This window comes from Alexandromys fortis, unplaced genomic scaffold, assembly GCF_014885135.2.
Source record: "Alexandromys fortis isolate MF-2015 unplaced genomic scaffold, M_Fortis_MF-2015_v1.1 scaffold_37, whole genome shotgun sequence".
NCBI lineage: Eukaryota > Metazoa > Chordata > Mammalia > Rodentia > Cricetidae > Alexandromys > Alexandromys fortis.
Genome location: NW_026067914.1, coordinates 12,700,614 through 12,772,702, shown reverse-complemented (window position 1 = coordinate 12,772,702; position 72,089 = coordinate 12,700,614).

Genomic DNA, 72,089 nt, shown 5'->3' with positions numbered 1-72,089 from the left:
ATTCTAAGCGCACTAAAGGATATTTGAAACTGTGGACTCTGTCAAATATTATTATTATTATAATTGCTCAAAAAGAAAGTAAATTTCATGTGGAGTTTCTTCAGTGCCCATTGTCTATTATTAGAATAGTTCTGCCAGGAGCAGAGATGTCTAATAGTCATAAAAGAGGCTGTTATTAAAACATCATAAATGTCATATTCTATAGATCTCTGAAGTTTTTGAAGATGACATATCTATCTAAAATATATCTGTTTTTACCTGTAAAACATATCTAAGTGACAAAAATTAGTTTATAATAGATGACTAATTAGTACCCTGCATTTCCTTATTTTCCTAAACAGTTGGTAACTTTCAAGGACTAAAAATTTGCATTATATTGTTAATTGTACTGCATAATAGAAATATATGTACAGTATTTTCTAACAAAATTAATCTCTAGTTTGTATCAATATATTGAATTTGAATACAATATACAAAAATCCAATCAAATGTAAAAAAATTAAAATTGGTAGTGGCTTTCTAAAAGTAGATTCAATCATCTACCTTCTTATCATATCATATTTATATCTTCCCTTTTTTCTTTTTTAAGTAGATTCAATAATATACCTTTTTATCCTACTAATAAGCATATTTCAGCTCACACATTTAACATGTTTGGAAGTATAAATGCATATAAAACACTTAAATTATCTTTTTGTTTTTGTTCTATCTGTCTCTTTCTTGTCTCATCTGATCAGTTCGGTTTTACTTGAGAAGCAGTTCATGGAATTCCTAGGAAATATTAGTCCCCAAGGACAAGTACATGTTCACACTTCTCTCTGACTCCTTAGAGATTTTTTATACTATGTATAATACACATTTTTCCACAAGTAGATCTGTGCATGCATATAATATATGCTAATACATATGTCATCATGTATAAAGTATATTACATGTATAATATATATAGTACATCAGATATTACATATATTATATAAAACATATTGTATAAATTTCTGTATTACATTTCATATAATCATATGCACATATACAATACATACACACAGATATAAACACATGTGTATATATGTATATATATGATTATGTGTATTGTATGCATGTGTGTATGTTTATATGGATATGCATATGTGACTAAATATAAACTGCTGAGTTCACATATAGAATCTTGTGTGTGTATATATATATATATATATATATATATCTTCAGGGGTGACCTCTTAGAATTGGATTACTAATTATGGGGCTCATGCATGTAAATGACTACTTAATTCTTTTTCACTCTACCTTAGCAGCCTGAAGCTACTTTTCTACAGATGAGGTTCCATGAGAGTTCTACTACTCTGCCTCATTTGATTTGTACTGATACCTATCTTACAATGATGCTAAGCAGTGTAGAATTAGATGATGCCCTTAAACAGTGACTCCTGTTGTTTACAACTGATAAATGATAAAAGGAAAGAGAATGAAGCAATGCCAATTAGTTGTATATGTATGGTTACATTGCAACAACTTACTCCAAAGTCTGCTCTTTAACTCTCTTGCCATTACAACTCCATCAGCTTGTTTCCCTACTAGTCCAGAACTGCTACATCAGTACAAAGATTAATATACTGTGCATCATAAGGAGGTTTCAGAGTATCTGTCTTAGTGTGAGAAGTGCATATAAGTACCATGCAGTGTATCATAAAGTAGCCCTCTTCTTTCCTTTGTAGGGAATGCATATTTCCTATGAGAAGAATGATTCCAGGTGACAACTATTTATTTCTAAACCGAAGTTTACTAAGTATAAAATATATTCTGGCACTTTGTTGTTAAAAGAATATCAGTCTACACTTATGCAACTGCATAAAATATACTCATGCCATACACCTACCCTCATGATTTAGTGATGGGTTTCTATGAGATCCTTCAGCTTCCTTTGAGGTGAATGGTATACAGTTAGGGAGGACAGATTCCTACCCCTAAATTTATTAGGTCATTATGCTGAGACACAGCAATGTAGTTCAAAGGACTTAAAGATGCAATCTCCGGTGCTGGCTCAATACCCATCAAGCTGGGGGACAATTTACCTGTAAAGGATGCGTTTGAGCTGTCCTGAAAACGTGGAGAAAAGCCACTACAGCAGTTGCATTTAAATCAGCTAGAACTATCTTTAGATTCAACAGCAGCAAGTCTTTCTTGTGTCACTTTGAGGCATGAAATTGTTTAAAATTGTGTGACAAGAATTAATATACCAACGGACATGTAGGGCAAAGTAGACAGATAAAACGGCCATTGTTCATTGATTCAGGATACGCTTGAGAAGCAAGATTAGTGAGGTCACAACAAATTCTGCACATGGACTTAAATATGGATATGAGAATCTTTGGATGACAATCTTAGATTGTAACAGTTCTCAATTTGTGTATTTAAAATGAATGCAAAATGGATAAATTAAAGAAAATCATATTTATTTCATTTTCTTGGCATATTTGTGCCTTCATATAACTGTTAAACCAACAGGTAAAATTTTAAGAGAAATATTTATTAGTGAACAGCTTTAGCAAAAATATTATTATATTTAAGTAATTTTTTGAGCCAAATCACTATATCATTAAAATATTGTCTAGATTATCATGTGAGGAAAATACTAATTTATTGCATTGCCTACTATGTATTTGTCAATTGTTCTGAAACACATGATGTAGAAACAATCATAATTACTGCTATAAAACCAATACCAACTTAAAAACTATATATTTCTGAAAACTCTGTGGTATGCTCAAAGCAGTTTATTGCTGAAAAATGTTGATTGAACAAAACAATCAATAAGTTCCTATCTGTGCAGTAAATCTTATTTAGAAAATGGTGAAAAATGACTTACATGCAACTGTGCAATATCAATCATATCGATGGAAATAAACTCTGTTCTTTTAGTTTAAGAAGCTATGTACTAATCTCCTCTATAAAATATAAGGAATATCAATTACATATTTTTTGTTAGCTAATTATATATGTTTTTAAAAAGGTTTATTTATTTTATTTTTGATGTATGAGTCTTTGCCTGCATATGTGTCTGGGTAACATGTATATGGCTGGTGCCCATGGCAGTGAGACAAATTATGGTTATGTGGTAGCATGTGGGAGAATATCTACTTCACTGTAGTGAATATTGTTTATATAAAACAATAGACTTGTTATGCAGTTATGTAGATGCATCGTCATGGGAATAATGGCATATATGAGCATACTGTTCTGAGAAAGGAGAAAAGTAGATTCTCAATGACTGGCAGATGACTTGGCATAATGAGTGTATAAAGTCACATGTTATGTGTCATTCAGTTTTATGTGTATTACAAAATGATTTTTCTATGAATTTTATCAGTTAATATATAGCTTCTAAACCCTTCCATTTCCTAATCAGATAACGTTAGTAAATAGCAGGTGTCCTTTCTACTTTTATTGATTTCTTAATTTGATGTGGAATAAAAGCATGAGAAATATTTCTGCTTATCTGGGAATAAAAATGTGTAAGTGATATTTTGTAATAATCTATCAATACATCAAATTATCTTCTATATTTTTTATAATGGGATAATTTGCAGCATAACTGGTTTATTGTTTAAACAGGCAGCTTGTCTGAATGCATTAAAAGAATTTAAAGAAGCAAAATTTCCATGAACAATACCCAGAAATAACAGAATGACAAATCTCGATGAAATACTGATTGAAACCCAGTCTTCTGAGCATCACAGATTCTGTTCTGCAAGCCTTTCCTTCAACTCTTTGTTAATCTTTATTAGGGCAGGATTAACAGGACAATACCTAGATGTGAGTTTTAAAAATAGTTTAGTTTGATTATTCTGTCCACTAATTTGCATAATTTATTTGACCTTAACTTTGAACTTCCTTTGAACCTATCTCATGAAAAATCACATTATCTATGTTAACTATAAGTTATCAAAAAATCTCCAACGACGCCGTTTACAAGTTTTCATTAATCTTGCCATAATAACTTTAATCACCTCAAGTATACTACATGTGAGTCATGGGCAAAGTATGGATTTCAGATACGCCCTCTATGACTGTAGCAACTATCTACTTCCTGTGCAGTCTGTATAATCTAGAGCTCCATCACATTTGTTTCTATCTGGAAATACACTAAACTGCATAAGCTCTGTAATATTTAAATTAAATACATAAGAAATTAGAAAAAATAACTTAGTTTCCTTTCTAGGTGAAAGAAAATATTAAGGCTGCAAACTGCTGTCTTTACCTCATTTTAGCTTACTGAAGACATGATGCTAATTATGTGTGTTCCTGCATTACAGCTGAACATATTTTATGCAGGGCTAACACTGAGAGGTAGAGTAGTAAAACATGGTCAGTACTTACCTGACCTCTAGTTTCTCTATTGGCAAACCTGTGTGTGTGTGTGTGTGTGTGGGTGTGTGTGTTTGTGTGTATGTGTGTGTGTGTATGTTTTAACTTTTATTGTTTTTTTTTAATTTCACATCATGTACATACACAGACACATTCAAATAATTGTTATTTTATCATGATGGCATCTTTTTCAGAAACTTCAATACTCATTTCAACCATATTTTCAAAATGTTGCCTCTAGAATTGCTTTTCCTGTAACAGTAGTTTATGCCCAATTTAAAAAAATCAGATTTTCTTTTGAGAATCACAAAGATAGTCACCAATAACTAGTTCTCAATTACATGATGTGGTGATTTGAATGTAATTGGCCCCATAAGCATGCATTGAATAATGCTGTAAGGAGGTGTGGCTTTGCTGGAGGAAGTGTGTCACTGTGGAGACAGGTTTTGAATCTCAGATATGATCAAGCCACATCCAGTGTCTCAGTTCACTCAATGTTGCCTGCATATCAAGGTGTAATACTCTCAACTCCTTCTCCAGCACCATGTCTGCCTGCATGCCACAATTCCACACTATGATGATAATGAAACTGAAAATTTGAACTGTAAACCATTCAATTAAATGCTTTACTTTATAAGTGTTGCCATGGTCACGGTATGTCTTAAACATTAGAACACCTAGCTCTTACTAAGACACATGATGAAAATAATTGTACATAATTTTAAAGAAAGAAATAAAATGTTACTTCTATTTCACTAGACCTTCCAATATTGCTCTTTATAGTTTCTCAGAACTTAACTCAGGCATATCTTTGCCCGTAATACCTGATTTAATGATACATTTCTATGAGGTCCCTCAGCTTCCTTTGAGGTAGGTAGTATAAAGATAGGGAAGATCTGGAGGTAGCTCTGGCTTCAACTTATTTTCTTTTGTTTCATGAGACCAGTTGCTGAACATTTTACACTACAAGTGAGAAGTGATCTCCATTGATTTAAATAGATGCTGTGAAAATTGAATATAGAAATATCAATACACGTAACGACATTAATTATATAAAATAAATATAATATAGTACGTAGAAATCATTAATAACAGTGAAAACCCAGTCAGACTGACCTAATGTGTCACATGAAGAAAATCACCAACATTTCAAGTAGAGTATGAATGCTTAGCAAATCCAAATGTGCCTCTGAGGTGTGAGAAATATTCATGCAGTTTAAAAAGCGATGTTTTGCCTTGATAAACTATTATTTAATAACATATTACCTGTCCTGTCCTCTGTAAAGTAGTTGAGAGCAAGTAGCCTTAGCATTTTGAGGGTGTGGCTTCTTCATCTACAAAGTACTATGAACTAAAGACTGATTTGCTGGATTGCTTTGAGGGAGACAGTGGTAATTCCAGGATGGGTTACAGACGAGTGTCTAGAGAATAGTAGATATGCTATGACTTCTGATAGAGATGGTGTTAACAAATGGCACCAAATAGCTGGCCTTTATTTTAAATAATATGTTATATAAATGTGAGTCTGTAAGAAGTTACTGAAGTTTCACCAGGGGATTGTTTTTTTCTTTATTTCACAATCTATAAAGAACACTTAAAATTCAGCAATATAAGAAGAAAAACTCAACTGTATGTGAAATCAAAGATTGCATTAGGAATTTGTCACAAAAATATATATGGTGAATAAAAGTATAAATTTCTCTCATATTATATTTTAATTTTCAAAACTAAGACTGAAGAAAAAATTGGAATAACAGGGACATTATCATTCACTACTGGTTGGAATGAACAAGGTACATCTCCTATAGAACACAATTTATCACTTTGCTAAGAATTTCAAAATTCCCTATCATGCTTTTCCAGAAATCATTGCCTTCATTTTTAACAAAATATTAAAAAACTTCATGCCCAAACAGAGAGATACATAGATATTTATAGAAGTAGTATACATAGTTTCCAAATTATGTAAAAGACCCATATGTCCTACAGTAGGGGAGAAGGTAAGTGGAGTAGAGTGTGGTATATTTAGGAAAAAGAACATTACTCAGATATAAAGCAGAAATGAACTATGAAGCATTGAATGGCATAAAGCAAACTTAAATTCATATTGCAAGGAGAAAGAAGCCAATTTGAAGAGATTATGCAATCGGATTCTATCTACGGAGTATCATGAGATTGGAAAAATTGTTGAGATATTTCAAAGGTCAGTGGAATACATGAATTAGAAGATGCATGAAATAATGTATGAATGTGAATACTCCTGTAATGCTGGATATCTTTTATTCAGGTTTCCATTGCCATAGAATGTCTAATGTAACTAATGGACTTCAAGAGGTCTATATCAATAACAGTGCATGAACTGTTACAATTATTCTACTTGCTGTAGAAATAGCAATCAGTTTAGAGTCCTTCTTTTACCTGAATTGGCCTTATAGTTAAGCTATGGTAGCAAACATGCACAAAGCAAACAACAACAACAAATAAACAAGAAAGCAATACCACTGCAGTAAGAAGTACTGACAATGGATGAAATAAAAATTTGAGAAAATAGTCAGAATTTATGGTGTACTAGCAAAGATGTGACAAATCTCTGCACAGTTGCTCCTTGTTCTTAGAAAGCTGAAGCCATTCTAACAAGAAAAACCTATATCAGTAATGAGAAAATATTAACAATATACACTCAATGAATTAAGTTTACATAAAGATAACTGAATGAAGTTTGCTTCAATGTCTAAAGCTACTAGACAGTAGACATCTCAATAAATGCAGCACACCATATCTAAACACATTTTTTTGTAAGAAAACATGGCTTACTACTGCAGAATATTTAACTGTGTGATGATGTTGGCTAGCCTAGAGTGAGTTATCACTGCAGGCTCCATTTAATTGATGTAGATATTTCCTTGTTTATTTTATGTGCCTTTGCTGTGACATGAGCCATATACCATAGCAAAGAAATTAAAGCAAATCAAACAAGAACTCTTAAAAATCTATTTATATAGACCTAATTATTGTGATCTAGCTATTACTCCTTAAGTATGTTTAATTATGCAATTGAAACATGTTATTAAATTAAAGCAAAAAAGTTTTTTCCCCAGGCTAGGATATATTTTATTCATTTTTATCTTAAATAAATCTCATATTGGTAATGTGTTGTATAGTCTACCACAGTTATGCTGAAAAAAAATCACATCACATAAGAGTCTCAATCTTCCCCATTGAAATCAGAGTTCCACCTTTCTTAATAATTATTTAATCTATATTTAAATTTATCTTGTATTTTCTTCTTGATGGAGAAGACAGAGAAATGAGGGAGTAGGAATAGAAACTAAAATGAATGTGTGTGAGTGTGCCTGAGAGAGTGAAAGAGAGAGAGAGAGAGAGAGAGAGAGAGAGAGAGAGAGAGAGAGAGAAAGAAAGAAAGAGAATCATGAGATATTAGATAAAGAGAGAGATATGCAAGTCTCAAAATAAGAACAAAAAGAAAAAATAAAGTTTATATTTGTTTGGAGAATCTCTAAAATTGGTTAAAAGCTTGCCCATTGATTAGCAGGTCAAACTAATTGGACATTAGTAATTGCCTTAAATAGTTGAATTAAGAAAAGAGAGAAACCGATGTTAGGAAAGCAGAACCTAAAGCATGAATAGAGATAAACATAATGAAGTAACAATTAAAATCCACAAGCCTGAAGGACAATTAAGTTAAAGACAGCTGTTAAAAATAAGAAAAGGTGTGTTTGGTAGTTTGAATAACAATGATCTTCGTAGTCACAATGTTAGAAAAAATTGGCCCCAAGTGTACTGTTCAGGAAGGTTCAGGAGGTATAGCCCTGTTGGAAGGAAGCATGTCACAGGGTGGGGATGTAAGACTTCAAAACCCCAAGGCAGTTCTGCTGTCTCTTTTTGCTTGCTGCCCTTGTATGAAAATGTGAAACTCTCAGCTACTGTTCTAGCAATGTGTCTGTTGGCTTCCTGCCATGATGAGCATGGTCAAAGCCTCTTAACCTACAACCAAGGCCCCAGTTAAATGCTTTCTTTTATAAGAGCTGCCTTGACCATGATGTCTCTTTGCTGTAATAGAAGAGTAACTGAGACAGAAGTTGATGCTGAGGATTAGAGTATTGCCATGATAGGCCTGACCATTTTGTTTGTTGGATAAATATGAAACTGTCTTCTATTTAGAAACAGAAAGTGTTTGAACACTTCAAGTGGGACTTAATGGACAATCCTAGTAGAAACATGGAAGATAGTAGGGCTGAGAGCAACTTGAACTATGAAAGCCCAGCTCAAGAAGTTTCAGGAAGGACAAAAATCAGCAAATGTCCTAGAGATTGTTCTTGTGCCATTTTGAAATAAAAGTGTGTGGGGGGTTGCTGCTTTTTTGCTCTTGTTCTGAGAACCAGGAAGTAGCTAAATTGAAGAGTTTTGGGGTTTATATCATTGACAGAAGAGATTTCAAGAAAGACTTGTATTTACCCAGATAATCCTAAAACCAGCAAAAGGAAAAGGCATGAAGGAATTCTCAGGTTTGAACAACAAGGAAAGTTTATACATTTGTAATTCAAAAAGGCATCTGGTTTCAGTCCTAGCAAACTGAAGAACTTGGTAACCTTAGTCACTTAATTCTGGCTCTATAGTCAAAAATGTATAGTAAAGTGATTTTGGAATCTTCCTTTTAAGAAAGCCAATGATGCCCTGTATGTTTTCCTTATTGGAAACCCCAAGAGGTAACTGTGTCAGCTGTGAAGTTGAAGACTGGATTGCATTGGAGACTCCAAGACATCGGAGACACCAGATCTGTAGGATAACGGCCGAGGAGAATTGTGGACTTTCTTAGGAACCAGTACAACAGACAGAAGTGTGTGGGAGTAAGCAAAGCTGAAAGGCAAGAACCATCTAATTATCACACGTCAACATCAGGCATAGATTTGCAAGGTTTGGAGTCTGCCTTCCTATTTTCAGTCTCATTTTGACCTGCATTTCCTCACTACACATTTCTTGCCCACAGGAAGAGGGAGCAGAGGATGTAATGAGGTGGTTTGAATGAGAATGGCCCTCAGAGACTTCTATGTTGCAATGTTTGGTCACATGTTTGTGGAACTTTCGGGGATGAATTACGAAGGTCCGTTTTTGGATGAGGTATGTCACTTTGATTTTTCAAAAGCCCTCTCTCCCACCCTCACATACTGCTTGTGATTTAGAATGTAAAACTCTCAGCTGTTGGTCCAACATAATTTCTGTATGTTTCCTGTTTTTATGGTCATGGTCTAACCTTCTCAACCTCGAAGTTAATGTCTTCTTTTATAAGAGTTGCCTTGTTCATGATGACTCTACACAGCAACAGAACAGACCATGACAGAGGACATGACACACATATGGGAAAACTTCTTTGTATGTATGAGCATAAAACAGCCTGGACTTTTGGCTTCTGATACTAAAGCTTAGATTTTTTTTTACAAAGAGCTGACATGGTAGGCTCATGGTTGCTTAAGAAAGGATGAACTCCTTAAAAAGTAACTTGAGGTTCCTAATGTGAAGACAGTATTTTTGTTATTTATTCTTTCCATAGGACGTATTTGACAATAAGCTCCTTACACTCTGAATTCAAATTAGTATATTTAAGGACAAATATTCCTTTCTATTTACATAGAGAAAAAGAACAGACATAAGGAAACATGTACAGAATCAGGATCATGTCTAAAAGTAACAAGTGCTTGTACCTGTGAAGCCATTTCTCTAGTTATAAATAAGACATCTTTATCAACTTCCCCACCAGAGCTTTGGGAACACACACATAAAAAAATCTGCAAAGATGGTGAGAACCAGAAGACAGGGAAGAAACTGTAAAATGTTGTCTTTCTAACACGACAAGGCCAATATATGCATAAACTCACAGTATCTGGGGTTATCTGCACAAAATCAAGGCAGCTAGAACTTCCAGCTTGGGGGCCAGAGGAGCACCTGGCTCCCTCCTGAGAATCTATCTGTAGCTGGTAACTACAGGAGGAGGAAGTGACATTCTTTGTTTCGAGGTTTGATCTTTTATAAATTTTCCACGTTCAGTACGTAGTACCATGCATGTAAGTATATGGGCAGCTAATGAATACTGATAGAACTTAGTGGGTAATGAGTTTTTTTAAATGTGGAACATATAAAATTTGGAAAGAAATATGTTTCAGGAAATCATTGAGGGTAGTTGGAAATCTTAAATATTGCCTAGATAATATCTTTCTTTCACTGTATATCCAAGAGAATTTTCAAAGAAAGAGCATGAATATTTATTATAGTCTTCTCTTACCAACAATTGACAGTTTCAAAGGTTTAAATAAAGACTTGAAACTGTGGACGGCATCAACCCCTACATATAATATGTATTTATTTATATTGGTCAAATGAAAAAGAGCACATGCATAAGACACAATAAGAAAATAACAAAGCAGGGCTGTGGTGGTGCATGCTTTTAATCCCAGCACTCAGGAGGCAGAGGCAGGCAGATCTCTGGAAGTTCAAGGCCAGCCTGGTCTACACAAGCTAGTTCCTGGACCGGCACCAAAGCTACAGAGAAACCCTGTCTCGAAACCCCCCCCCCCCAGAAACAGACAATAACAAAATTGCCAGTAATAGAAAGGATTTATAACAAAAAATATGAAACACAAAGAGCAAGAATAATGAAAGATATTTTTCATAGAGATAAGAATACCTTAGGAAGGGCCAGGCGGTGGTGGCGCATGCCTTTAATCCCAGCACTCGGGAGGCAGAGGCAGGAGGATCTCTGTGAGTTCGAGGCCAGCCTGGTCTACACAGAGAAACCCTGTCTCGAAAAATCAAAAAGAAAAAAAAAAGAGTACCTTAGGAATAAAGACACTGTTATGTTTATTTAGGATACTTATAAGGGCTTTTAAACACACACACACACACATATACATGTATATATATGCAGTCACGGTATCAAAACTGGAAAGGAATATGTTGATCTGCTGGTCTGCTTGGGAATATCAGAATTCCTTTCCTTATAAATGAGAGAAGAGATGGGCATAGCATAAATCTCTCCTCTGGATCATGAAAAGTTACTAGATAGAGTATCAAACAATTTATGGAGTAGTTACAGAAGCTAGATTCACTAATGAACAACTGGAAAAGGCAACTCACCAGGCTTGCTCACTTGGATTTCCTCGTGTCTTTGCATCACCCATATTCCTTACCACTCCTCCAGGACCTTATAAATTCCTAGACTCAGAAATACTGGAACGCCAGCTCTTTATTTGTTGTTCAAATAAAAACAAATAGCTTATTCTACTTCTGGTAGTGAAACTGGCAGATGAGTAAATTTACCATATAAAACAACATGAAGGTCAGAAAAACCACTGGCTAAATTGTATGGGGCTCTCAATAAAATGAAAATAAAACAAGAAAAGAAAATGTAAAGTACAAATCTATAACTTTATTCTATTTTAACTCCATGAAACTATCAGAAAATATCCAATAGTATCAAGCATGAAAGAGATGATGATGGCTTTATCATTTAAAAAGTAAAAATGTAAATGCCATAGGAATCAACATTCATAAAGTAGAAGCATTTGTTGATGCTTGTTTCCAATTTGCTTGAAATTCTATATAATAGGCAAAAAAGATAAATTTCAGTGTTTGGCTTCTCAGCATTTGCACAAATGTTAACAGTATAAACGTTAGGACAGCTGTGCCAGCAACCACAGAAAAGCATTTCAACAAAGAACAAGAGAACCTTTGTCACCAGTATTTTATTTTATGTTTCTGTTAAGTGTTTCTAATTAAGCATAAAGGACTTATTTTGCACAGCTCCAGGTTGGAAGCAAAGCAGTTTGCATAGTTTTGAATATGGCATTACGTGCAATGCAGTTCTCAAAGTTCTTTAAATTCTAATGAAATTTAAAAAAAAGAAAATATTTTATTTTCTCGAGTTATTTTTATAGTCATTTGCCTTAAAAAGAACCATGTGATATTTGACTCAGAGAACTGCTCATCTATAAATAGGCATTTTTTAATCTCCACAGCCAATGCCATTAAAAAGCTCCATCCATTATTATAATTTAAGAGAAAATACTACATTTATACTAATAAGATGCTGGCAAAGTCACTGAGATGATCTCATTTTGATGATCTGATTATAAAAACATTCTCTCAATTTATTATAAGGTTAACAAAAGTTTTAAAAACAATAACTTCATCAGAGATTACACGGCACATTTAAATTTTCTGAGGGTCTCATGAAAACCATCGATTCCACCAAGAATCTAGTAAAAATAATGACAAAGTTAAAAGAAAGAGACGAGTGGCCAAGATCACCTGAGGATGTTTATATTATATAAGTGTCTTGTGAAGTCTTTGATTGGAACGCCTTACATAAATTCCTGGAACTGCTAAGAGTCAGAAAATTACTTCCTTTAGTCTTACGCCAGCAAGGTGAATAGCATGCTTGCCAGAGCAGAATGCTATTTTGTGCATAACTAATGGTTTTCAACAAGGTGCACAGAAGGTGAGGCCACTTGATATTCAGCTGCTGCAAAGACATAAAAGGGGCTAACACTATATTTTGTCTTGCAGAACATCGCAAGACATGCTTCTTTTGCAGTTAGCAATGAAGATAACACCAGACTGATGTTATTCAGCTTTGATTCCTATGCAGTTTTGCTTGAAAGATGAAATCCTTGAGTTATATTTTGAATATTTCCTCAGAGTTTCAGTGTGACTTCAATAACTGCTCACATATTTATAACTGAGCCACGCTGTATAACAAAAGACATTCAGTGAAGAAAACAGTCTTTGATTACCCATATGTAGGCTGACAAAATTGCTGTTAATTCAATATACCATTTCCCCTTCATTAGTAAGATGATGATATTTCCCATATAATAAATAATACTGGTAATGCATTGTTCAAGAGACAACATAAGTGCATGTTACATATGTTATGTATATATACATATACATATATGTATATATGTATATATGTGTATACATATATATATATTTGTGCAAGTTATATCATAGTAATATATGCTTATATTCAAATATTTCTGATGTAAAAAGCTAGATTTCATAAAACTAATGACAATGAATGGAAGCATGAATATTTTACCCACCTCAGAGACTAGGTGCTATTTCCTAATTTTATGTTTTTGGTCAGATGAGAATTTCCCATTTTAAAAGTCGTTTCCAGAATACAAAAGCTATCAGATTCATTCAATCAAAATTTTGCTTTCAACTTGGAGCTAAGTTAGCCATCCAGGAAGACAAGGGTGAAAGGTTTTGTCAAAGGAAACTGAAGTCCACAGGGCCTTAATACAATCTGAATGTCTGGATGTCTAAATTGTACAGAGAACGCACAATTTCAAGTTAGCAGTGTTTCAAGTGTTTCCTAAGGACTGCATCTAGATGACGTCTTCAGAGGAAGAGCTGGGCCTTAGTTGTCGCGTCCACCCTCGTCCCGCAAGGAAAAACGCAACCACCGGAGCTCTTCTCACTGCAGTTTATTCCAGGACTTTATTCACTTTCTCTCTCTCTTCCTCTCTCTTCTCTCTCTTTTCTCTCTCTGACCTCTCTCTCCTCTTTGCCCTCTCTCCTCTTTGCAAACCTCTCTCAGCCCTTAAGTAGGCATGGGCTGCCAATCCCAGATTGCCAGGTGGGCACTGCCTATAGGCCCACGCATATGCAAGCAGCTGATGATCATTGCATTATCATAGCATAGGTCAGGCCTTAGCTATCTCAGGAGTTGATTATACATCTCCATCAGGTGTGATACCACGCAGCTCGCTACACTTAGTCAGCTTTTAACTTCAGAAAGCAAACATGAGAATCAAATATTTTTTTCCTTATTTTTTTTTTTATGGAGCATGGTTTCTTGCAGCCCAGATGAGACTTAAACTTGTTTTACTGCTGTGAATGACCTTGAATTTCTGATTCCTTGCCTTTGCTTCCCAAGATCCTGGATCGCAGATGCAAGCCACTGAGCCATACTTAATATCAAGCATTTATTAAATGTAGCCATATTTAAATAAATGAAAAATAATTAATTATTACTGGAGATAATAATGGTAAAGCAGAGTTCAGAAGACAGAATATATAGTACATAAACTCTTTATCGGTGTAACTCAACTGTGCATAAGAAACAAAACAATTAGGTGTGATAAATAATGTCTGTCTATTTAAGTAAATTTGACAAGATGTCAAATAAAATGTATCTCATGATTATGAAGTCTATTCAACTTGTATAAAACAAGACAGCATATAGGCTTGTCTGTAAAAATGACCAATGAAATATGTAAGTATTTGAAAAGAAAGGAAAATATTGCAATGGAACTAGTTTTTTTGTAACACTCCAAAAATTGGAAAATTGACTTTTTAGGTAAAAATAACAGTTAGATGAAAAGAATTCATAAGATACAGAAATCAAATATGAAAGTATTTCTACTTTCTCAGCTGAGAGGAGATGAGTAATTTCTGAGTCCTTTTTTTAACATAAGTAGTTAGTCAAGTAACTAGATGAAACTAAGATGCACAAACAAGAGCTTCACTGCATAAAAAGTAACAATTAGTTACTGTTCATATCTTTCCATGGACTGCACCCTATGAAATTTTCCTCTTCCTGATGACCAGTGCCTACTGTCTCCCACCTACAAATCCAGCCAAAGTGTTGTTAACCATGAAGTAAGAAACTCATAGATTGAACCATAGCTTCCAGGAACTACTCATTGCCCCAGAACCTATCAGCTCTCATCTGAGATTTTAACCCCTAAAACTTCGGAAGAAATTTTACTCAAATCATTCTATTCCTGCTTCCAAAACTGAAAATATTATATTTGAACTGAAGTTAGAATAAAAATGTAATAACTGTGTTAAAGATATTAAAGCCTGGCTGACAAACTAAAAAAATTCAAAGTATTATAGGACCCCAGCCATATTTTTTTATGTTATCATTAATCAATGCCAATTCAGTGTCAACATTTGTGTTTGACCTAAAATCCTTATTATGGCAATAAGATAAAATCAAATTTATTCTTCTGCTCTTCAACTGGACCTTGGGAGCTCAGTCCATTGCACTGATGAGGGTCTCTGTCTCTATCTCCATCAGTCGCCGGATAAAGATTATTTTCGAGATATTCATCAGTGTGACAGTGGGGCAAGGCCAGTTCAGGCACCCTCTGCTCTTCTGCCCAAGGACCTAGCTGGGGACATCCCCGTGGACACCTGGGATCCCCTCTAAAGCCAAGTCTCTTGCCAACCCTAAAATGGCTCCCTTAATGTAGATATCTTCTTCCCTGCTCCTATATCTGCCCTTCCTCCATCTTCACCCTCCCACTCCCCCAAGCTCTCTCCAGTCTTTCCTTTCTCTCTTCTCGCTCCCCCTCTCCCATTCCCCCAACCTCACCCCCACCTCTACCCCCAACCACATGCTCCCAACTTTTTCCCGGCAACCTTATTTGCTTCCAATTTCCAGGAGGATCTATATTTTTTTTTGGGGGGGGGTTCACCTTGTTATTTGGCTTCTCTAGGCTTGTGAACTATAGGCTTAATGTCCTTTGTTTATGGCTAGAGTCCACTAATGAGTGAGTACATACCATCCAGTTGAAGAGCAGAAGGAGGGAGAAGATAAGCAAGGAAATCTCGACTGCGAGGAATTGGGCCACCCACTGAGACAGTGTGCCTGTTCTAATGGGAGCTCACCAAATCCAGCTGGACCAGGACTGAATGAGCATGTGATCAAACCGGACTCTCTAAATGTGGCTAAAAATGGGGGCTAACTGAGAAGCCATTGATAAAGGCATTGGGACTTGTTTCTAATGCATGTATTGGCTTTTTGGGACCCTAGTCTGTTTCGATGCAAAGCTTTCTTAGATGTGGATGGAGGTGGGAGGGCCTTGAACTTATCACAGGGCAGAGTTTCCTGCCCTCTCTTAAGGAGGGAGGGGGAGTAAGGATGGGGAGTGGGGGAGTGGGAGGGGAATGGGAGGAGGGGAGGAAGTGTAAAATTTTGAATGGAAATAAATCAAATTTATCTATTTTACAACATAGAACCAAGTATAAGGATGCCATCAAATATCTGAGTCCTATACCAGAGGTGAAACATGCTACCTTGTTGTTCCACACATATATTTTCAAAATAGCTTAAAATATTATTCTTCTGAGTTGTGGACACAGCCATAGTATTCATTGACTTTGGAACATAAATACAAAAATGAATCAAATTTAAAGCATGCTTGTTGAGTTTGAAAACCTCATGGATGTCTTCCTATGTGCTGACACACAAATGCATGGTACTTCAGTGAGTCACAAATGAAAACAGAGAGATCAAGGTAGAGATTGAGACCAAGCTGGGGACTGTATAGTGTTTGTGTGTGTCTATAGACTCCCAAATTTTTAGTCTTTTTTTTTTTAGTATACTACTACAATATCTAGAGTGATACTGAACAAGCTATTTTATACGAATTATAACTCTCAGTTTTCATAATGAAACACACAGGGAAGAGCAAAATTAATGCAATAATAGGAAATAACTGAGTTTTATAATGGACAATATACAAAGAAATGATGTGATTGTGGATTGGGGACATTACAGTAGATTTTAAAATTTCTGTCGTTTTAACTTCACTAACTATATATCCTCCTGTTTATAATTTGGGTGTATTTTATGATATCTACAGAATGTTCCAAAATTCATGAAGAAGAGTGTTGACTCAGTAATAGCTCTCAGAGGAACAACACTAAATATACATATTAAATGAATTACTTAAAGCTATTTATTTTACCACGTGGCTTTTATTCAGTTCTTTTGTAGCAGAAACTTGACACTGATTTACAGACAAACTTTTTAGACTCTTCCTTAACTTTAATTATTATCAGTTGTCTTTGGTCTCTAAAAAAATAAGATTGACACTGAAAATCTGGGCACAACTTAAAGTTTTTGATAGTACTGGCCACATTAATTGAATAGAAGCACTAAATAATTTAGAACCAAACCTATAGTGTGTCAAGCTAACTTCTCAAAAGTGACATACCTGAATTATATTTAACCCTATCATTAGGGACCCATTTGCAAACAAAAAAAAATCTAAAAGTTCATCTGTCAAGAACACTGCATAAGGAACATAGAAATGCCAGCTGAAAATCTAAACACTGGGAATACTACCTCAGAAGATGTTCAAATCAATGATGCTTCACAGAAACCTGCCAAATATTGGCATCTATCCCTCATCAGGGCTCATTTCCCAACATGAGTGGGTAGACAATATATTTCATTAATCAGCACTCATCTCTTTATTGTAGATTTACATATAATACCTAGGGTAATTCTTCTTTAGTTTTTCTTCATTATTTTTTTATTCAGTTGTAGAGATCAAATAAAGGGCTGTGCATCTTCAAAGGCAGACTTTGAACAATTGCATTCTACTTTTTTGCTACTTATCTGTCTATAGGAAGATGATTGCTGATTTGTAAATGATTTTGAATAGCTAAATTTATGTGAAGGTAGTATAAACACATATAAAACAAGACTTCATATTCAACTTCTTTCATCAATTTGTACTAGTTCTTTCCTAGCTCAAACTCACAGTTTCCTATGTCAATCTAGCATGATTAAAAAATTAATCATTCATAATGGATACTATCATTTTTATATTTCTGTAGAGTTACAATACATAACAAGCAAGAGACTTTTATCTATTTAATTTTACTTGCACATGTAAAATTGATTGTGATATAGAAATATTTGACTTATTGCTAAGACATTGAGGCAAAAAATAAATGATTCATTATCCAGATTATAATCGCTCTGGGCATACACATATAACCCTAATATGTACAGTTATTAGAGGTAATGCCAGAGTTAAAGTTAAAGCATCATACAACTATGATGTGTGATAATTGACCACACTGTGTGAAAATGTGTCTCTTTTCTTCCTCACCTTGCCAAGGCACCTTTATGATTGGTTATTAAAGAGATGGATGACCAGTATCTATGCAGGAGAGGATAGGCTGGACTTCAAGGCAGACATAAGAACTCTGGGAAGAATCAGGTGTTCTGGATTTGCTGGCAATACACAGAAGTGGGACACATGATACTAAGGAGACACACTGAGCCATGTGGCAAAATATTGATTGATATAAATGGGTTAATTTAAAATTTAAGAGATAGTTAGAAACAAAGCTAAGCTAAGGCCATACTTTAATAGTTGACAAGAAGTTTCTGTGCCATTACTTGGGAACTGGCATTTGGTCCAAAGAAAAACCTGCTACAAACAAACAAACAAACAAACAAACAGAAAACAATTTTTGCATATTGGTCTTCCTTTAATGTATGGCTTGTTTTATTAATGAATTTACTGAATTTATGAGACTCGCTTTCTTTCAAATCCTTGAACAAACATAGTCAAAACATAGAGAAAACTCTATCTGTAGCTAAAGGTTTGTATCTGTGGACATTAGTCATACCTGCTTCAAATACTGGTAATAGGTGATGACTGTCCAATCCTATACTGACATGACATTGAAATTTATGTTTTACTAAGTGTTTCTATGCACAAATTCAATAGTATAAATAAAGTTGATAACAGAATGTGTTAAAGAGCAGAAAAATAAGTAATTTTCAAGAGGAATATTTAATAACAGTTAATATTGGATCTCCCTAAAATAAAAATAGACAATGAACAAAATATGGGTATTCACTTAGTATGACTTGGTTTTATATGAAAATCATATAAATGCCATCATAGTGAAAATTTAAACTAAGTAAACAAATTAAGTTTCTGAGTAGTACTGGTGTGTATAGAGAAATAATATTGCTTTGAATCTTTTTTTAGTATTTGATAGTCAGTAATAATTACTAAATTAATATTTTACTTCTTTAGAAGTTCATTCTTCTAAAGAATGCCAAGGTGAATGGTGCCTCCTCATTACTTAAGTACAATATAAAATACTGTCATTTTATTTTTCCCTAAAGTGGCAGATAGAAGATAATTTTGCATGCATAGTTTATTTTTCATTTTAATTCATTTCCCCTGAGGTTTAAGTTTTCTTTCGCTTGGTAACAAGGATGTCAAATCTTTACAGCAAACTCATTTAAAACTGCAAAATGGAATGCTTAGTATTTTACATCTTATAAAGCTTAGGGTAACATAAATTCTATTTATATATTAATAAAAAGAGAAACAATCTCTTTAGCTAAATACTGTGATGGTTAAATTTCATAGTATTCTTCTCACCTTAATTCTTAACAAACGTTTTACTTTACTTTTGTGGAGGAACAGAAGTTGGACAATTATTAAACTTCATTGTTTAGATTATAAAAGTCTTCCTAGACAATTCCAGGAACAGTTTTCAGTGTTGCTAGTATTTATCACACGAGCACAGCATGTAGAAAACTGGTTTTATAGCCAGAGATCTGTCAGCAGTCATCAATCCAGTTCATTCTACCCTCAAGTAAAGACATACAGATTTTAGAACGGGAAAGCGTTCTACTTTTTAAACCAAGAAATAAATATATAGCACAAAATTATAATATTCATTTGACTTTAATTCAAAATATCTCTTTCCAAGACTGACTTAAAATCTTTTACTTCTCCCTGATATTTAGAATTCTTTGAATTTGTAACAATCACTTTTGAATGTGTGCTAAAATGCAGCTTAATACCTAAAGCTGCTGTAGTCGTCTATTATGCTTGGGATTGTCTTCAAGAAAAGACCTCAGATTGCCTGCAAGCCTGTAGGGTAACTCTTGACTGCTGAGTTCAGTTTTTGAGTTAACTGAAAATTGAAAATCCTAGCCACATTAACTGAAATGTTAATGGAACAACCTTTAGCTATACACCGTTGGTGAGATGTCTTCCTGAAATGTCTCCCCTCAGATCTCAAGTGTGGGTTATATGAATGGCAGTGTGGGAAGATCTGAAAGGATATGGTGGAGAATAAGTCATAATCAAAATATGTTGCATACATTTTCAATTAAAGTTTTAAAAAATAATAAATTGGTGTTTTCTTTTCACATTGGAACATGAAAGCTTGCTAAGCTAAATTAGTGTTTCCAGATACGTTCTCTTATTTGGCTTCAAAATAATTATTCTCTTATTATATTTGTGGTGAGACTGTGCTTTTAATCTCATACTGGAAAAACGGGACACTCCATACAAAACAATTGATAGAGACATGAGAACAAACCAGATTTTTGTCTGCATTCCAGTAGAATATGATTTGGTTGTTTAACTAAATGTGAGGAGAGAGGGAGAGATAATATTAAACCAGGGGATGGTTGTCCCTTTATATTTACTATCACATTTGAAAGATCATATATCACAGCAACACATGACCCTTTGTGTGACCCTGATTAGCTCTGTGCCCTTGTAAAAGGACCTCACCATCTCAGCTCTGCTCTATCCAATGAGGACAATAAGGAGGTATGCTAAGTGTGCAGAAACCCACCTGATCAAGAAAAAGGCTGTTGTGCATGCTAGAAGTCTCCAGTTTCATTTAAATTATGAAGCTTACACAGTAAACATGACCACAGTTATGAGCCAAAGAAAGTCATAACAGTATATTTTAAATTTTTTCTGAGTAACTACTTGATCATAGAGTGATATCTTATTCCAGGTATTACAGAACTGTGGACAGCCTGGAAGGCAGAAAGTTATAAGGGCTTAATTTAAAGTCATTGCAGCCAAGCAAATTAACATATTTTAATAACTCCCTACATCATCGTAATAAGCCTGAGGCAGTTGCAGCGTGTGTAGGCTGAGGTGAAGAGACAGTACTGAAGGAAAATAGATAAAGTGTAAACAAATTCAAAGATTATAGCAGTTAATGGAATAGGGAGAACGCGATTATACCTCCAAATGCAAGGGCAAGCTCTGACATAATTTAGCGAAATTGGATGGTTAACAACTGCATCCTAGTAACACTGAAGTTCAGAAAGCATTCCAAGGATTCGTTTCAGCTTTAGGAATAATCCATACAACTCATTAAAGAATACTGCTATCTTCATAACATTATGGGAGAAAAATCTAACATTATTTTTCCACTCTAAGAAAATCCAATTACCTAAAACCCGACAACAATCACTATCTGAAAAGAACAACAAACCTAAGTCTCAACTAGCAAACTGCTTCACTAATGTAGTGAAGAAACACGTACAAACACTGCAGTGTGCTCACATAAGCTGAGGATATGACTGTTGGCGTATTTATCAGTGTTGGCATTTAGAGCAAACCAGGTGATCAATTCATCATTCTAATATTACAATAACTGATGTCTCTCAAATTTTCTAATCATTCTTAATATTCATCAGTTTTATCTATTTCCCTTAAATGTGGTCCCATTGTAAGACTTTAAGACAATCCTGAAGCCATTTTTGACAATTCTGAATCACCTCAGCCTCTGTGCCATAGTGCTTCCCCTCCTCCCTTGGGAACCAAGGACCTAACAGCTACACTCGCACGTACTCAGTTCCTGAACAATTACCCATATACGTATGCTTTGGTTCAGTCCCCTGGGAAACGGGGTCAAAATGACCTCTTACCTCATCTGATCTGGCAACAGCTCTCCAGTCAATTATTGGTAATAGCCCTTTCAAATAAGCCAATCAGAATAGTCAAAGAACAACCCTCTTGCTTCTGTGGCCCCTTTAAAAGTAGACTGTACCAGCTATTCAAGGTCCCTCGGCTTCCCGAATGCTGGGGGACCCTGTCATGACAGAATTAATAAAATCCTCATGCTTTTGCATCGGCTGTGGTGTGTGAGATGGTCTCTGGGGGCGACTCCTTCTCGGTGTTTGGACGCTAGAGTCCAACACCATCTATAAATATTTTTATTCATTTCTAACAAACAATAGTAATTTAAGAAACAAAATATTATTAGGCTTCAAAACCATATCCATAACTATTAACGTTTTATTTAAGATTATTTTTCACACCTTAAACTTAACCTACAATCTGGTGATTATGCAGAAATTGCACCTTCTAAGTTTATATTACCTTCTTTTCTAAAGTTGTCATGAGCTACTCATGTTTTTTCTTAATGAAACTAAAGTGAGGGCTTGCTCTCAGCAAATTAGAACAAGTTAATAATTGCCATTATCATGCTTTAATTTGTAACAATTTAATTTGTGTGTAATTGCAATACGAGTTTCATCCTATTATACGCTATGGCTTCAGATTATAAACAGGCTCTTAGCTTCTACAAGATGCTTGATCATAGAATTAGATAAAATAACATTGAATTTTATTGTTCTTCTAGAAAACTCACTTTCTACAATCTCACTATGCAGGTTTCATAGTTTTGAACATTCAAAAGCAGGCCAGAACACACCAGATATTTCTTATTTTCTTTCTTTACTATCTTTTTATTTTTCTTTATTTGTCGCAAGAAATATTTATGAAAACAGGCGGTGGAGGCGCACACCTTTAATCCAGCACTCGGGAGGCAGAGACAGATGGATCTCTTTGAGTTTGAGGCCAACATTCTCTACAAGAGCTAGTTTCAGGACAGGCTCTAAAACTACAGTGAAATCGTGCCTCGAAAAACCAAAAACCAAAGGAAAAAGAGAGAAATATTTATGAAATACATATTTCTTTGTAAGAAACATCAAACTCCTTTTTGATTTGAATTGATCTTTCCTGGCTTATAAATGTCTTCTTTTTTCATTGCTATAGTTTAGATTCAAGGTTCAGTTAGTAAGATTATGGTGCTGATTCCCTGTCGTGTCTGACTTTTAAATAAAACAATTTAACCAAAAACAGCGATCTCAGTGATTATATTTATCTCAGCATGCATTCTACTTCTCTCTGGTTTAGACAATTTGAATTACAATAAAGACCCAGGACTATTATAAATTCTACACACTGTATAGTTTTTACATCAGTATACAAGCCTGACCTGACTGATTCTTTGCATCTCTGCCCAGCTTCAATCTCTAGATATGGGGCATAGCATAGAACTTCTATCTTACTCAAAGCCAAGCACTTGTAAATATTCACATAGAATTTTCCTTCATGTTGATAGGCAAGTGCGGCACTGCTTCCAGGTTAAGACTAAAAGGAAACCGTGACCAAAATAAAGATTTATGCAAAGTTAGAATACATGAACAGTAAAAGAAATTCCAGGGCACCTGAGCAGAGCAACAACAATATACCCCGGGGAAACTAGCAATAGGTCAGTAAACTGAAGCGGGATTCCTAACAGTTTTCTAGTTAGCTGTTTTCTCTACTGGTCTACTAAACAGTGGCCTATATTTGACCGAGAGTAATATGTTGACCAATCTCATCATGGTGCACAGAGACTCTCTACTTAATACCAAATTGGAAAATGACTTCAGACTAGAAAAAAAGTACCAGCAAAAGAATTTATATTGAGGTATAAGTTTCTCTCATTAAGTACTATACAGGAACCAAGATGAGGAATTTTAAAACAATTATTGATATTTTTTCCTTTTTCTTTTTTATTAATTTTTAATTAAAAATTTCCGCCTCCCCACCTCCCTTTTCCTCCCCCTCCCCCCACTCCCCATGTCCCACTCCCCTCCCCCTCCCTCTCCAGTCCAAAGAGCAATATTTTAAAATATACTCATATGTACTCATAGAGAGGACAACTGACTTAAGAAAAAAATCAATGGCTTTTAATTGACCACATGCCTGGGGTAAGTCAACACCATGGAGTGTTTGCTAAAATAAGATAATGAAATAATAAAATATTTTAATGGAAGGAAAGAGTCTAAAGCAATTTAGTTCCATTGTTGTTTATAACTAACTTAGGCTATATTTGCCTTGGATGTCATGGTTTCTTGAATGATAATCTAAAATGAAATAATAAGGAACTGCCTTAAATTTCTAAAGGGTGTGGAAACTGCAAATATAAATAAAAAGTCGCAGAGGCTTGACACTTAAATTAAAAATAAAATTATTAAGAGTGTTTCTACACACACAGAAAATCACATTTAGAAACTACATGCAGGACCTGTGACGCCTTTAACAGCATGCTTTATAAGAATCACATACATTAAATTTTTGATTGACATAAATCGAAAAATCTAGCCAGCTAGCCATGCATAGAAAACGCTTGCTGGTGAAAATGCAAGCTGGTACAACCCATTTGGATGTCAGTGTGGTGATTTCTTCAGAAAATTAGGAAGCAACCTTCCTCAAGAACTAGTATTACGACTTTTGGGTATATATCCAAAGGATGCTCAATCATGCCACAAGGACATGTGCTCAACTATATTCATAACAGCTTTGTTTGTCATAGCCAAAACCTGGAAACAGCCTAAATGCCCCTTGATCGAAGAATGGATAAGAAAAATGTGGTACACAATGGATTACTACACAGCGGAAAGAAATAACAACATCTTGAATTTTTGCAGGAAATGATTAGAGCTAGAAAATATTATTTTGAGTGAGGTAACCCAGACACAGAAAGATAATTATCACCTGTACTTACTCATAGGTGGTTTTTAAACATAAAGCTAAGAACGCCAACCCACAATCCCAGAGAACTTAGACAACAATAAGGACACTAAGAGAAACTTACATAGATATAATCTACATGGGAAGTAGAAACAGATAAAATCTCCTGAGTAAACTGGGAGAATGGGGACCTTGAAGGAGGGTTGAAGGGTAGAGGGGAGAGGCAGGTAGGGGGGCAGAGAAAAAATGTAGAGCTCAATAAAAATCAATTTAAAAATGTATGCTTAGATTACAGGGCTTTTGTTTTATCTTATTCATTTTGTCTTATGAGTCGTTTGCAATCTTTAATCGCTTTCATTTTGATCATGCCTAGCTCCTAGCACTTGAGTATTTGGCTGTTTTGACTACTGGAACACAAATGGTTATAGTTTAATTCTTGGTAACTGTTCTTGTTGATTTATGAGATTTTTGAGCTGTTTCTCTTAAAGCTGCTGTTTCTCCCTTCATTCTTCTTGTCATTATATTCCCTTTCACCCTTCTATATCTACAATTATCCTTTTAACTACTAATGCTGATACAATCAGCTAAATTTGAAAAATGTGATGGGCAATCCCTGGCCCCTTTCGAGTCACATGAGAGTTGTTTTCCCCTTTTGTAGGATGCCTTTGCAACTGGTTTCTAGGACATTTAACAACTGTTAATACCTTCTTGAGTTAGTGTAATGATTTATACGCTTCCTCCTCTATATCCTGACATCTTTGTAGTTGAGCGTGTTAAGATTTACATCTCAGTCAATTTTTTTCTTCCAAAATCTATTCACATTTGACTTCCTTATATGAATCACACTGGATTTTATTTCATATCTTGATGTTATCTATTGCCTTTTGTAATGAATTCTAAAATCACCTTACAAATGTAATATTCTATTGTAGGTTCTAACTCGTGAGACAACTTCACTTCAGAGGCTTTAGAAATTCAAATTTACCAAGTCATACATCAAGTAGACAAATAAAGCATAGTAATAAAAGACATTAGTAAAGGGAAAATAAGTTCATATCATAAAAACTCTGCTCAGTATCTTTAGGTGCTCTTGAAAATTAAGAATATATTCTACACATTTGTTTTTAAAAGCATATGCACATGTGTTTTTAGGTGAATATTAATGTCACTGGTTGACCAAGGTATCTTCTACAGTACTTTTCACCTTAATTTTTGAGAGAACATCTCTTACTGAACCTGGAATAAATAGGTTCAGCTAGTCTGGTTGACCAGTGCATTTCCTGGATGTACCTGTCTCAGCCTACCCAGCACTGGGGTTGCAGATATGTAACAATATGACCTGCTTTTACTTGGATACTAAAGATCAGATTTTAGATATTTATGCTTACATAGTAGGCACATTGAAGACTAGGCATTTTCTCAAAACTTTTCAAAATATTATTAGAATATTTCATGATTTAAAGAATAAGGTATGAAGTTTATTTCAGAAAAAAATGAGAACATCCTTAATTTTGAAAAAGCATTTACATAATTGTTTGATTCTGAAAGAATATACAGAATCATCAGCTTTCATGTAGCATCCTAGGAAATTCCAGTATAATGGTTTTCTTTTTCTTCTTTTAAAGTGAACTTAGAATTATAAGCCCTCAAAAGAGAAGGAAAAGCACATAAATCATCACACATCCATTATTTTGAATTCAGCACAAATTACACAATGCTGTTTGAAATTATAGGTTTATGTATCCTCTGATTAAAAGCACACTGATTCTGAATATTTTAAAGATTATCATTTTTAACACAAAATATGCAAATATTTAATATAAAACTGATTACAGAGCTCAATTTGCAAAAATACTGCTTTCTGGAGATATTTTTCCCCCAGAAAACACTCATTAGTGCTTTTTAACAAATCCTCTGTGAAAAGATAAATCCTTACTATTTTCTCTTTAACTTTTAACCTCTTAAATGTGCTCCAAATAGTAATAATGTAGAAAAAATATATCAAGATCACTTACCTAGTAAGTATGCTTGTGAAATTACAGTTATTTTATTCTAGATACAGTGTGTAGATTGTGATGTTGTTCATGTACTGTTGTCATTCTAGAGTGAAGCCTGGACATTTTCAGCAGACTTCAGTCCGCTGAGGTTCATAATGTAGGTCTGCCCCTTTTCAGTCTGTGTGCTTCCACCTTTTCTCCTCCGCACCCCTCTGCTTTCCTCTCTGCATTTCTGCTCCGTCTTCCTATTGTCTCACACATTTTCCTTGACGATAAAGCTATGTGTTTTATTCTATTGGCGGTTTGTCCCGAGGATAATTGTAAAATTTGTCTTTTTCCAATTATGAGAGGTGTTCTATAAATTCTTTGGGGTATATTCGTTTTGAGCTGAGTGCCCATAATTCTCATTAATGCTGCCCATTTGAATGTGATCTATTGCTTTCCCTTAGAAGTGACTCCAGCCTTTCTCTATTGCAGATTCCTTTGTATTCTTATTATTCTTCCTTACCTATGTGCAGTCTCTCATAAATGTTGTACAAGTAAACCATTTATTAAATTACAAACTAAACTAATAAAAGAGCAACTAATTCTTTGAAAGGGGTAATATATTACTTTTGAAGATACTATAGGGATGTTACATAAAACATTCTCAGAGCACAGCCACCTGAGAAAAAGTTAAAAACTGAACTAATCCAAATTTACAAAGGACTTGCATAGAGTACTCAAAGGAACAATCACTTATATGCATTTCTGACACCAAAGTTATATATGTCTTAGTCATTGTTCTATTGCTCTAAATAGACACCATAATCAAGGTAACTCTTAAAGAGGAAAGCATATAAATGGTGACTTGCTTATATTTTCAGGGTCTTAGTATATTATCATTAGGCCAGGGAGCAAGTGTCATGAATTGTAGCATGGTGCTGGAGAAGTAGCCTAGAGTTCCCTCTTGATTTGTGCACAGAAACAGACTGAACCTGGAATGGGCCTGTAAAACTTCAAAGCCAATCAAAGTGATAGAATTCTTCCAAAATGGTAATACATTATAATTCTTCCAATCCCTCCACATAGTCCCAATTCCAGGGAGTTAAGCTTTCTAATATATGAGCCTATGGGGGCCATTATTATTGAAATCACCAAACTTGTAAAACATTTTGCAGCAAATGTAACAGATGTAGAAATTTACACATTAGTCAAAATGTATATAATAAAGGACTATAAAAATAGTATTCTTCAGCATATGGATTCTAGATAAATATATTACACATAAACAGACATAAAAATTGAGTAAAGAGGAATTTTGGCTGTTTTTTTATTGGAAATTAAGACAAAAATTAATAAAATAGCTTTGAAACCTAGGGAATCATTTGCAGATGAACAGTTATTTCAAAGAGATTAATTATAAACAAGAAAACACAGGGAATAGATAACCCAAGTGCAGCAAGTCAAAAGAGGTGAAACACACACACACAAGCAAATACACACACAAGCACACACACACACACCTCCACCACCAACAACAAAATAAAAGATTAAACAAACACTGAACACTGATATCTCTCTACATTAATGATCTCAATTCAGCAATAAAATGACACAGACTAACAGAAGAGATGTGAAAACAGGATTCATCCTTTTGCTTCAGCCAAGAAACATGCCTAACACTAAGCGTAGATGTATGAGGGTTAGAGGATGAAAAAGGATATTCCAAGCAAATGGACCTAAGAAGCAATATAGTGTAGCTATTTTAATATCTGACCAAATAGATTTTGAAACAAAACCAATCAGAATAGATAAAGAAGGACACGGCATGCTCATCACAGAAAACATTCACCAAGGGGACACTGCAATACTTCACATTTATGCAATAAACACAAGTGTAATCAAGTTCCTAAAAGACAGATGCTACCGTTTAAATCACATATCGACCTTCACACACTCATACTGGGAGACTCAGTACCCCATTCTCACCAATAGACAAGCCACCAACACAAAACTAAACAGAAATGTAGTAGCTTACATATATTATAATAAATCTAAATTTATAATATACAACTATAAATATATATTATTAATTAAGTTGATCTGATAGACATTTACACAGTGTTCCACTCCCCTCCCACCACAAAATTATGTTCTTGTTGTGGAATAATACTTCATCTTATTTTTTTGAGTTCAAAGGGTTTTTTGTTTTTTGTTTTTTTTTTGGTTTTTTGAGACAGGATTTCTCTGTGGCTTTGGAGCCTGTCCTGGCACTAGCTCTGTAGACCAGGCTGGTCTGGAACTCACAGAGATCCGCCTACCTCTGCCTCCCGAGTGCTGGGATTAAAGGCATGCGCCACCATCGCCCGGCTAGTTCAAAGTTTTTATTTCTAATGCTTAACACTATCTTCTATAGTGATTAGAAATGGGTACCCATAACACAAAGGCCAGAAGACTAAAGCCTTCTTTATTTTACTGTCCATTGTAGAGCTTTTCTGTCTGAAAGGAACAATTTGGTCCTTTGCTTTTCAGATTTAATTATAGGGTCCACATTTTATATTCAAACATTCTGTTTTTTAATTAGTCTTCCAGTTTAGGACATTGCATTGCATAACTGTATTCTTTTCCTTGACTTCAATTCTTTTAAGATTATTCTTTTAGTTAATTTAAGACAGTTGTTTAGTTAAAAATGGGAAAGATTTTAATGCAATCTTTTGAAAAGAGGAACAAATTATCTGGACAATGTTACCGAAAATTAGAAGAGTATTTGTCTTTGTGTGAGACTAGGTTCAATTTTACAGTAAAGTATTTTCATCTTTGTAATCATATATTTATATTAACTTACTCTTCATACAGACAAAAATGACGTGTTTACTATATTTTTAACTTTTCAAGTTAATTTTAGGAACACATTGCTTATATAAAAAGAAGAACTGAGTGGTCTTTATTCTCTAAATGTTCAGAAATATAGTGCAGAATGTACTAAGCCTTCCTTAAATTAATGACTTTATGCCCACTTTGGATTGACGTTGAGTATTATTTTGGCACAATATTTAAATATTCAGAGCACAGTAAATTTTCAAACATTGATTTATTCTTTCTACACTTAGCCCAGTGTATTTCCTATTTACATTTCTTCTACCTTATGTTGTATTTTTATCTTATGATAAAATAAGTTAGAAAGTATGAAAAATGTCAAAAATAAAATTTAATTAAATTAAACTTCAGAAAATGTACTATTTATGTACAAGTCATTACTACAGTTCTAGCAACAACAGCGATCCCACATATACTCACTCATAGGTGGTTTTTAAACTAAAGGAAAGAAAACTAAATCACAATCCCAGAGAACCTAGACAACAATGAGGACCCTAAGAGAGACATACATAGATCTAATCTACGTGGGTAGTAGAAAAAGACAAGATCTCCTGAGTAAATTTGGAACATTGGTACCTTGCGGGAGGGATGAAAAGGGGAGGGGAGAGGCAGGGAGGGGAGCAGAGAAAAATGTAGAATTCAATAAAAATCAATTAAAAAAAGAAAAAAGAACAAATTATCTTTAAACAAAGTATATTTCATATTTGTCTTATCATTTTTCATAAGATTGTTGTAGTGCTTTTCTAGAGTAGATAGAAGGTGATATTTTTATTAAATCAGTTAGCAAATAAAAAACAATGGTTGAATGGATAAATGGATGATTCTTTGTTAATTTTTAGTGAATATTTCAACATATATTTCTGAAATATTTTAATGCATAGACTTTTAAATACAGTGATCATTTCCACTCAGGGATAGGAAAATGTTTTCTTTTCCACATAATAATTTCACAGAGTATAATTATTTAATGAAGCATCAGAGAATCATAAAAAATTTGATGAGCTAATTAGATTGATTGCTCAGAAATGGGAAAAGTTCTGATGAACTGGCTTGATTTCTAACCAACTAGGTCATTTCACACTAAAAATGGTATTCTGAAATAAGATGTTAATTTGGTTTTACAGACCCTTAACCCTAGAATGTTTATCTGTAACATCTTTTTGTTCAGAGAAAATGTATGTTCAAAATTGAAAACCAATTTTAGGTAATTTTTGAATTACCTAGACAAGTGTTGCATAGAATTTGATTAGTAATACAAAGAAAAATATGAAACTACTATAATATATTAAAGTATATAAAATTAATACCCTATTTTGATTTGAAAAAAAATGCTTGATTTACATTTATTTATTCATTTCACATGTATATGAGTTGGGGAGAGTGCTTGCCATCAAAAGCATGTGTGAGTCCAGGAATACATGCTGGATTCAGTTTCCTTCTTTCACCTTGCAGACTCTGAGGAACTTACTTAGGTCATCCATCCTTGGTACATATTCCTTTATATTCACAGCCATCTCAGTTTACTTTAATAGATCCTTTTAATAATGTTTGACTCACGACTTATACTTTCTATAGGTTATTTGGCAGAAAAATAGCATATTTACATATCTCTTCATTTATGATTGAGGTATGTTTATTGAGTGTAAACCTTGGTTTAAGAAAATTCCGTTCCAGAATATTATGTACTTTTACAAATATATTTACCTCCTCATGTTGTTCTATATCTATCATCTCCACCTTTCTGTCTCCTGTGAATACTCTTTGTGNATATATATGGTCTGCAAATGAAAGAAAACATGCAATTCCTGTCTATCTCAGTCTGGTTGATTGCACTTAATATGATTCCTCAAGTTGCATCTATCTTCTATGAAATGACATAATTTCATTCCTTATGCCAGAATAAAAACTCATTATGTATTTATGCCACATCTTCTTTACTTGTTCTGCATTTGATGGATGGCTAGGCTGATTCTTAGTCTGGCAATGAAAATAGTGCTGCATTGATTAGGGATGTGCTAGGATCTCTCTTGTGTCTTGCTTTAAGTCCTTTAGATACTTACTCAGCAACAGTATAGCCAGGTCATTGTAGTGGGTATTCACTCAGTGAAGACCAAGAAGGACATGTAAGCAGACAAACATCACTTGTATTGGGCCAGAGAGCCCAGGTCATGGGTGATATGAATACACAACCAACTCAAGGTCATATAAGAGTTTGTTTGATTTCCATAGAGTCTGAATTATTGTTACCCCCTCAACAGAGTCTATGAGTTCCCATTACTCCAATTATTTGATGGAGTTTTTTGTTGTCTTCATTATAGTCTCTGATACAGGTGATATGGAATGTCAGTGTTTTCTTTTCTTATAAATTATATGCTAACCATAGTTTCCCTCTCCTCCACTCCTCCTAGTCCTTTACTCCTACTCCATTGTCTCTAAGATCCACTTTAGCATTTACTTTCAGAAGAGAGTAGGACTCCCAAGGATATCAATGGAACACGGTATTATAAGACACTTTAAGAATAGGCACATGTCCTATATTAAATCTTGATGAGGCAACCAAGGAGGAGGAAATGGATACCAAAAGCAGGCAAAAGAATTAAATACAAACCCTACTGGTCTGCCAATGTGGGCTAACAACATTCACATAAAACGTGAGACAGCTTGGAAAAGAATTCTCAGTGCAACAGAGTTTAGTGCAATTTCTTGGTAGCTGCATTCACACCCCCAACCTTGGGCTCTGTTTGATGGAAGCAAGCAGAGGCACCATAGAGTCTTTAAATGCAAAATCACATTCCATGTACACATAGCGAGCACACTTAGTATTGCTCTGGGACAATGGTCTTGTACCCTGTAAAGATTTTTCACTTGTATTGATTTAATAAAATGTTGATTGGCCAATAGCCAGGCAGGAAGTATAGACAGGGTGACCAGAATTGGAAAATTCTGGTTAGAGCAAAGGGGCAGTCTGCAGTCATCACCCAAACCAAGAAGAAGCAAGATGAGAATGCCTCACTGATAAAAGGTACCAAGCCACGTGGTTAACACAGACAAGAATTATGGGCTAATTTACAATGTAAGAATTAATTAATAAGAAAATCTGAGCTACTAGATCAACCAATTTATAATTAATGTAGATTTCAATGTGTTTCTTTGAGATTAAATGCTTGTGGGATCAGATGGAACAAAAAAATCTGTGCCAAAAAGGTATGTTCTTACACCATTCACAGCAGAGAGACAGAAAATAAGGTGAAAAGGTCCAAATTTACATACATTTATATGGGGACAAGCACATTGACGTAACTCCAATGTAGTTTTCAGCTGTGAGAGAAGATAATTGGAAACACTATCCAAAAGAACATTCCTTCTTGTATATAGCATTACTACTCTAAGGGGTATACATATATATTTACATGATAACCATAGTTAAATTGGAAAATCAATATTTAAGAAACTTAAGTTTTATATGAAGGAAAGCAAATAAATATGCATATTGTCCATTGAGTCAACAGTCACGGAACTTACTTTCCTTTAATATTAGCAATTAGATGAGATGAGACAGTTCATTCAAAACAACTTTTCATTATTTCAAATTATTAAGGAATTCATAGTTCACAGATATATTTCAAAATAATTAGCTGTCAGGAAGTCATAAACCTTATATAATTTCATGAAAGGATAGGAATCTGTACTTTGATTATGTTGATTCAATATGCAGCAGCCAGCTGCATTCACAAAGAATTTATGTATCATATTCCAATCAAGATGACAGGTTCTATGTTAAGCTAAATTTATATTCCATTGAGGTTAGATACCTTAAATGAAGTCTAGCATATTAGAATCATTCAGCAATTAAGGAAAAGTGTCACTAACTTAAAAATGACTAAAAATTTACTGAATAAAAGGGGAAAATAAACAAGTATTAAAAATAATATTGCCTCTTGTTTCATGACTTTCTCCAGATTCAAGGTCAACTGGCCATTTATTTAGTATCTTACTAATGCAATAACCTAAGCATGCATAGACCAAACCGACCAAACAAACAAACAAAAATCAAGCAGAAAATTTGAAAAAAAAAGAATAAGAGTTGAAATATTATGAGTCAAATGAGACTCAACTAGACTAAAGTATTTTCTCCCAAAATATATCTTTCCTTATGAGATGAGAGGTAGTACAAAAATGTCAATGCATTGCAGGTACTGCAAGCTAGATGCATCTGCCATTTGTAACACACTGAATGCATTGTTTTCATGGTGCTAGTACCTTTGGGATTACAAAAAAGTAATACCCTCATTAACAGAGTGAAGAGTATTTAAATGCTGTGCCAACATTTAACTCATGCCTACCAATCGAAAAGGGAAAATGTTCTTTATTGACTGGAAATAGGATCTTGTTTGAAGATAAATGACTCTGTGTCTTTCATTGATATAATGCTGTCTCCGGAAGAAACAAAAGCTCAACTTAGAAAACAAAGGATATATGTAATGGGCTGATCACTTTCTCTTCACTCAAGCACAGATTCTATTGACAGAGTGAAAATTCTGACTGTCTGAGAATCAAAGGATTATACATCATCTAGTCCATTTAAGAAGTTAAAAATCTCTTCAAATAAGAGACTCATGCAGACACATGACACAGAATATACAAGAATGTAAAAACTTTACATAAAACAGATTGAATTATAGTGGAAAGTAGCGAAAATAAAAGACATTTCAAGTGTTACATGCATGTCACACACAGGTTAGTTTTCTAGAATAATCAATGTTCTAGGTCCTTTGAAACATTAACATATTCTGACTTGTAAATTGTAAGTCCATTCTAAAAGGATATTCAGATGAACATGTCAAATGGTAGTTTATTAAACTCATCTCCACTCAGAATAGGAGGGCAGCAAATATGTATGCATATGTCCATCGTAGACATGCCTGTGTGTGTACACACATAAAGGAATGGAGAAGATGCCCAACGATGAAGTCTCAGGGCATTAGAACAGTGAACACTTGAGATACTGTAGATAATATATAATGACATATACAATGAATGAAAATGAAAAGTCCACAGAAATTGGAGCAAAACCCAGAGGTAATAAGATCAAATGTTCTAATTGAGGAAAATCATTAGTCGCAAATGTGGCTTGGGATCAAATATTGAGAACTTACAGGGGTTTACGTGCTTTTGTGCTTTTCTACCAGGACACCAACAAAAGCAACCTTGCTAAAGTCAGAAGTGAAAGTCTTATTTTTCCATTGTCCAAAAGGAAGTAGTATAAGAACAATTCCTGATTTTAGATTTAGATATCTAAAATACTTTTCATGTGGTTTCCTATAAAATGGACCCAGCTGCATTGGTAGGACAAAACGAAAGTAGCTTCATTAGAGAGATTTCATCCTAATAGTAGTTAAGCTAAACCATTACCAGGGAGGTCAGTCTTGGAAACAGGAGAGAGCAGGATGAAAAAAGAAAGAACTAGTGTATGAGCATACATGAGATATGAATTTTATTCACAGTGAACATTGTGACTGCCCTTAGACATGATCATACTGATGCGGTATTGAAAAATGACTTTTTTTTTTTGGGTTGAACTCTGAAATACAGAAGACTCAAAGTCTATGAAATAAAGTGTGCCAGGGTTGTCCTGTCTGCTAGGCAGAAATATGTTTTATCCTGATAAGAGAATCAGGGGTGTGACTTCAGCTAGATTCTACTTTGTGCAATTTGACATTTCCTAAGATGACTGGTAGACCCTTTACAATACCAGTTTACTATTCCCAATTTCTCCTGTATCAGAGAAGGAATGTACATAGATATTTCTGCAAAGAAATATATAAACCAATAGTAATCACATAAAAGGCACATCCTCATACTACCACCTTAGTAAATAGGTAAATGCAAACAAAAAACTCCACAATGTACACTTTTCGTGACAGGGATGGAAAGTTTTTCACTTGACATCGTGAACAGCATGGGCAAGGCTATGGAGAAGCCATAACTCCTATCCATTGCTGTCCCCTTGGGAAATATTGACACCTCAGAAGATTGAGCAGAGTTATCACATGACTCAGCTATTGATTCATAAGTATTCATGAAAGAAAACCTAAAATGTTGGGGACTGCAGACCACCAGACCCTGAATATCCTGTAAACAAGTTGTTTTCCACTGCTCTGGGTGGCCTGCAACTGCTCTGAGCATGAGATCCTGATGACAGGGGCGTGGTTTCTAGTGGAACTGCAGCTGAAAGATTCCAAGAGCTGGGGCATGGCCAGAGCCCTATATAAGCTAATAATAAAGGGGGCATCCTTGTTTCAAGGATGACTTATGTCTCTGTGTCAAAAGAAAGAAATGATGCTTGATGTCTCTGCACATTTGCATGTACCAGACAGAATGAGTTTGCCAGGCTATCTGCCTGTAGTGCTGCAGCATAGTATACAATCTGTCAGCTAGACCCCTCTATGGTATGGTTGAGGGGAAGGTTTGTGGTAGATACAAGAGAGTACCGTCAAAGGCACCTGGAAGTGTCCAGAGAAGAAAGAGGAAGTAAGAGAGGAACGTGGCCATGGTTAGGTGGGGCCATGAGAGAAAAAGGAATAGAGCAGAGCAGAGGGCTTGTGAGACACAGAGACAAGCATAGCATGAGGCAGAAAGTGGAAAAGGAAGAAGAGGAGGGGAAATAAGCTCACTGACTCTGAAATGACAGCTGGGGAACTTACATAGTACTGAATTAGGTCTTCTAAGTGTGGGTGACAGTTATGTGACTTGAATAGTTTGTGGGGCCACTTGCCACGGAACCAGTATTTATCTCTAGTATTTAAACTGGCTTTTTGGAACCCATTCCCTATGGTGGGAAACATTGTTCAGTCTAGATACAGGGGCAGGGGATGGTCTCGGTCCTCTCCCAAGTGATGTGACAGACTGTTGACTCCCCATTGAGGGCCTCTAGTTCTCTGAGGAATACATGGGGAGTGGGCGAAGGAAGGTATGGGGACAGGGATGAGGGGAGGAGGAGGAAACTGGGATTGGTATGAAAAATTTTAAAAAAGTTTTTAAAAAATAAAGTAAAAAGAAAACTAAAAAAAAAAAAAACTAGAGCATCCTGTCTTTTTTGTTCATACTATTTGCTTCTGAGTTGAATTTAGATAGTTTCAGAGATAACAATAGACACTTCCTTTGTCTAATGATGAACCTAAAATGTCCATGCCTAGGGCTAATTTTCCCTCTGGTTATGAACTTCTACAAATAGGATACAGAAATGTAAAGCCTGTAACATTTACTGTTCTTGATTCTGAAAAACTGAATGTGACAGTCTGACTGTGAGTATGTTTGGTTAAGTCTCCAATGACACCATCAAGAAAAAGCAATTTCCATAATAATTTTAATGTTCTTAAGTGAAAATATTGATATACACTCCTTCCTTGTCAAATCTAATGATTATTAATGTATATATGCTTATATTAGTATGATTCTTATTTCATACAACCAAAGAGTAAGAGTTGGCTCATTTGCTCTGACAAGGTGACGTCTCCAAGACACTATTCATGAAGCATACAGTAAATAAATTGTGCTTTCTACTATATAATTTAACAGATTAGTATAAATTTTCAGTTTCGAAAATATCCTTATATTTTGCTTTCAAAATGTTCTACATGTATTTATGCATTATCTTGACTTGTTACAGGAGGGATTAGATATCAGTAAAATACATACATTTCAAAATAAAATTACATTGGTAAAGATGAGTCAGATTGCAGTGCTGAGCATATGGAGAGATTATGATTTTATTAACATTTGAGGGTTATTTTCAATAGCAATCTTTTCTTAGATGCTGGGTATCATAATTTTAAAGAAGAATTTCCAAAATGGATAAGGGATAGTTAAGAAATTTTGATGTTACATCCTTGTCAGATTTATTATATATTTTAATTACAAAATGCATACATTTGTGTGTAGAAAACAATATGACCATGGAAGATATGTAAGAGTTTGGTTTCTCTATTGTCTTCTTGCTAAATAGAAAAATCTCATTTTTCAAAGAATAAAATGTGTCTGTCTTTGTACTCATTTACATTTTATAAATCATGAAATATATGAAAAAGTTGGTACAGATGCATGTATTAGAGATGAAAATTCATGTTTGCTAATGAAATAAGACATGTTTGTTAAGTGCCCATGATACACCGGGCTATATTTTGAGCTAGTCATAAAGCAATGAGATAGAGAGATGAATGCATTCTGACTCTGAGAACAGATCCCTCAGAACAGCAGAGACACTTGATTATAATGCTGATTAAATTGCACCTCTGGGCAAAGATCTTTCAGGCAAAGTGTAGGCTATTAATAAAGCTGAGGAGACTGAACTACAACATGATCAGAAAGGTGCTCACTAATGGGACTAATTTAGCTCTCATGATGAACAGAACTACTATGTATAGAAAACAGTTGGAAAGATATTGCTTTCTATTCTGCTAGACATTAGATAGAGTTCCAAAGCCATTCAATTTGAAAATAATAATTAAGTTTGTGGTTATTAATTGAGAAGACATTAATTAATTTGAAGGAGTGTGTTGTGTTTGGATTTTCAAGATATGTAAGACTAGATCATGTACATAAGCCAAGAGTGTGGGTGAGTTTAGTGTCTATCTCTGTCCCCATGAATAATCCATTACAGACTGTCATTTAGAGAAATGTGAAACCAGGACTCTGATCGAATTCAGTGACAAAGTTCTCAGTTCTTCTCTATCTTTGCTCTCACTATATCATTAGCACTAAAATCTTGGCTGTGTCTCTGCTAAGTTTAACACACTTATCATTGTGAAATTAAACCACAGTTACCACCAAAAACATGGTAACTTCCTCATCTGCTTGTGCTAGACCATTCCTGGGCTGTAGTGTTTAGCTTCTGCATCGATATTTGAGAGATAATTACATGGACATAAAACTCTAGAACAACCATGTCACTTTTAAATTTAAGAATATTAATTATAAAAATAACATTTTTTACATTTTTTTTAAATTTTAGATACCAATGTAAAGTTTATTTAAAAAGTAGATGTAATGTCCAGTGTTGGGAGACTGTAAAACTTGAATATTTGTTCTTCTGATAACTATAGTTAAAAATATAACTAATAAAACAAATAAAGTTCTATATGGTATACTTAAATGACATAGTAAAAGACAAGGGACATTATAGTAATTAGAATAAATGTCTCTAGTTATTCAGAATGAGTAACAAGAAGTTCTTTTTTTATTTTTTTATTTATTTTATTTTTTTTTATTTTTTTATTTTATTGAGAATAAGAAAAAAAAAAGTTTCCGCCTCCTCCCAGCCTCCCATTTCCCTCCCCCTCCCCCCACTCTTCTCCCCCTTCCCCCTCTCTTCTCCCCCTCCCCCCTCTCTTCTCCCCCTTCCCCCTCTCTTCTCCCCCTCCCTCTCCTATCCAAAGAGCAGTCATGGTTCCCTGCCCTGTGGAAGTATTTTTTAAATTGCTAGTTAATCAAATTGCCTACTTAATGAAAAAAAAAAATCCCTAGAAGATTATCTGATAATAAATATATGGAAACACTACATTTGGAATCTAATTTTATTCTTTTCTGAGTGGGATCTGCCTTGCCACCAAAATCTTTTGATAAAATCTTATTCTTTATGAGCACATCTCAGGGATAGTTGTGCATGTCAACTTATTGCTTAACTAGTCATATAGTCAGGCTGTGGCAGGAGTCGAGAAGTTCATGAGGAGATGAGTCAATGGAGAGAACACGATGTACAGATGCTGGAATTTTAGTCAGCTGTGAAGAATGACATGATGTCAATTTCAGGAGAATAGATGCATCCAGCATCTATGAAAAATTACATAATATCACATGCTTTATCTCCTATGTGCATTCTAGAAAATATGAAAGCCTGTAAACACAGGAACATAGATGAGAAAGTAAAAGAACACTAAAGAGAAAGGGAAGATTTGTGTTTGTGTGTGTGTGTGTGTGTGTGTGTGTGTGTATGCATGCACTGGTATATGATAGGTACACATACGTACATATGTCACATAAAACAGAAAGAGAACTCTGGGCAGGGGAAGGAGAACAAAACAAGAAACAGAAGAGGGCAATGAAGCGGGAAGACATAATAGGGTACAAGGCCGCATATGAAATGTCATTAAAGCTACATATTAAATGAAAGCATATATTATACAAAAATATGAAAACTAAATGTATATATAATATCAGTTAATTCTTTATCATTTTTTGAGCAGAATAGTGCCCTTAAACTGGATTGATTTGACTGATACTAGTTTGGATTTAAAAATCTTGGCAACATTTTTGAAAGACACCAGACCTTGAGATGCCAGGTGATTTGTATTAAAATGAAGTATACACAGTCATATGTGTAGTAAGCTGTCACAATTTATGAACTTTACCAATTAAACTATCTTCATTACAGCTTGGCTGCTTTCTTCAAGTTTGTGTTATGGGTACAAAAGTAGAGAGAGAAAGAACTTTAGAAAATGCACATGTAATTCTTCAGTGTGCCGTGCTTGAAAATGAATAAAAATATATCAGAAAAAATATTTCATTAATATAGAAAATGGACTGTATTACATTCAATACTTGGTAGGGACTGAGTTTTTGCTTTGAGAGTAAAGTGACCACATCAGCTCATATGTTGGGACACTTAGTGCTTAGCTGGTGCTGTTCTTTTCTGCAGATGTGTAACCTTTGTGGCATGAAACAGCAGCGTCTGGGTAGGTAGGTTATCTGCACCTCTGGTTCTGTTCTAAGAGTTCTTTCTGTTCCTGATGCCATTAACTCCACCATGGCTGTCCCTCCATCAGGTAATATAATCTGAAACTAAGCAAAAATAAATCTTTTTCTTTTAAAATTATATCTTCCAGGTATTTTGCGACAGTGATGAGAAAAATGTCTAGTAGACTGTTGCAATATAATTAACTCATACTGAAACCATCCTCGTGTTTAAAAGTATAAGCCAGAGTCCTGCAGTTATAACAACCATATGTCTATGGCTGAATTTGAAATGATGTAGGAAAAATTGATGATGCTTATGTCACTACCTTTTTGCAATTTTATATATATACATATATATACATATATGTGTATATATACACACTATTTACAATTCTCTATTTTCTCCTATGATGATTTGAAACTAGATATACATGTCTATGTGTATACATTTATATATATACATATATAAGCTTGCATGCACATATATACAAAAAGATAATTCAAAGATTATCAATAATGAAATTGTTTGATACAACTATGATAAAATAAGGAAAGGAGGAAAGGAAAACGAAAAGATAAGCCAGAAGACAGTCGGAAGTATGAGAGATGACATATTTAAGGAAACTTTCACATTGCTTGTAATATATAAACTTATCTGTGAAGTGTTAGCCCATAATTGTTTAATACATTAGCAAATTAAATATGCTGGTCGTACCATTTTTGCTTAATGCCTGAGTTAATTCATTACATAATTCTGGTATATATCCTTAGTTTAAGATTTCCTTTTATAAATCTCTTATTTTAATTACGTATTGTTAACTGACACATGGAATTTACATGACACCTGATATTAGATTATTGTGTTATATCCATTTGTCTCATGATAGAAACTGGACTATTAGTGCAATAAAACAACATACTTTGTTTATTCCATCTTTGTAAAGTAGAACTTGAAAGCTTAGTTCTGACTCATAGCATGCAATGCTTAATTAGCGTATATCAGGCAGCTTTTGATTTTGTAATCACTCTAAGTTAATTCTAAAATTCACCATAAATTGCTAAAAACAGAATGTAGGAATGATAATAATGAATAATATCCATAAGCAATTATGAGAGCTATTGCTAGGTGCAGATGAATTTGGTTCATTTCATGAATGTAAAACCTGAGGAACTAAAGCTTCCAGAATTCCAAGATCAATTCTCTACAAAGTATATAAGCTGATTTTTATGTCAGCTTTTTCTACCTCTGAAAATAACCACAGTGTAACTATCAGTTGTATTTTATTTTATGGCAATATTTTTATTCAGCAATCAAATTTTTAGATTACTTTTTACTAGAATTATGATTGCAACGTGATTTCCAGTTGAAAGATTGTTCCACAATTGCATATAGCAATTTTCCTTTCCTCACAGCGGGTGCCCTTTTAGAACAGTTATAACTTTGGGCTACTGTGGACATTTGTCAACTTCTTTCCTTTCATACAAGTGCCAAGACAGGCTCCTTACAGGACAAGAACCCCCTCCTCAGTACTGTGATTGCTCAGCAATGGCACCCAGTGCAGACATGGTTCTGTACTCACCCTCTGAGTTCTAGAAAACTATCTTCTCTGTCAAGGGCATCTTTGCAATGTGTTCTGACACCAACTGGCAGGAGACTTTGGCTATAGGCTTGCTGCTGTCCAATCAGCACCGCATTTATTGAGGAACGTTCACATTCTTCAATATCCCAGTCAGGGGTCAGTGACTGAGAGGAAGTGCTTGCTTTTCATAGATTATACAAAAAAAAAAAAAAAAAAAAACCCGCGTATTTCGCTTCTCTAAGACCCCGAATTATAGGCTCAATGTCCTTTATTTATGGCTAGAAACCAAATATGAGTGAGTACATCCCATGTTCCTCTTTTTGGGTCTGGCTTACCTCACTCAGGATAGTGTTTTCTATTCCCATCCATTTGCCTGCAAACTTCAAGAAGTCCTTGTTTTTTACTGCTGAGTATATGAAATATATATATTTCATACTTTCTTCATCCATTCTTCAATTGAAGGGCATCTAGGTTGTTTCCAGGTTCTGGCTATTACAAACAATGCTGCTATGAACATAGTAGAACATATACTTTTGTTGTATGATAAGGCCTCTCTTGGGTATAGCTAAATAAGAAGGAGAACCCAAAGAAAACATATAGGCATCCTCCTGAACATTAACCTTCATCAGGCGATGAAAGGAGACAAGAGACAGCGACACAGACCCACATTGGAGCACCGGACTGAAATCTCAAGGTCCAAATCAGGAGGAGAAGGAGAAAGAGCACGAGCAAGGAACTCAGGACCGCGAGGGGTTCACCCATACACTGAGACAATGGGGATGTTCTATCGGGAACTCACCAAGGCCAGCTGGCCTGGGTCTGAAAAAGCCTGGGTTAAAACCGGTCTCGCTGAACATAGTGGACAATGAGGACTACTGAGACCTCAAGAACAATGGCAATGGGTTTTTGATCCTACTGCACGTATTGGTTTCATGGGAGCCTAGGCAGTTTGGATGCCCACCTTACTAGACCTGGATGGAGGTGGGTGGTCCTTGGACTTCCCACAGGGCAGGGAACCCTGATTGCTCTTTTGGCTCACGAGGGAGGGGGACTTGATTGTGGGGGGGGGAGGGAAAGGGGAGGCGGCGGTGGGGAAGAGACAGAAATCTTAATAAATAAATAAATTAATAAATTAATAAACAAATAAATAAATAAGTAACGCTGTAAGAAATTCGTAACTTGAGGCCCATGCCTTCAAGGCCACACCTTCAAGAGAAGGACCCCATGTCCACACTGCCTGGATGAGACCGGATTGCACAGAAACCTAGGGTAGAATCAAACATGACAGGTGAACAAAGAAATCCTACAATGAAATGATTTCCTAAAGGTATTCTGCTACATTCATGGATTGGTACCTTTTCAGTTGTCATCAGAGAGACTTTCTCCAGCAGCAGGAGAGACGAGGTGCAGAGCCCCAGGTGGATATTATAAAGAGAAAGACTCTAAACTGGTGGTGTCAATCAGATCCTTCCCTTCAGACACTGGGGAACCGCAGAGAAGAGGAGAAAGACTGCAGGAGGAGTCAGAGGAGATGGAGACCCCAAAACACAGCACACTGACTCATCTAATCAGGAATCACATGGGCTCAGAGACGGAAGGGACTAGCATAGCACCTGTGCGGATCTATGCAAGGTCCTCCGTGTACATGTTAGGGTTGTTTGTTTGATGGCCTTTGTGGAACTGCTAACATTGGGACATTGGGAGCAAGTGTATCTCTGACTCTTTTGCCTGCTTTTGAGACTCCTTTTCCTCCGCTTGGGTTGCTTGTCCAATCCCAATACAAGGGATTTTGTCTTGACTTCCTGTATCTTGTTTTTTTTTTTTTTTTTTTTTTTTTTTTTTTTTTTTTTTTTTGCCTGTTTGTCCTGCTCATTCTGAAAAGGAGAGAGAAGAGGGGGTTTATACCATTGGGAGAAAGGAGGGAGATTGGGTAGCTAGGAAGAATGGACTGAAGGAAACCTGAGGACAGATGTAGGCCATCTTGAATTTTATTTGTAGCCACATTTGTACTGTCTGTTCAGAATAATCTTGTTTTGGGGAGGAGTCATCATATCTTTTAATACTAGGCTGCTTTTCAGGTGAATATTGAACACATCACATATTAAATATTGTCAAAAAATTATAGCATTAGTATATCAGAGTGAGCATAGCCTTGTGAGTTCTTGTCTAACAAAATTGAAAATTCCACACAACAAAGTGTGCTTATTTTGATCCAAATAAATCTAGGCTCTTTCTGTCATATATTAAACATCAGTACAGACTTCGTGGTAAACTGTATTGCAGACTTCATAAGTACCTGGCTTTTTAGTTAAAGTTCTGTGATGGTGTATCTGAATCCCAACTAGACATTTCTGATGAACAGTTTTGGAAAATGTATTAGCAGAAAGCTTTAGAACTTCAGTAGTTTGCAATTTAAATCATTCTGAACTTTTATTTAAGGAGGATAAGATAATACTTTTTCATCCATCTTATTTGTCTGACAATAAAAATAAATCAAATGTTCATAGCACCATTATTCACGATAGCCAGGACCTGGAAATGAACTAGATGCTTCTCAACTGAAGAATGGATAAAGAAAATGTGGCCCATTTACACAATGCATTACTCAGCTTTAAAAAAAACAATAACAACATGCAATTTGCAGGCAAATGGATAGAACTAGAAAAAGAAATCTTGTGTGAGGTAACCCAGACTTGAAAGACAAACACAGCATGCACTCACTAATAAGTAGAAGTAAGATGTAAATCAAAGGATAACCGAACTACAATCCATAGCTCCAGAGAAGCTAGGTAGCAAGGAAAACCCTATGAGGAACAAAATGATCACCCAGAGAAGCAGAATTAGATGGTCTTCTGGATAAATGGAAAATGCAAGAGAGCATAAAAAGGGATACGAGAAAGAGGGAACAGGATGATCAATGGGGGAAAGGGATGGAGTGGAAAAGCAATGAGAGAGAGATCTTGTTAAAGAGAGCCACTATGGGGTTAGGAAGAAACCTGGTGCTAGGGAAATTCCCAAGAATCCACAAGGATGATCCCAACTTAGACTCCTAACAATAGTGAAGAGGGATTCCTAACTGACCTTCCCCTGTTTTCAGATTGGTGAATACTCCAGCTGCCGTCATAGATTTTGCATCCAGCAACTGAGGAAACCAGATGTAGAGATCCACCAACAAGTATCAGACCAGTTCCAGGAATCCAAAGAGAGGGAAGAAGGAATATATGTATTGCAAATGAGGTCAAGATCATGATAAAGAAATCTGCAGAGGCATTTGAACCAAGCCCGTGGAAACTCAGGAACTCTAGCCTAACAGCTGTGGAACCTCCAAGGGATAGAACTAGGCCCCACCCCAATATCAGGAAACAGTGGTGAGGCTTGGGCTATCTATGAGACACCTGGCAGTAGGACCTATTCTTGTTGTATGAGCTACCTGATTGATACCATGCTCAGCCTTGGTGCATGGGGGAGGAGCTTGGTCCTGCCCCAACTTAAAGTGCCAGACTGTTGACTTTCCATGGGAACCCTGACCCATTGGATGTGGGGGGGGGGCGCTGTGGATGGAATGCAATATGAAATCTAAAAAGTAACTTAAAAGCAAAGCAAAGAATATGAACTCCAAAAATGACATTTGTGACTTTAAATTTCGTTTCAATTAAGGTCTTTCAAAATAAACAAATACTTTCTATCTTTATTACCTACCTTTATGTTCTATGGAGCATTACATGAGTGATCTAACAATACCAAGGGAAAGTTTGGGTAAACAATTCAGTAATTTGATAGCAGTTTTATTTAAGATGGAAATGTTAAGAAATAATTATCTGTCACGGCTATAGACTTGATTAATTAAGTGTAGATAGTAGATGACTAAGGTAATCCCTAAAGACATTGATTTCATGGAATAACAACAGACAATAATTATAGTTATGAATAAACACATTAGGAAACCCATTAGTGTATAATATTTATGCCTACTTTTTTCCATATGAGCACAAAATAGTGAATTCTTGAGAAGGTCAGAAATACTTTTCTCATCATATTGTATTTAATTTTGACTGTAAGAGGTTTACACTATTGGTAAACTTAGCTGTGGATATGAGATTAATATTTATAATTTATATTTATAAAATATATTTATATATTGATAATGTATTCAGTTCATTATACTGGCCTAGAAAATGTTGGTAACAAATGTTTTTCTAAGGGCCATGATTATACTGGTACCAAGATGTTGGCTTGGCTCCTGCTACGAGGCATGATTTCCTCATTTGGAGTGGACCTTAGATCCAATGGATGTTTTCACTAGCAAATAAGTGTCATTTATTGCTTCTTTACAGATAACTTGCCATGTTGGTTATTGTTGGAGTTCATCGGTGTTACAACTGGGCAGGACAATTAATTGTTTCCCTCCTTTGGCAGCTTCAATATTATTTTGGGATACCACAGAAGCTAGAACATAGGATGGGAGCTTTCAGCTTAAATTCAGATCAAATTATCAAAGTCTTGTCTGTGGTGTTTCCAGCAATGGGGGGGCTTACTGTAGGCTTCCAAGGGTTAATTAATGGCTACATCATTAACATATATTGTTTTGAACAATAACTAAGAGTGATCTCATAACTACTCAAATAGGGATTACTTATGTCTGGTACAGGGTAAAGGATTTTGTCGGTTAGTGGTTTTCATAAGGTACTCACTCTGCCACAACTTCCTCTAAGATAAATATACAGATGATAGATAGATGATAGATGATAGATAGATAGATAGATAGATAGATAAATAGATAGATAAATAGATAGATAAATAAATAGAAAGATTGATAGATAGATGATAGATTGATAGATAGATGATGGATCTGAGAACCTACAAAGTAATCCTTAAAATTCCTTCATCACAGGCATGATGAATCTCTTTAAGAAAGGAAAAGGAAGAACAGAAACTAACTCATCTATGATGTCAAGCACCAGATGCAACAGAATACTGTCTCAGCCCTGGGCAGAAGTATTCATGTTCGCTACCATGGAATAAGCGAACAAATTGTCTGGTCAGAAAGAAAAATTATACTGATTATGCTTCCTCTTGATGGATTTTCATTGACTAAGGAGCATGGACTCATCAACGCCTCTTGAAAGAAACCCACAAACTGTTATTTTATCTTTCTCTTCACTTCAGATAAAAGTTGCTTATCATCCTAATTTAAGGGTGAACTATCTAAATCATCAAAACACATTGAGCACATCAAAGAAACTATATCACTTCCTCTCTGGTCAGTTATTACCAAGTTCAGCAATTAAATAAAAGGAGTTAGCAGTGTTTGCTTTAGTGCGAAATTGAGCATCTGTCTGTGATATTTCTTCAACTTCAAATTTTTTGTTATCATTACTGCGATTGATGGCACGTTTTTCATAGAAAATGTTTCTGGTAGAAAATTTTATACTTTGGAAATGAAGAACCCAAGAAGGAATGAAGGATAAAGCTCAGACTAATTTAAGCATGATAGTAAAACAGCAATAAATATCAATGAAAATAAATTATCGGTTAGCTTCTATGTGTTAAAGAAAACAAGTGAGGGAACTTACAAAGGAAAACAAAATCTTCTTGCTACAATCGTGCTGCAGACATTATCCATGGTCACATTCCTACCTGTTCTGCCATGAATGATGATTTTCAGGTAAGGGTGGTGAAAGGTTAGATGTGAATATGGTTAGTGGTAAAGGCATCTCAGAAAGAGTGGAAACCACAGCAGAAGCAGACAAATATGAGATACGCATATAGTAGACCCTATGAGTAACCCATAATCAAAGACATAAAGAGCGGGGTATAGGCAGTGCCAGCAAGACTTATTCTTGAACTGGTGCTGTGAGCTGCTATGTAACCAACATTGCTAATAATTACTGATATGATAAAACACATTTTAATGAATTTCTGAATAAACATTTAAGTTGTCTTTTCTAGGATGAGCTTTCAGACTGATCTGTAGCCAGTTACACAAAGCAGAAATCCATAATCTCATCCATTGCCAAGGTTTCTGCTTCTGGTCTTTTATAATCATACAGATAATATTTCTACTTTCAAGATTCTACGGAACCAAGTCCTGGAGGATCATTTAATTTTCCTTGTTAAACTATTTTTTCTGATGTTATCCTCAATAACCAATGTCATTCTATCTGACCCTGGTATCAGCGTGATTTGTCTTAGTAGCAGATTCTGAAATATTTGAAATCTTATCTTTCCTAGGAGAGGAAAATCAGAATATTGTGGATAAACCACAAAAATACAGAGAAATAAAGATTTCACAGATGGTAAAGAAAATGTTGTCATGAAAGCCTCTTGTAAAAAGTCACCACACTAATATTTGAAAGGGAAGACTACACAATCTACTCATTCAATCAGAGGACATAATGCAACTATTTACTCGATTTTTGTAATTGAGACCATTTTTCCAATTTTCTTCATTCTTATCAGAAGAAATTCATTTATTAAATGTAAATCAGAAGCATCACAGCTGTATTTCAGTGACTATCCTATATTATAATTTAAATATAATTCAAAATACCAGTCCATTAGTCTAGCAGAAAGAGGCAAAGGTGATACCATGGACAGAGGAAACAGTAATAGCACACCCAGTCCCAAAGAGAAACAATGCTTCAACTACAAAAAATCCAGTGGGGTTTTGTGTCATTTATTGCTTTAAGTGATAAAAACAGTATCTTCAATGTTTGCATTTTTTACAAAGTATGTTCAAATTTTGTGTCATAGATGTATCTGCATAAACAAACTTATTATATGTACACTGCCTGGGGATTTTTCTGCATTATTCTTACATCATTCATATCAAATACACACTTGACTTGTTTCTATACCTAAAACCTAGCTTCCTTTATTAATTCCTTGATTGATAAATGTCACTGAATTCACAGTGTATCATTTGTCATTTATTACTGAATAGTTTGCTTTCATTCACATTGTCTTGTGGCTAATGTTATGTAGTATTATTTACACTTAAAATATAAATGATACCCAGGTGGTGGTGGCACATGACTTTAATCCCAGCACTTGGGAAGCAGAGACAGCCAGTTCTCTGTGAATTCAAGATCAGCTTATTTACAGAACAAGTGCCAGGCCACCCAAAGCTATACAGAGATATTAGACAGAGAAACTCAGTCTCAAAAAATCACAGTAAGTAAGTAAATAATACTAAATCCTTTTGGTTTAAGAATATCCTAGGGGATGAGTAAATTTCACTTCTTATTATTAGGAGAAGAGCTTCCTTGGAGGTAGATGGCAATATTCAGTAAGTAAGAGATCTCGATGGCATAAGAAAGAAAATACGTGCATCTATTTGAGGTAGGAGCAGGCTCTTCCCCTTTCATTCAGGCAGGACCAGATAATCCAGCATAGTTAATGGGTTACCAATAGCCAGCTACGTGCCAAGGAGAGTGTCCTGATATTTTGGTTTTGCTGTAACAAATCAAGATTGCCTGAAGATCAGAGTGTGGAACTAGCCACACTGGTTCGCTATAGGGGCCAGGCAGTGGTGGAACACACCTTAAATTCCAGCTCTCAGAAGACAGACACCTATGGATTTCTGTTAGTTTAAGGCCATCCTGGGCTACATGAAACTGTTCCAGTCTAAAAACGGAACAACAAAGCAGTGGTGACTCCCAGTACTTAGGAGACAAACTCCTTTAATCCCAGCGCTAGGGAGGTGAACAGATATGGGACTATAAGGAGGAAATAGAAACTCAGGATCAAGCCTGAGAATTCTATCTCTTTTTAATTTTATTTTTCAAACAATCTTACTTTACATACCACTTTCCAGTTCCCTCTCTCTCCCATCCTCTCACTCCCCCATCTTCTCCCCACACCACCTGCATCCAATCCTCAAGGGTGAGGCCTCCCATGGGGAGTCAACAAAGTCTATCACATCGCTTGAGTTGGAACCAACTCCCTCGCCCCCTGTATATATGTTGAGCAAGGTATCCCTCCACAGATAATAAGCTCCAAAGAGCCAGTTCATGCATGAGGGGTAAATACTGGTTCCACTGCTAGTGGACCAACAAAATGTCAAAGACACACACCTGTTACCCATATTCAGAGGGCCAACCTTGATCTTATGCACGTTGCCCAACTCTCAGTCTGGAGTCAGTGAATTCCCACTAGCTCAGGTCAGCTGTTTCTATAGGTGTTGCCCATCATGGTCTTGGCCATTTTGCTCATAATATCATTTCTCCATTATATTGCTTGGCTCCAGAAGTCTGGTCCAGTGCTTAGCTGTGGATCTCTGCATCTGTTTCTATCAGTTAGGGGATAAAGATTCTATGATAACAACTAAGGTAGTCATCAGTCTGATTACAGGGGTGGGGCGTTTTAGGTTTCCAGTATTGCTTAGATTCTTAGCTGGAGTCATCCTTATGGATTGCTGAGAATTCCCCTAGTGCTTCCTTTCTCTCTAACCCTCTTCCAAGGTATCTCTTTCTTTGCTCTCCCTCTCTGTCCTTCACCCAACGCAACCTTCCTGATCCCTCATGTTCTCCTTCCCTCTCCTCTTCTCCCCTTCCCACTCTCTATGATTATTTCCTCATATATAACTTTACTAAAGAGATATTGTCTACATCCCCTTCCTAGGGGGGATGAATCAACCATTTCAAACTAAGGAGTTATTGAGGTAAGAGGTTGCTGTGGCTTATTCCTTTGTCTCTCTGAATTTTCAGCATTTACCCCAATATCTGACTCCAGGTTTTTCTTAGTAAGACCAATAAAAATGTTCACTTCAGGAGAGGTCCTACTCTCACTATTAGAAGCCTTAAAAGAGACCAAGCAATATGATTGTCACACACATGCAGAGGGCCTAGGTCAGTCCCAGTCAGATTACCTGACTGTTGGTCCAGCATCCCCCTGGCATTCCCAATTCAATCTTCACAATGAACAAAATACATTAAACTCTTGTACTTCTAAGGTTTAATCTAAACAGCCCTTTTTCTTCCCTGCAGAGCTATCATGTTTTTATGTTTTATCAGCAAGAGCGATCCATAAACAAACATTGCATTGAACTCTGAGTCTTGCTGAAAAAAGGGAGGAGGGATTATACCTGCCAGGAGAGTCATGATGGAGGAACCCACAGAGTCAGCTGACATGAGTTTACAGGAGCTCATGGACACTGGACCAACAGTCAGGGAGCCTGAATGGAACTGAACTAGACCCGCGTTATGTGTCTGAAAATGAATTAGCTTTGTTTGTTAGTTGGACTCCTTACAGTGAGAGCAGGACCTCTCTTCTCTTGCTTAGCTGACTTTTGTTAACATGTTCGCCATGCTGCATTACCTGGTCCTGCCTCAAACTTGATGCACCACTCTTTGTGCAAACCCATGGGAGGTCTTTTCCTTTAGGAATGGAGATGGAGCAGGAATGGATGGGGAGGGGGTAGATGGGAAAGGGGAAGGGTTGGAGGAAAGGAAGGATGGGAAACTGGTTGGCGTTTAATATAAATGAAAAAAAAAAGTTATTTAAATTAAAAGAGAAGGAAAACAAAAGGCAGCACTAGTCTTCCTGTCTATCAGTATTACAGAAAATGATGACAAAAACTTCAGGTATTTTTCCTCAAAAGTGGTCATTTGTGGTTTAAACATCCACATTGCACTTTAAATACACACGAAAATGTATAATACAATATTCTGGTATTGCCTAAAGTTAAATAGTCTGCAAACATTTAATAACATTGACATTAAAATAAAGCATCTGTGGTGTCTTATTTCAAAATTTAGTATCTTTAGTCTTATTTATTATCTTTAAATTGTCTTTTCTTGCTGACTGTGAGGTAATGTTTATTTGCAAGAACCTTACACTTGATTACGAGAGAAGTCATATATGTGTGCACGTGTGTGTGTGTGTGAGTGTGTGTATCTTGTAATTTCACCTTGTGAAGTAATATGTAGAAATGATTATTGAGAGGAAAATGCCATATATGTAAGTTGCAGTATAAAAAATGTCTCAGTATTGTTTAAAGACTGAATTTTGGGGCCTAGAATTTGACTGTGGATAAAATGATATTGTACAAGCTTTATGACTGTTATCATTCCTGATAATCCAAGGAAAATCCAGGAAGATGGTGCAACTGCTGTAATCCTAGCACTTGAGACGCAAGACAGGGTATTCCTAGGTCAAAATGGCTATATAGTCTACACAACAATGACTTCAGTATTCAGTAAGGAATATCCCTCAATTACATTGGTAAGATGGTACATTGATAAGGAAAATATTCACCATTAACCTTCATTGCATGCACACCTCCCTCCACATACATGTGCATTTATTCATCAATATATGTAAATATGCATATATCCAACTCATAAATCCCTAAAATAACTCTCTTCCTAAATGCTTCAAAAATAAGTTAAACTTAATATAGTTTGCTAAGATGTACTTTGTCAAAATGTTATTTCTAAGGGTCCTTATAAAACATCTACTTACTAAATTCTCCAAAGTTAAACAGTGAAACGATTATGAAAGACTATAACAATACAATTTTATATTGAAAAGGATAATTTAATGACTACGTGCAATACAATTTCATACTGTCTTCTAGTTTTGTCTCTTTTCTTGTTCTTGCTGTGCAAGTGAATGACTTCTCTCCGGTACTGGTGCCCAACAATTCTCAGAGGTAATAATAAAAAAATTAATCACTTTAATTTATAATGTGTCTATGAAACTTTACTGTTGATGGTTAAAGTGAATTAAAGTCACAGAGATACCTGACTATTCAAGCAGTAGAAAAAAAAAGGCAAGGTATACTGGAAGAGACTGAAAATATTTAATAATATTAAGACTTCATGAAATTGATCTAGCTCTTAATGGCAGCCCTCAATTGCTTTCTCAGTCCTCAGTCTCTACTGCAATCATTTTGATTCTTCACACTGGGAAGTCAGATGGTTTCACATTAATGCCTGCTTACTATGGTGATTTATTTTGTATAGTTTCAAATAGAGCACTAGAAATCTGTGTGATCTAACTATCATTGATTTCAAACGGCATTTCCTTTCATTGAAAGCATTCTCTTTCAATGAACTAGTAAAATGATTCATGCACACAGAAAACAGAAATACACCCAATCAACTCGACTTTCCCAGGAGACCTTTCTTGAGCACTAATATCCATTTTCAAGAACTCGAGGTTTTGATCAACACAATTGTGTTTGTAATATCTTGCATACAGCTACTGGACACATTATCAGTGATGTTGCAAATGAACAAGATAAGGCTGCATTCTTGCCAGAAGAATTTAAAGATGAAAAGTTTTAATTTTTAAGATTCAAAGATCTTTTCAAAAAGTTGTAAAATGAAATAGAGCTATCAAAAAACATCCCTCCTTTTCCCGTCACAAATGCTGCACCTTTTAAACAAAAAAAAAAATCTTTACTTCTGAAGCTAAATTAACAAATGCACATTCTTGTTCCTTCTCACAGAGCAGGGGATACATTGAAATACAACTACTTGCAATAAATCAATCCTGACATTACTTCCTGTAAGTACCCTAAGAGCTAAGTGATAGATTAACATTTAGACATGATTTGGGTAAGTATGGAATATAGAAGTTCAGAGTCATAACCATGTGCTGAAAATGAGCAATGACAAGACTGAGTGACCCAATCCTACATTCTTCCTTACTTTATTTTGTCTGGAAAAGAGGGTGGATTTTTTTTTTTAATTTAAAAAATACCTGGTTTGACAGAATATTAAGATACGGGATAGTTACTCTTCTCACTGATGACATAGTGGTTATGACAGATAGAAAAAAATACAACAAAGGAAAAAATTTAAAAAAAAAAGGAAGCACAAGCATGGGCCTTAGATCACCAAACAAATTAATGAGAAGTATGCAGGCTATTCCAAGTGTTCTTATTTCTACTTAGATGACTTTATGTGACAATAAGATTAAGAAAGGAATTTTCCTCTCAGTTGTTTTCAGAAGAATGCTCAGGCAATTACCAAAACATTCACAGCCTAGGATTGTTTATATTCCTCTTCAAGAGAATGTACTTTAAAACCTATTCACACATTTCACTTACTATAACAAATAGTTGGACATCTGAGAAAAATAATTAACATTATTTACTTATGTGGCCCATAAACCACTTGGAATATTTTCTCATTAAATTAAACTTATCAACAGCTTCATAGTTTTTAAATAAATGAAATATCAGTGGGACATAGCCTCATTTCATAAATATTAAACTTTTGTTCATGTAAATAAAGAGGGTTATTCGAATATAAATTTCTCAACCAAATTACAGACAATAGAACTGTGGGTTTACCAACATTACTGATTTGCAACAGAATTTAAGGTAGTGACTTATCTTGCCTTCATCTCTGGTTACTTGGCTATTAAATATGGAGAACAATGGTGTTATCTTTTGCCAATTCATGTGAATACGAATTGAATAATATTAATATATTAATGCATATTGTTATATATATTTAATGCTTATAAAACTTTCCAGCATGAACTATGGCAGTTTAGCTCTGTATAAAAAGCTGGTATTGCATTATGTTATTTAAACTACAGAAATCAATTTTCTGCTGTTTGAAAGGTGAAAGTCTAAGGAAACACTTGTTAGGATAGTCTGCCTCTGAAGAAAGCAATCTTCCTGACATTGTATTGTATTTTAAATATATTTTGGTTTAATCACATTATCTGAATGTCAACATTTTTCAAAGTTTCTTATAATTCCTGAATATTCTGTTTTTTTCTGAGTTATTAGTAACTAACTCTATTATGATTTTGAATTCTTTAAGATTCTCATTTTACCTCTCATCTTTAATGTGAAGGAGAACTAATTTTGAGAAATGCTGACATGTTATTTTCTCATTATCATCAAAGCACTTCCTCCTTGAGTGTTCCTGTTCATGGAGAAATAAAATTGACATTGATATTTATCTCACGTGCATTCCGTCCCTCAGTCTCAGGTTCCCTGAGGCTGAAACTACCACATTACCCTCACCTGCTCTTTTAGAGAGACCCCCCTCCAGACCACCAAGCAATAAATACCTCAGCTTTGAATTAAGTAACTCCTTCTGTGTTTCTTGATTAGACATTTACTGACAGGTGGATGGTCTAGAAAAATATGTTCACTTCAACCCAGTGCCCATGACTGAATTTGATTTTTTTTCTGAATTTATTCATTAGATTGAAATAAAGAACAGAGATCCCTAGGTCCCTTACCAACAGTTCCTCCCCAGTGTGTCTCATTGAATTTCACATGTGGTCAAGGTTGACTAAAATCTAGTAGTAAATTTTTTTTCACCCACATGAAAAAAAAAATAAAGGTATTCAAATTGCTTGATATATATATATGTGTGTGTGTGTGTGTGTGTGTGTGTGTGTAGATATAGCTTCATAGCTATTCCTTTAAAGATTATTTAACTACTATTTTAACAGACTCATGTTAAAATGTGGTCACGATTTGTACAATAATAAAGAAAAATATAAACATTAATTTAATCCATTTCTAAAATCAATATGCCCCAAAGCAACACAGGCTCTTGACACTCCTCTTGATTATCTACCGGCAGTATTTGTTAGTATGCTACTGCTGAATATTCCATGAAGTCTGATAGAAGTACATAGAGAAATAAATTTCGGTATTGTATAAAAATCTCTCCATGTTGATTAGTTTTCATAGTGTCAAAGTACCAAATGCAGCCTATAAGTACACATATGATAAAATCTAAATAGCCAATTATTTATTAGTTTTACCTACCTGCAAATCCTGTGAGCACAATCAACATGGCAAGGTATGTCTAGAGCAACAGTGGCTCAAACACTAGTAGGATAACTACACGCCTAATATTGGATTTAAGATTTGCTCCAAGGAGGAAATGTATGTCCGGTACCATAAGTATGGACAAAAACGCATGTTTAGGGAGATTATATACCATTGGTTTGAACCTACTACTACTATTTTTCTAAATCGACATAGAGTCAAACTATTCTATAAATTCACACCTCCATATTGCTAGTGTCGTGTAGCTATTAGATCTCATCAGAGTAGTTTCTTTTAGCAATGATATGTGTATAGCGCAGAAATGCACAGTTAGTCAAAGTGCATAGAATAAGTGTTAGAGTACTCAGATACAAAGAGAACATCTGCATTACACATGCGCTGGACGGGAGTCAGGGACCAAGGTGAAGTAGAAAGTTAGGAGTGAGGAGTTGAAACAACAGGCGCAAAACACTGCATATGATAGGCTGTCTGGACTCATGGACGCCATGCAGCTGTGTTCACAAATGTGACACTTGCATACGATCTAGCCTCTCAAGTTTCCATCTTAGAGAGGGAGGGTTTAATGAGTGTCTACGCCTATATGTGGAACTAGTGATTATTTATGCTTTCTAGCGTGGGAGAATAAATTTTCCTAAAGAATGTAAACATTAGAAGATCCACCATACTCCAGTGGATAGTTCCACACCCGTGAGTGTAGGCAGTACATCAAACACATGACGTAAATACATATATAATAAAAGTTTTATAGGGAAACTGAGTGTTCAAGGAAATAAACATATTGAGCTTGATAAAAATATCACAGAATGTAAACGTGTAGGATAATATTAAATGGTATCTCGTAAGTATGCATTATTTTTGCCTTTATGTATTGGAATAAATAAATTTAATATAATTTAAAAAATTAAAATGAGGTGACTGTGTAGAGGATTCAGGACAGATCAAGGAGGACTTAATAAGGAAGAAGTAAGTTTGAATATCATCAAAATACTCTGTACGAATATGATATTTTCAAAGTTAATTTAAATAAAACATCCTCATACTAAAAATTATCAATGTTAAACGTATATTAGAAAAATAATAACATCTATAAAGAAGACAGAGACAGGTGGTAGGAGACCAGTTGTGTTAACACAACGCCAGTGTTCCTAGTACACAAAGTCTAAGGATTGAGGGTCCACCATGAAATGAGCTTGCTTTTACAGAATAAAAATTCTGCCTCTGAAATCAATATATGCATATATTACACATATGCACAGGGTATTTGTAATGCTTGTTTATGTGCGTATGTATAAAATGATGACTAAGTTCTTACATATGAAGTCTCAAAGTTTAAATCAATAGCAACAACAACTAGATTTTACTCGTTTCTTGAACTATGTTAGGTGCTTTGCTATGCCTGAGAACATGCAACTCATACTCAACAGAAGCATTATTATTAATAGGGGTGTCAGTTTCTTTGCCGCTCCTGAGCTGGCTGAGTTAATGAAAGGTTGAAGGACTTGCCTAAGGCTATCAAAACTTTGACACAGGTATATGTTTTCTTTATCCAGTTCCTGTTTGTTTTTTACTATGCATTATACTACCACACTTGTGAGACTGAGAGCCATATGATTCATATTTCTTTACATAATATCATTAGATAAACAAAATTAAAGAATTAAAGATGAATGATATGAACTGTTTAGTTGAGAATTCTTGTGTCTAAAGTGTTTGTCAATTTAACATACACACTACCAGATTCAAAGATATCTTGCATCCTAAAACATGTATCTTAGATGATATCGGACTGCATAATGTGATACCAGCTTTCTTAAACAAGCAAAAAATTACCATGTTATTTGAAAATAATATGATATTACCGATGTATAAAAATGCCATATGGTTCATGAAACATTTGAGATATAAATTAGCTATATTCACTTTATATGACATTGCTTGACAATGACCTATTAAAGCCAAAGAAGATTCAGATATGACCATTCAGACAAAAATCCCTTAGATAACTTGAATTCTGCAGCAGGAATTTGTAGGACAATATGGTAGCAATATTTTCATTTATATGACCATGCATTTTTAAAATCTATAAAATACAGGTATATGTATTCATTTAGGTTATGATAAATCACACATGTGAGGGTAAATGCTCATAAATCTATTTAATGGAAAATGTCACACCTGATGTGTGTATACTTCAATTATAAAATACATAGAAAATTCAGATAACTTTATTAAAAACATTAATACATTTATAAAAAAAGTAATACATTTGTTAGTGCTGTGTCTACATTAAATTACAAAGAAATGACAGACAGTACTTAATCGAATGATCAGATGTGGTGGTTATCACAAAAAGATGAGTTAGAAAATGATTTGCAAAGACACATACAGGGACCCGCCAAGGTATGACTTGTCTCATTTTTCAAGCTTGCTGTGTATAAATATCAGTTCTTTGAAACTACCTACCAAAATATGTCTATTTTTTGAGGGTATTGTTCATGATATCACGGAATCAGTTAACAAAGGACTATTCTAAGAAAGAGAGAAACTATGTGTTACAATTCACCACACTTATGAGGTGTTTTTCAGAGAGAAGTGCTTACCCATTTCTTATCAACTTGATCACTTTCCTCACATAAATATATCCCCAAGTAAGTAATTAGGAAGAGATCCTAATTGCTGCAGACATTTCGAAGTTGGAAGATGAGCCGCACGCCTCAGTATGCTCTGTGCTCTCTTATCAGGGGAGTAGCAGCATGTTAAAAACCTTCCAGCATGGGCACCCTAGCCACAAAGTGCTCTAAGGTAATGAGCCATTACTCTGTATGCTACTTGTCACAGTGACACATGTACAACATCAATGTCAGAGATTACTGAGAAAGGACATGACAGGTACCTATCCATAGCTGTGTGTTAAGTTTACAAGTTAAAATAGCACAGGGACATTAGGCAGAAGTGGAAATATTTAAACCTTGTGGTATTTACTTTTCTTGGAACCATAAGAAGGCCAGTACTCTCACTATTACTATCTTCTCTATCCCTAGTAATATTATCTATTATTACAAACTCTCTTCTTTCTCCTCACAGACCCATATTATTGTATTACTAGCATGTATTATTTTTATTCTATGTAAAATAATAGATGATGTGGTATGTGTGGTAATGTATACCAGTAATTCTAACATGTGAGAAGAACAGGGTTTCAAAGTCATCTTCAACTCTATAGGAAGTTTAAGATCATTCTTGCTACATGAGATCTTGTGTTATATAAACAAAATAAAAATAAAAGCAACATTTAAAGTGCAAAGAGATCCTTTTGAAGCTAATGGAAATATGGTTGATAAACAATTGTGTAAATGTGTTCAAATCAACTGCATAACAACATCAATAGGTGCATTGTTAGTTATATTTATTTTTATTTAATGAATCTGTTTAAAAAACAATGGAAGTACAGTAGTAAGTTTTTGCAATTTCAAAATCCTAAATTCTATCATATAAGCAATACCCTATTAAAATTAAAGCAGTAGAAATCTGCTTTATTTCCAGACTATTCTGGAAGTAGGAATACATGAATACAGACTGGATATTTGAGACCTAAGCCCAGAACAAATACTGAATGGAATTGATGAAATTAATATTCATAGGTGCCATGCAGTTAAAAAAATATATGTGTGAATTATTTTAAAGAAGTAATATACAGCAGAAATTAAGAGTCAGGATGATAATGATATTACAATGAGAGTAAAGAGAGAGTAAGCCAAGCTATTTTTCATAACACAAATGATCTTCCTTACTGTGGCTGAGCTAGAGTCACACTATCATATGATTATCATACAATATCACCGCACAATAGTCATCCCCACCAGAAGCTCCTTTTTGACTTCTTTATACCTGACACTTATCAACAAAGTACCATGAGAAATTGTCTATAAAACTGTTATTTTTAAGCTCTAACACTAGCTATGACTTGTTGGAATAATGTTTTGAGCAGTATTTCAGACCAGCATCTGAATCACTATCTTTTCATTCTTTTCCGTGCTATTTTACTTTTAATACATATTTTTTAAAATTTTTGAACGTTTTATACATGTGTGATATACTTGGATTATTTTTGCTTCTCCTTTTCCTTCTTCAAATCCTCTTATGCACTCCTGTGACTTTATGACCGCTCCTATAATTATCATTATTACATATATATATATATATGTATATATATATATGTGTGTGTGTGTGTGTGTATGCATATTACACAGATACGTATATCATATGTGTGTGCATGTATGCATGTACAACCTATTAAGTTCATTTGGTGCTGCCTATATATACCTGTGCTTAGAGCTGACCACTTGGGATAGGATAACATAACTGAAATCCCCATTGAAACATGATCCCTATAGTCTTTTTAATCTTGGCACTTAGATGCATTAAATTGCACCATTAAGTAATTTTAATTAGATTTAATTTTTAGACTTTATATACTGTTTATATAGTTGATATCAAATACAAGCACAGGATTTCCCAAACACAAATGAGAAAAAAATTATTTAATAAAACACTTGCTTGAAATGTTAAAGCATCCCTCAAAAATGTGTGCTTATATGGAATACGTAAATAAGCTGTTGCAAGTAAGAAAACATATTTCAAGGAAGTCAGATAATAAATAAACCAGAAATAAATGCAAACTACCTGGAATACTAACAAAAAAGATCATTCTTATTAGAAGAGACAATGAGAAGGATCCAAGTAGTTACACACTCAAATAAAACAGGGCGATAAACAAACCTACTAGATTTTATGCAGAAATACCAACACATTATAACATTGTTGCTTCAAGCACACACACACACACGCACACACACACACACACATACTAGCAAATGGGTCTTCATCAAAAACTGTTACAGGAGGCCATATTGACAGAACATCATTTGTGTTCTTTATACAGGTAGTGATAATTGCCTGGTGTCTCTTCTGTCTCCCAGATAACACCACTTTGCCATAATGGCTACCATTCTATTATTAGAGTCCCACACAGCTATGCACATCTCTGCATACAAGTATTCTGGGTCACCTTGACCAAAACCACTGATTGAACTCACTCTGAACCTAGGTCTTAATTAGTATCTTCAGCCTTGAGCTCTTCATTATTTTCATCAACTCTCCTTTCAACAGTTCACTTAGATGAAAAACAGGAATTTCAAAATTAACTTCCTTATCCCCTTCTAAACATCTTTGCTTTCCTGAAGGGTCACAGTTCAACCGTCATTTATGCAGTAGCTCAGATCAAAGAATACAGAAGCTTAGAATTCAGGGTTAATTTATGTTTCTCTCACACATGTTGTAACATTTCTTGCAGCAAGCCCAGTTAACACTCTTTTAATGTGCTTCAAAATTCACATCATGCACAGCGCTAACCCCTTTGCATCCATTGTCCTCCTTTGTCTGAGAAAATGCAAGACTGACTCTCTTTATATAGCTGTTCACCTGTAGGGCAACTCAAGCTTGCCATGCAACTTAAGCCAGAATAATTATTTAAAATGCAAATTAGATCTTATCTGAAGTCTTCTGCCTCCATTTCTTTGTTAGATTTCTGCAATACCCATTTACTAAAACCCAATGTCTCTGCCATGTCAAGGTGTAGCTACATGCTATAGAGAAATCTATTGTAAAGAAGCACTTCTCTCACTTTATATTTCACGTCGTTCACCTTTGGTTTTGTCTTCAACAGTCTTCCTTTCTCTCGCACTCTATTATTATTATGTAATAAATACATACACACACACATAAGTCCAGCCCAGCCAACAATATCCATTCTCATGCCTTGAAATATCATCATTTTAATATGTAGAAACACTTATTCCACTCTCCCAATGCCTTCCAACCTCCCAATTATAATATTCAGCGTCCTAGTGAAAAACTCTTAGAATATTATATTTTTGAGCTCATCCTCTTTCACTTCCCCTTATTTTCAAAATTTTCTTTTTACTTACCAGGATACCTTTAATTGAACTACATCTCTCATTTGGTTTTATCTCAAGAATCACCACTAATATTTGTGAATTTTAACCTAGAAATACATCTCAACTCTCGTTAGTCTTCAAGATCTGACCAGATTGAGGAATAATTCAACATTACCTGTTACTTAGATGGTAGGAAAAACTTTAACCTTTTCTTGATCTAGTATATAATCCAAATTTTTATTAATTTTCCTGTAAATAAGCAAAGATGGCATGACAACTCTTATCCCTAATTTTCAGCTATTGAACCCATTGGTTCAGTCTCTGTAGAATTGAGTCTCACAAGCATCCAAGCTTCCTTCAGCAAACAGACTATGGGACCATTGGCAACTGGAGCCACAATATTCAAGGACCAGCCATCTTAAACATTCACAGACGTCCTGAAAGAATCCTGAGAGATTCTTGTTCACTATACTGAATCCTATAGAAAAAGCCTCAATTTGGGCTGTTGAAAACAGCTTGAACCAGATTTGTATGTAATAAACCTGGATGAATCATTTATATCTCAGTTGTAAGGATGGCACTTCTGTGATAGGGTGCTAATTGGTAAGGCTATGATTAGTACAAAAAAAAATGGCTGTCAATGGTCTACATAGTTCTTCTTTGGTTATGTAATCACGCCAATCAGATCGGTTCCGTGAGTTTGTTGAGAAGGATTTTCTGGTGCTACCTATATTCCACAGTTGTAAAATCAGACTCAATAACTGCTTCTCTGGAAGGGTAATATAGCTCACCTTTTTATTGTAGTATGGATTATAGATGGGAAGGAAAAGATGTAGAAGAGAACGTGGCTGCAAAGAATAGTGGTAGACCTGGCTCTATGGCTTAATAAGAACTGAGCAGCTAATCCACTACAGAAGCACAATATCCTGTCTTCAGTACATTTGATACCACCTAGTAGAACACCTGAAATGGATGCCTCCTAACTTCTACACCCTGACACTAAGTTCTAAAGATTCCCTACCACCTCTGAGTATACAAGATAGGCTAGTTATAGTCAAACTTCCCTTTGGGCTGGCAGCTCATAAGTAACGATAAGGATATTCATTAATTATGAAAGTCAAGCCTTTGGCTTAGTCTTGTTCCCAACTAGGTTTTATATCTTAAATTAATTTATTTATTTTAATTTATGTTCTATTACACGGCAGTACTGCTCTTCCATTCTGCACCACCTGTTTCCTCTCGGCGTTTCCTGGAGTCTTGAACCCGCCTCTGCCTTACTTTCTCCCTGAAATCCGGTCTATACCTTCTACCTAGTTATTGACCCTTTAGCTTTGTATTGCTCCGATCACAACAATACACCTTCATAGATTGTACAAATGTCCCTCGACAGCTATTAAATATAAAACATAGATAACTGTTTGACAGTGGATAATCATAAGACAGACCGCGCAGCAGGTGGGAAACCAATTCACCCACCAGGAGCCTTTAAGTAGCAGATGATTACTCTACAGTGGTTACAGCCTGCACTCAGGGCCCAGTTTCCAAGCAGGGTTGGAACAGTCTCTTATCTTCCACTCCAGGAACACGAAAATCTACTCTGAATTTTCCTAACAATGATCACTAAGTTGTGAAAGAGTTCTGTTGTCTGATAATCATCAAATTTTTAGGGCTAGGTGTTTCATATTCTAGGCTGAGAGCCTTAGCACTGGCTGTTGACAAGGCAAAGCATTCGGAAACTCAAGGTGTCCGAAAAACTCTAAGAGTAGATGGGACCTGCTGTGCTGTATCCATCTGCGTGCTTCTGAAGATCAGGGCTGGAAAACAATGACATAAAAGAGGCTCAAGAGGAACTAAGAGCTTCTGGCCTGCTCATCATTTCCATAAAAGTAGAGGAATAAAAGCCCTGAGCCAGCTGATTGGTGATTTATCTTCTTGTTATTTGGAGGGAAGAAAGGGAACTTCAGCTTGAACAATGAAAATAGTGTAAAAGATAGGCTACGCATGTAAAAATATATACGAAAATGCACAAATAATAGTTCATTAAAGAAATTGTCAATTCCCACTAGTATTTGAATATATGTTCACCAAAGATTCATCTAAAAATGAAAACAATGGTTTTCACTCTAGGGGCATAAAGGTTTTGTAAATGACTTAAATATCAAACTGTAGAAAATATTAAAACAAAATGAAGTTGCTTACATAGTTCTTGATATTGGAAAGTTGCAAAAAAAGGGCTCTGTAAAGAATTCAGCAGCATCTTCCAAAGCTAAACATCTGTCGATTCTGTGTATACAACAATACAACATCTGGGATAAACCTATGAGAGGTTAATGCATTGTACCTAAGTATATGTATCTCTACACATATATCAAGCATCTATGTTTCACTTAGGATTTATTTACTTTCTTTGTTGCCATACATAAATGAAACCTCAAAAGTATTGTACACAGAAATAAATGGGAAAAAAAAGAAAAATGAAAGTTTCCTCAAAGCATAGACATCGTTGGTTGTTCTTGTAACACACATTTTCCCACTGCAACTGAAGCCTTCTGTGTCTTCCAGTTAATTACCTCAGGTACATGAATTTTTATTGCTCCATTATTCACAGTATTATGATTTAGCTAGTCCACATTTTTAAACTAATTTGATAGGGAAATATTTTTATGGTGACATTTATCACCAATAAATGAATTATAATTCTAAATGTATTCCTAATGTGTTTAATCAGAATTTTATAATGTGTAAACTCAAATTCATTTGAAATAAAGTTTCAAAATGGGGAAGAAAGGAAAGAATTATTAGAGCTTGGAAAGGAATAATAACTGGTAAAATAAAGTAAGAAACCTTATGCCCTAACTTTTTCATCAATTATATTGAATTTTATATTAAAAATGAAAAGAAGAACATGTACTAACTTAAATCATAGGAGACTATCTGCTTATAAAAAGAGAAGAATTATTTGTGAAAGCTGGTGTTACCTGGGTTAATATTTGAAATCATAGCTAGTCACTTTAACTAAATATAAATTTTCCAATCTAAAAATGATAAATAAAATCCACTATTTGAGCTCATGTCATATTTTTGAAATGGGTATACCTTGATTTGGTACTGAGTTAAGCAGAAATTTGGGGAAAATATTTTGTTTTGCATAATACTGGTTTTTTACTCCCATATAACAGGAAGCATAAACTCCACAATGTAAGTCATCAATATTTACTGTCTTAAGTTCTGAGGGGGAGTATATTATACCAGACTAGCACTAAGATGTTAGCAGACTTAAATTTCTTTTTTTGAAATTCTTGAGGAGTCAATTCCTGTCCAACCTCTAAAAATAGCCTTCACCTTTTGGCTTATTGACTCAAGTTTGCAACTCTGAGATAAGGAGAGTAACAGATGCTGGACAGATTGCACAAAGCCATGGTGAGCAAGAGAGGCTTCAAGCAATCCAAATGTAGGCACCACATAGACCAGTACATAGATAGATGCTGGCAGGCACTTATACACACAAGGACTTTACATAGGCGCATATACAAACTGGAACATAAAGTGCTCAGATGTAAGAAACAGTACTGCATAAATACACACAAAGTTTCAAAGGGAAAGGTGAATATGTTTGCCTCAGACCTCAAGGATTATTTTTAGGTAGATTCACATAAAAGGTGGCAATCTCTAAGAAATATTTCTATAATAGATTAAATATATCACAATGTACTTCTGGGTTTTCTACTTATCAGAGATCAGCCTTTTGTGCAGTCTTATAGTTCTCTATTCAGTGTTGGTCCATGCCTATATCCACATCAGCACCATGTTGTCTAAACTATCCCCCATGGCTATCAGTATTCTATTTCTGTGTTTCTTCTTACTCAAGTCCAAAGAGAAGACATCTTTCTGTGCATTCTTAGGTAGCAGCACCTACATTTTTCAGTGAAGGAATTTCCACTTTTAGGGAGGACTATACTTAGCCAGATTAAACAACCTGAGTAATCAGCATGTGGAATTCTTAAAAATTCACATCTGTAAAAGTACTTCTTTAAAAATTATATATAAATATATATGATATTGAGATTAATACATCTGTATGTTATTGTTATCAAAGTATTTCTGTCATCTAAGCCATTATGTAAATAAACTACTCATATGTAAAACAAGTTTATGACTCATATTTTAGCTCCGGAGTCAAGACCAAGAATCACATTAAATACCAAGAATTGGTATTTAAGATCTGAAAACTAGGAAGACAAAAGAAACAATAGAGAAAGCAAATGCAGAGACCAGAAAAACAAGGACAAAGACCTGAGACACACACATATTAGCAGATTGTAGTCTCCATCACATCAGACATTTAAACACTTGTGCATGTTTGGAGTCACTGGGGAGTTTAGAAGTACAACTTTATTGGAGAAACTTTGTCACTGAGTTTATGGTTCAATCCCAGTCCTGTTTGCTCTCTCTGCTATATGTCTGAGGTCAAAGATAAGAGCCCTTAGCTTTCTGTTCCAATTGCCATGCCTACTGCTTGTTGCCATATTTCCCTGTCATTATAATGGACTCAGTAGCCAGAGGGCAAAATGAACTCCTTATATAAGTTGATATGACCACAATATTTTATGACAGCAACAGAAAAATAACTGATAAACAGACTGTGGAGTACATGGAAGGAAATGCAAAAGAATAGATTACAGAGTCCATAGAGTGAGCAATAGTGGAGGTCAAGCACTGTTGCCATCCTAAAGTCAATTGAAAATCTTGAAACACACAACACAAAGGTCAACCTTTTTCTTGGGCAGAAAAATATGAATTTTGAGAACTAATTGGTCACTACATTTAATAAGAAAATACGGTCCTCTTGAAGATCAGTTGCTATGATAACAAAATAAACAAACAATAGGAGAATAAGAAAATTCTATGTCAATGAATATAATCTCCTTTAAAAGAGTTTTTCTGGGAACTTGGAAAAGATGCAGTGACACCTAAAAGTGACAAAAGGTTTTATCTTAGCTTATTTTGTTGATATCATTTTTTAAATAATTGAATAGTGGAATGCAAATGTGGCAAGGAGACCATCTAGGAAATAAAGAGTTAAGGAAAATGTAAATTGTCTTGATTCTAGGAGTGTTAGGCTTGGACCCAGGGAAGACTACTTCTCATATACAAGCTAAGAAAGTGAACCTGCAAAAATGATACAAAACAGTGTTTAGATACATGTGTTGATAACAGGACAGATATATGAACCTTTTCTGTTTGATTCAATGTAGTCAGTCCTGAATTCTAAGAAACCATGAAAAACTGGAAACTCCAGAAAGGAAAAAGTATTTATTGTGGTGTAAAATGGGTATCCATGTTAGGAAATGATATTGACTTGATATTAGGAAATGATATGTAAGAGTGGACAACATTGTATGTTTAGATGACATTTAGTAGACTATATAGTCATAGTATATTTCAAGCTTTTCTTTATGCCTAGGCATTTCACTCCTGTAGTTTGATATGTGCTTAGAAATTAAGGTATCTTCCAAAAGAACTAACCTCACCAAAATTAACAAGAATGTATGTCCTTTGGATAAGCTTTATACTTTAAGAGACTGCTTCACAGGGATGGGGAGAAATAATAAATACCTAGATTTTCAGAATGCAAACTGGCATATAAATAGGAGGAACAGTAATCTCATTTTTCTCAAAGTGACATATTATTTCATCATATTTTCTCATATCCCTAATAGTAAAACCAATAATTACAGAATAAAAGTCCTGGTTTAATTAAAAGACATCATAAACAGACCCCTATGAACCCCTCATTCAACAGAGGAAACGTTGACTTGTGAGAATGCTGATTTTAAAAGGTTTTCCATGCTATCCTATTCTGTGATTTGTACACATTTAAGGGAGGCAATCTCTCCTGTTTTCTATTCCATCTTTGGTTACCTTTATGGTATATTATCAAATAAACGAATAAATAACAAATCCTGAATCAAAATAAAGTATCTCTGAATATGTTAATTTTCCTCATTTGAAAATGGAAACATATAATTTTGCTTTATATACTTGTAAATGTTTATGAAAACATTGTAATAGTATAAGTTTTGTATAGATGCAGTTTTTGTAAATGATTAGCATTTGTATTTAATTTCACCATGTTAATATTTATAAATATAATACTATTTATGATATAAATTCTTGCTAGTAATATGAACATTTAGAAGAGGAAATGTGATGGAGGAAGGTCATTGGTTAATTAAATAAAGAAACTGCTTGCCCTGACAGGTTAAAACATAGGTGGGAGGAGTAAACAGAACAGAATGCTGGGAGGAAGAGGAAGTGAGGTAAGACTCCTCAGACAGACTCCATAGCTCCTCTCAGAGACACATGCGATGAAGCTCCTCTGAGCCAGGATGGACGTAGGCTAGAATATTCCCAGTAAGACCAGTGCTACACTTTATTAGAGATGGGTTGATCGGGATATCAGAATTAGTCAGTAAGGACTAAAGCTAATGGGCCAAGCAGTGTTTAAAAGAATACAGTGTCCGTGTGATTATTTTGAGGCATAAGCTAGCAGGAGGCTGGGGTGCTGGAGACGCAGCCCCACCGCTCCTATTACAACAGAAATGTTTAGTAATACTTAGGAGTTAGGCATTTCTATGGTTGAAGAGAAGTGTTCTTTGAAGAGAAGTGTTTATGAGGCATCTGGAAGAATCCAGACTAAACATAGAATGCAGAATAGGTTGGGCTAGGAGAGAAGAGAAAGGTACGTAGATCAGGGAGGAAGAGAAGAGAGATAAGAGAGGGAACAAGGAGAGAGAGAAAAGAAACAAGAGACCAATAGTGAAGCCAAGAGAAGAGTCAAGAGGAACTGAACTTTTAAAACATATTTTATTCTTGTGATCCAACATTTAAATTATGGAGGCAAGAAGGAAAAAAAATCAAGATCATCCTCAACTGCATAGTTAGTTCAAGGCCAGCCTTGCATGTATGGAACTGTATACCATTTGGGATAGCAGCAAAATCTACTGTATAGAAGGCTCTTACAAAAAAATTCACTTTTTTTCCTTCATATAAGAACAAAACTATACATACCAGTTGTTTTATACTGAATTTAAACTTCTAATTATTCAACTTACTTTACTTGACTTTATTAGAATAGACTAAAAACTATAATTAAGAAATATACATTGATATATAAACAATCAAGAGATAGCAAGAAAGACCCTTAGTACACTGAACACCTCATCCTGAAAGAAGGCTCTTTATTTCCTGATGTTCTATCTGTGGGTCAATTTAGAGTGAGGGAGACACTATTAAATATTTGAATTTTGGTGTATTACCCTAACGCTTATGTCCCAGAATTACATGTCAGACCTTAGAGACAAAACAAGGGACATTTATGGATTCATAGTTTAGACTGGTATTTTATGTAAAGATACATTGTATTCTTAAGCATGCACACAGAATGTTGATATATTATACATGTCTATTTAAATTCAATAGGATGTACAATATGACAAAAAGGGAACATGGTAAGACATAAACTGAAATAATATAAGAGGCTTCTTCTGGATAAAATAAAGCTTTGCTCACCAAGCTTTCTCAGTGTTTTATGCTCTTACTGGAGGACATGCAAAGTTGCAAATAGCATCGTCCCAGTTGTTCACAGTCTCTAGGAAAGAAGACAGCCTTCCATACAGGGAAAAAAAAATCGTTGTGTCTCAAGAGTTCTATTGAATCTTTATTACCCAGGCCCTTAATAAAACTCCTTCCCTGCTCTGTCAAGATCTGCTGAGGGAGTCAGAGTCAGAGATAAGCAAACAGACAAAACAATCTTGCAATATAGTGAAAGTGAGAACTGCATTCCTCATAAATTAGGTGCTTGTGCTGGAATAAATTGCCCTTTATCACACTGCAGTTTCCTCCTAAGAAAAGTCTGGTACAGGGGAATCATCGCACATCTATCACACAGAGTTCAACAGTTCAAATTTGTCTTGATGAATGAAATCATCACTTGGGCCAGGCTGTCAATTTATCTAGCTCTTTTAGTACTCAAATGGGGTCTTATTCCTGGAAAAGCACAGTAAACTAAAATATCAGTAAAAGATGTATCAGACATTGAATTGCTTAATATTATGTATATTCGTTAAAATAAAACTTATTTTGCCTCTATGTTAAATTTAACCACATTAAATATAAGTTTAAAAATTTTTAAATAATTAATAAAATATCAATAACACAAACAAAACAAATATATATAAACAAATATTACATTATCAGTAACTGCATCCTAAAAATATTAAGACAAGATTTGCACAAACCATTTTATAGTAATGGTATAGTGTGCAGTAATAAAATCAGAGTAATAAACATTTCCATCTCAAAAATTGTTTTGCACTTTAAAAACTCTGTGCTATTGCTAGATATTTTAAACATACCACAAATCATAAATACCAATAGTTATTTGAAGGTTCAGAAGGAAAAAAAATCTGTAATATTCTCATTCATAATATTTGGCTGTTCCTCAATGGATTCTATCCTTCTGTCATAAGACACTAAACTTCTGTGTTCTTTTCCGTCCAATTCTCCAGTGATGACTATTACATTCATTTCCTCTTCAAGTTGGTATTTTACTATCTCTCAAACACATTTAGATGTCCTAAATTGTCGCTTCTGATTCTCTAAAGATTAGGAATTTAATACACAATTTCTAGGTTCTTGACACAAAAAGAGACACTTCCTTTGGATCCTCTACCTCTATTATTAAAATAGGTTAGAAACATGTGAATAAAAATGGAATTATATTTAGGGAAAGTTGTCAAGTCCTGACACTGTGTTTTTTTGAAAAGACCTAAGATCCAATATCTGTTCAATTTTCTTACATTAAGTACAGAGTGACCTTTCTCCACTGTAATTTTAAACTTAAAGTAAAAAACTAAAAATAATATATTTCTGATTTCTAAAATTTAAAATATCTTGAATTGGTGATTTGACATGTAAAAATGAAATATATCTCAGAAATATTAAGGTCAAAATTATAATTGAAGTTTTGACAATAAAATGTAAATGTTTTTAGCCTTATACATATTATATATAATATATATAATTATTTATATATTATATATATGGTAGGTATGTCTGAAAATTTATCTGATATGATTCTAAATAGAAAAACAAAAGTTAAAAGACTTTAAGGGAAAGAAAATGGATGTTTTTAAACTAGGAGCAGACACTGATATTGAGATGATTATTTCCTAGCTGTTCTGGTGGCTGTGGGTGCTTTTTTATTAGGTGTTTGAGTAAGTGGTAGACTCTATAGTATAGCTTGAAAATAGTCATGCATCATTGTTAGCTGTCTGTACAAACAAGGTTTCTTTGATTCCTCTAATTGCACCTTAAATATATCAAGCAGTAGTTGTAAGCAGGAATACAAGTTCTACTACAAGATCTACAGAGATGCCATCTCAGATCTCATAGAACTTATAACATTGCTGGATTCAGACACTGTGACTCCTCACTGTATGATAATGAAAGTTGTAACTGCTTTTCATTTATGCTTGTTTGCCCAACTGGAAAATGTTCATCATTGTATAAAATCAGTGGATTTACAAAACTTAAAAGCTTAGGCATCACATGAAACCTAGAGGCAAAAGTGATACAAAGGACGGGAAAGAATTGTAGAGAGAGGGATGGGTGGATAGATTGGATCCAAATTCCTTACATCTATGTATGAAATTCTTAGTTCTAAAAATTACTGAAAGAAGAGAAGGACTAATTCATGCTTTGCCATAATCACGTAGAGAGAAATGGGCATTTCTATGTAGTAAAACCATGGCATGAAGGACAGGTGGGGATGGTAGAGAGTAATCAGAAGTATAGCTTACTAAAAAATGTCATTACGAAGAAACAGGCAAATAAATAGAACTATTTCTCTAACAATGAGAATGTAACTAAGAAGACAAAAAAATAAAAGGGAAGGTAGCCATCAACACCTTAACAGTGAGTCTTGTCTACCCTACAGAGTAATGAGATATGTTGACCATGCTCTCATTAAAGTACGAAATCTTCCAGGGGTCGGGTTTTAAGTGAAATCACTTGATCTACACAATGTTTCATTTGGATGACTGTGGCACAAAGCCAGAATATAAATAGAGCATGTGAATGCTGCCAATTAGTAGTAAGCCTTACAGACGTTTTGATGGAATTTGTTGTCAGCTGTTGCAGTCCCTGAAGATGAGGTTCTGGCAGAGGCTTCCAGATCTTTTCACTGGGAAGTGTTTGCTAATATGTTGCAAGTGGCTTGCTGGGCAGAGACTGAAAAACAACCCTGATTGCTGCCAATGTTTATATATTTATAACTACATCTTCTCTTCCCCAACAGTGAGAATACACACAGCCCTAAGCTCTTTGCAAGGTCAGGGAAAACAACTATC